Source organism: Anser anser, assembly GCF_964211835.1.
Source record: "Anser anser genome assembly, chromosome: Z".
NCBI classification, from domain to species: domain Eukaryota; kingdom Metazoa; phylum Chordata; class Aves; order Anseriformes; family Anatidae; genus Anser; species Anser anser.
Genome location: NC_139723.1, coordinates 54,185,895 through 54,257,983, shown reverse-complemented (window position 1 = coordinate 54,257,983; position 72,089 = coordinate 54,185,895). Strand labels below are relative to the sequence as shown.

Genomic DNA, 72,089 nt, shown 5'->3' with positions numbered 1-72,089 from the left:
GATATGACCTTTACAGGAAGTCATAAAATGCGTCCTTTTAAAGGCTGGAAGTACTGGTGAAATATTTGAAAGTTTGAAGTTACGGAATTCTTCTATTCATTTCCCTTTGAAGAAGGGAACTATTTAGTGAAGGTAGGTGAAGTGCAGTCTGAAATAATGTCTGGTTACACCATATAGCTGCATCTCATATAGCCCTGTATAACCTACTGAGATCCTGTGAAGTTTTTGTTTAGTAATGTTAAGCAGTTACTAATCTGTCTAAAAAGCCTGTGCTAGTATTTTTCATGTTGCCAACATTTCTAAAACAAGCCTAAGAGATGTGTCTTTCATATAAAGAATTAACCTACACCCTGTAAACACGGTATCAGTAGAAAACATCTATCACCTTACAGTAAGTCACAGTAAAAGAGGCTTTGTTTTACTTTAACTGTGCTCTTTTACAGAAAGTTTGTCCTTCCCAGAATAGCAATGAATTTACAGTATAAGAACATTCTACCCTGAAACAAATAGATGCTTTTCCCTTACATGAATTAAAAAGAGATTAATGCTGTCTGCACTTAACCTTTGTAACAGGCAGAGATTAAATTTGAAATTAAATCCCTAGTTAATATAGAGTAAAAATTTCCCCCATGGAATTTTCTACATTGTTACATAATATTAATAAGACAATATCTTTGAAGTCTTTTTAAAAGCATGCTTTTCCAGCAGACACCTAGTCTTCAGGACTGACACTTCTCTGTAGTCTTAGTTGGCTTTGTGGACTCAGTCCTGAAAGTAACATGTTTGGAAAGATATGTCTTAGTTACTCTTAAAGAACCTCATAATACAAATGTCTGAGAAAAAATAACACAATTTAACTTCCCTCTTTCTCCCTAGTTGGCTGCAGAAACTACATTGGTATCCTTGAGCAATGTCTTGTTGCTGTTCTTTTGTGTTTTGTTTTGTGTTTTGTTGTTTTAATTCTATTTTTGGGTGACATCCATATGATGTCACCCAGCAGACTGAAGCCAGAGGTCTGAAATTCTGCATGTAGTTGCAGACAGTAAAGCACGTACATCCTGGGTCCAAGGTTTAAAGCTAACAATTGTTTTAGTACATTAAGACCCTTGCATATGAACATTGTTATCATATTCAAGAAAACAGCAAGAACACTGAAACTTTGTTATCGTTATGATTTTAGTAAGGAAAATTTTATTGTTAGAATAGTGTGGCTTTGGGGCAATGTCACTATTGCTACTAACTTCATTTTAAAGAAAAAAAAAAATCTCAATTTTGACCCTCAAGCCTTTTTAAATTTGCATTCCAAGTCAAATTCAAAGAATCAACACTACAGAAAAAGAACAACAAATGTTGCATGTGAGAGTATTTGTAGTCAATGACTTAGTAAATCCTTTGTTCAAGTTTTAGTGCCAAAAATGTTCCCCTTATTTTATACACTCACCAAATGAGTGTATAAAAAGTAGTGTATGATTTATCAGGCAAAATAGAATTAAGCAATACAGTGTAAAGTGCTACTTCTAATAATGTGATTGTGCTGCCTACTTAGGGAAAAAAAAATCTAGGAGAGAGAATAACAGAGTGGAGAACAACTAAGTTCTCTGTACATCCAGATGATAGGGATCTCATAAGTAAAGACAGATCTGACCAGACCATCTGCTTGATGATAGCTTGCAAAGGTCAGTCTAAAGGTTTTATACATAGAAAGCGAATATAAATGCCTGTTGTGCATTTACCATGGCTAACCATTTTCTGAACTCTACTTAAAAGTATTTGTTAAACCAATGAAATAAAAATGTTCAGACAAGCATTTGGTAGACTCCATGGATAGCTTATCCCAGCCTTAAGTCACACCACTAAAATATTTGAAGGCAAAGTGCTACACGTGTCTTAAAGTAGTACAGAAATACATATATAATAAAAAATATTTAAAAGGTAAATGTTGTATTTATTTTTCCCTTATGCATTATGTGAGAGCCACATCTCATTTGTAGCTGGTGCTATTATTTTCTGTAAGTCTGTCTTTTCCTGTGAAGCTGGGAGCACTCTCCTGGTATTTATTTTTTGCAATAAAATTCTTTAGGCAAATTTATTTGCTTCCCAGATGACATGAGAAAAAAAAAAAAAAAAAAAAAAAGATTAATTTGGGGAGCACCTTTTCACCTATTCACCTTTTGTGAATCTTTGAGTATTTTGATTGCTTAGAAGACCATCTCTGTCCTTCAGGAATACAGTGCCCTGTGTTTCCTTACAAATGGCTATCAGTTTGCACAGCCACGTAATCCTAATAATGTTTCGAAGATGGGGGAGGAGAGAGGCAATTAAAATGTTCCTCGCTTTTTGCACAGAGAGGCTGTGTTCGGAACAGTGACATAATCTTTAGGACAAATATGGCTTTCATTGTGCCACCCCACCTCCCCATTGCCTGAAGTAATGTAAATATTTGCTTCAGTCTGTGAAGCTACCCAAAGTCACTGCTGGGTCGCTTTCATTTTGGTATTTGACATGCTGATATCAGCACTGGTTTCCAAAATAAGTCACAGTGCTGTATAGGAAGTTACCAACTCATTTTAAACTTCACATGATACCGATTACTTCTTCAGGTAGCATCATTACCAGGAAAGGCAGAATTGAGAAAAGCTGTTAGATAGCAATTGTTTATATATATATATATATATGTCTTTTAAGGTAAACCTCCAGATTTTAGTCTTATCATTCCACTTGTCATAGTGTAGCTTAAATTACTATGGCAACTGCAGAAAGCTGAAGGGTGAGCTTCTGGTTGTAACAGTTACTGATGATCCTTTATACAGAAGCAAAAGTAAAAGAGGAAGATTCCACCCAAAATGTTAATACAATATTGTCACTGTACTTTTTCTTCTGAAATTAATTCTAATTTTTAATATACCCTTGAATTTGCTAAAGGACAACACATTTTCTTAATACTTTCTTTAAGAGTACATAAACTTTTTTGGAAATGTATTTATTTTTTGTACTGGGACATACAAACAAGGGAGTAAATATGTAGTGAATAATTTGAATAAACAGAGGACCAATGGTCTGATCCTAGTGAACTATGTACTAGTATAGGTCCTGGAGGCTATCTAGAGCCTTGAAGGATTTCTAGAGATAAACCTTGCACAGTACAGAGAATTTGATTTCCAGAGACTTCTAAGCAAAAGTTTGCTGGTGGTATTTTTTGTTCGGGTTGGTTGGGTTGGGGTCAGCTTCATTCTGAATGGTTTAGCTGTTTTTGCCAGCCTATGGCTTAGAAGATATAATCACTTCCCTTTTTCTGTCTGTATTTTCAGGTGTTTGGCTATCAGAGCCAGAACAAGGGCAGCTCCTCAAAAAGTTTTATGTTAGAAACATGTTCACTGAATAATGCTGATCCATAACACCATGAATGGGGCTGGACTATCTGTTGAAATGCTGACATTTCTGTACCTTTAAATATGCATACATAGAGTAATTCAATATATATTTTATTTTTCCTATTAGGAAATCAGACTTCAAACAGATTTACTGAGAAAATCATTCTTACACCAAGGTTCTCTTACAGTTTTACGTAATGTGAACCCCTTTAATTTTTGTAGCTCTCTTTTTCTGCCTTCATGTACAATAAATTACAGAGCTTTTTTCCTCTTCCCTTAATCATTTCAGCCAACAATGTTCTAGCAAGACTGTTAAGCACTTGTTACTTCATAAAGATGTAAGATTTATTTAGAAATAAAAAATTTATTGTTTTTTTCGTCAAGGTGTTCAAAATTTGTACAGGACTTCTAGGCAACATCTCTGTTCTTTTAGAAAACAAATAAACTGTAAGCTTTACCATGGCAATTATGACCATAAAAAAATCCATGTTTAATGTCCTCCACATTTATAAATGGATGTTAATCTTGATATTGTGACAGGAATATTTAAAGCACGAATGGCCAGTTTTGCCATGTCATCAGGCTGATGAACCATTGACAATGTAAAAATGATATATTGCCATGTTTTAAGACTAGCAGGCATATAATCTAGCCTGAGAAACACATTCCATGAAGCATGCTAGGAACGGCTGATTTGTACTACCAACCCAAAGTTGATTCTTATGTTTTTATACATCCGAATATGAATCTGATAGGGCCTGTGGTGGTTACTGGAATGTACAGGACACAGAAGACTGTACCATTACAGTCTCTCATGAACAATGTGCAATTCATTCCATTTCTTAGTGCTCTGTTTCCCCTTCAGGCAAATCTTTTCACCAGTGCGTGATAATAAAGGGCTTCAGTCAGACACTTTTGACAAATTTGATACATTATTGGATAGAAGCCATGTTCTCAGATGTAAACTCATGGCTTGCTTTGCTGAGTTTTCTCACAACCAGGCCTGGAAAAGGAACACACATTTCCATCAGTGCCAGATTATTTGATGCAAAACTTCAGAGGCTGTTGGCAAGCATACGGTATTGAAGACAACTGTAGCAAGAAAGATTAGGAGTTGGAGAAAGTGGGAAAAGGATTAGGCACAGCCAATGACAAAAGATGCTGTTTCAGTGTAGGTTCCAGACAGTGGTTGAGAAACAAGAGCACAAAGCAGGATCAGGCAGTAAAGACAGGAAATAGCAAGAGAATTGCTCCTCTTTTATTCAGTCAGTCTCATTTCCACCACTGTTGATCTCATGGTTTTATACATTATAGTGCACTGAGGCATACAATCACAAGTCATTGTTCCTTTTCATTGGTTGTTTCTACATATATGGGGAATAACTTCAAGAATCCTTTAAAATGTGACAACTTGCTTGCCTTTTCTACCCCTTTTCCCAATGCTCTTTCCTTTTCTACATTAGGAAGAGCCTGAAAGAATTCCTACCATACCCCCTTTAACATTCATGGAAGGAACACTGGCAGAAATAGAACTGGCCACTACTAAATCCACTTTCTCTTCTCAGAAGTGTATATGTTTTGCCAGATGCTGGTTTATGTTAAGCAGTACAGTAAACACAGCCTTAATATTAGTCAAAAAGTAGTGGTGAGAGGACAAAGTTTATAGATTTGGTAATTCCTTAATTCAGTAAGAGTCTATATTCTGTAAGAGTTTAAGTTTCAGCAGCTTGTAGGCACTCAAAATAAACTGGGGCTTTGTTGTATCTAAACATCACTAAAACAGGTAAGCAAATATGAAAATCTAGGCTTTACCATGAAGAAATTTAAAAATAAAATAATAAAATATAAAATAATAAATAATTAAAAAAAAAAGTATTGTCTACCTCTTTGATATGGAGTAATAAGGTACAAAGGTTTATCACTTTTCCATGATAATGAGGGAAGTTCAAAGTACAATTTGGAATAAAGCCCAGAGTACTTGAAGTCACATATCTTTATCAAGAACCACATTTTTCTAATGAGAGGATACTATTCTCCGCAGTAGGTATCTCACTTTCTATTATGTCTTACGACTTTCATCCTCTAAGGGGGAAAAAAATGATATACAGTATAAATCTTCATGTGTTTTAAGTATTTTATCCTTTGTTTGTATATATCTTTTATTTGTAAAATATACATTAGTCCTGGTTTCAGTTAGGACAAAGTTAATTTTCCTGCTAGTAGCTGGTAGGGTGCTATGTTCTGGATTAGGATGAGAAGAGCGCTGATAACATGCTGATGTTTTAATTGTTGCAGAGCAGTACTTACACCAAGCCAAGGACTTTTCAGCTTCTCGCTCTGTCCTGCCAGCAAGCAGGCTAGGGGTGCAGCAGGAGCTGGGAGGGGACAGACCCAGGACAGCTGACCCAAACTGGCCAAAGGGGTATTCCATACCATCTGCCATCATGCTAAACAATATATAGGGGTGGCTAGCCAGGGTGGTGGGTCCGGCTGCTCAGGGATAGGCTGGGCATCGGTCAGCGGGTGGTGAGCAATTGCACTGTGCATCACTTGTTTCATACACATTATTAGTAGTAATATTATTATCATTATTATTATTGTTATTGTTATTATTATTTTCCTGTCTTAATAAACTGTCTTCATCTCAACTCACAGGCTTCACTTTCCCATTTCTCTCCCCCATCCCAGAGAGGGAGAGGGGAGAGTGAGGGAACGGCTGTGTGGTGTTTAGCTGCCAGCCGGGTTAAACCACAACAACATTTCTTTTCAGATGAACAATTCATAGTCATTTCTTAAGTAGGTAGGCTCATTTTGGAAATTCAGCAGGTGTTAGTTCTGTTTACAGTCTTGTCTTTTTGCTGTCTAAAATTATTATTATTTTTTTGTTCTTTTTGTTGTTGTTCCTGAGCATCTCATTTTCATAATGCTAAAGACGGACATGTGTTTGCCTCTTTTGTGGCTCTAACTGAAGCTAAATGAGAAAGAATTTTTTCAGTTGAGAACGATGATCATTGGCATTGATCAGTGACATCATTTAAAACTTCCTGAATAATGCTGTTGGTATACTTTGGCCTTGTTTAAGAACAACCAACATGAATATCATTTTGCAAATCTTGCAAATTGATTAGCACATGTTCTTTAATTTTATTTTAGATTTATATCCCAGGAGTATTTGCTATATTAATATGCTCACTCATAAAGATTCAAATATAAGAAAATCAAGTCCGGAAAAAAAAAATGGCTCTCTTGACATGCAAGTGGAAAGAGGTTACTCTGCGCCCCAGCATAATCATCTTAAAGAGCAAGGCAAAGGACTATTTTATCTGTTTTACCTACGTACCCCAGCTATCCTAGTGGTTTAGTGGGGTGGAGAAATGTACCTTTCATGGGAAAGCTCCAACAGACTTTCCATACAAACATTACTAGGCTGATTTGTAGCCAGTCTCTGGTAAACAAGTTTTCTACTACCATTCTGCAAGTGTAGGCATCCATTTCAGAACGATACTTAAGTGTGTGGTAAACTTCAAGTACGTGAGTGAGTAATCTCGTTTACTTCAATGGGACTATTCATGTTCTTAAATGCCTGGCTGAATCAGGAGCTGAATCTTGCTGGTTATCCTTTCAGCCTGCACAGAGCAGACTGTGCAGACACTGAATCTTTCCAAATGAAGCTTGCCAAATGGTCTTCTGAAGAGTCACTTGGTATCCAGAGTTCATTATTTTCACTGTTGAAATGCCTCCATAATCATAACATTACTGGAAGACTATTCAACTTTCTGTTCTTTTCTTTTTAATCTTCAAAGAGATAATCAAGTAGCAATATTCTCTGATAACTGGCATTGAAATTGTTACCATACTAGGATTCAGTCAAAAGGTAGTAATAAAAAAGCATGAGCTGGTCTTCTGTGTTAAGAACTAATACTCGTTTTAAGGGTAGTGATAATCTAGGCCAGCTTTTCAGTCATTCTTTCTAAAAACTGGAAAATGTGCATCAGGCCAGGAGTAAGGGAAAATTCTAATCATTCAGCCATAGCTAAATCAGTACTGCTTTATGTCATGGCACCTGTTTAAGATACTTAAAAAGTTGTATTTTCCTTGTCAGCTAGCCAAATGTCTGCAACTTAGCACCATGGGAAAACAAATAAACAAACAAACAAACAAAAACTACCAATGCTTTTTTTGCTCTTTTTTTTTTTTTTTAAGGATGAGGTAATAGATATGGAAAGCTGTTTCAATTCAAGAATTGAAGAGCAGTCCTTCACATTTCTAATATGTACTCTTGTGAATTGTGCACTAACTGTAATTCATGCCTTAAAACATTGCATGTATTATTAAAATCCAGAGAAGTGAGGGCAAGACAAATTTGGATTTCTCTAAATGCTCTGTAGTAATACTGTTACTAGATCCCTATTATAATCTTATAGATATCTTCATTCTATTAATTGTCAGGTGGTAGTGACTCAGCTCAGACTGTAGATAAAGACTTCTCTTTCTCTTGCTAATGCCTCCTTAACTGCTAGAGTTCCATCATTGTCTGTCTACAAAAAATATGATTAAAAAAAAAAAAAAAAAAAGCCCCTCCCATTTTCTAGTGTGGAATTTACAAAAGAAACAATATCACTGTGAGAACTTTGTACATTTTATGATCAAGAAGTTCAGATGTATTGAACACTCCACAATAACTCTGGAGTTGGGTATGAATTAACAAAAGGCCATTGCTTTTTCTTCAAGTGAGGAGAAAAAGTTAAATGTGTTGTAGCTATCTTCATCCTTTCTCACAGTCCCCATAAGCAGAAAGTAGGTAGACCTTATTGTTCTAGGGATGAGGAAGCAGAAATGTGTAGAAACAGTTGGCATTTAAAATGAAAATGTGAGAACAAGAGATTAGTATGAACTATATCCTTCAAAAACGCTTACGATCCAAACCTCTTTCTATCAGCAGCTACACACTTGCTTAGATTTATTTATCGAAATAGTCCTACAGTCTTTGATAGAATGACTAGTGTGTGACAGTTAATGGCATACAGTATACCAAAGCTTAATCCTACACAGTATGACCAGTGTAATTTACTGTTTTCTCAGCTGCTATGTTATCTTCACCTCCCACATGTCTGTGGTGACCTTTAAAAATCATAGACCTAGTAGGTAAGACCAAACCTTAATCTGAGAGTATAAGCACCCAATTAGCATAAAACCAGAAGGAGCTGGTAGACTTGGAGCTACCAGTCTTCTTCCAAACAGAGGAGACCTAAACCCTCATTGCACAGATCAAATCCATTACTGTTATATATCGGCTACTTCATTTTACATGGAAAGCTGTGTTGCAAGGAAAGCTCCAACTGTTTAATCCTTGTCTCTGTATAACTTTGTAATTTAGAAAGGTGAATCTGCATCTATTTTGTTTTCATTGAAGGTGCCAGATTGGTTAGGGAATGCTCATTTTTTTCACTGTGAAGCTCAAGGACATTCAGACAAATAGTTGGCTGGATCCAATTTAATGGATTCTACCAAATAGAATGCAAGAACCAATAAACCTGTATAACAGGCTGTGAAATTAAATAAGTATTGACCAGTATAGAAGGAATCAATGGCTGCTAAAAAAAGAATGATTACAGTAGATTGCATCCCAAGGGTATAAGAATATAAGCACATTTTTAAGCTTTTGAAGCTTTATTCTATTTAGACACTGAAGCCCAACATTATGAAAAATATCGAAAAAAAAATGTTGAATGATTATTTGATCTGACCACCGTTTTCACTGAGAATAAAGAGCAGTACAGGGACAGTTATTCTTGTCAAAATATGATAATATCTTCATGGCAAAAATATGGGTGGCATAAATTCCTTCAGAGTTGTCTAAATGTTTAACAGTTCTGATCTAGTCAGACAAGAGCTGGAATGTTTATAATCTCATTGGGACAAAAGCATAAATTTATACTTACTTCATTCTGAAAAGCTATGCAGTAAAATGGCTCTGAGGCATTCCATACTAATTACACAGTTAAGATGTCCAGCCTCTTGTGGACAAACACATAAGTATCTGAGCCAGCATCTCATAGAAGTGTCAAACTAAATCATAAAGATTATCAGTGTAGATAGCTGAAAGTGCAATTTGTTTGTCCAAACAAAAATTGAAAACTATCTCACCTTCCTCTAAAAAAAAAAAAAAATCTAGCATACCAGTGCCTGACATTAGTGTACTGCTTTTCAGAGATATTTTTATGTGTGAGATTCTTTTTTTTTTTTCCCTATAGAAAGTATGTAGCCTGGTTGTTTTAAAGGAGAGTAGATTTAGAGTTAACTATTTTTTCAATACAAATCTCTTATGTTTGATCAAGTTCCTCTATCAACAGAAATAGCCGAATATTGATTTTCTTTCCAACAGTAAGAGATACAGCCTAACTAATTCTGTTCACTTCAGTAAGAGTTTACCTTTGACTTGAATTATTTGTTCTAAAGTAAAGGTCAACATCTTAAAACTGTATCTAAAACTTAGCAATTAAATGCATGTTTAGAAACTTGAGAATGTGGTCCACCTTCCCAAAGCACTAAGCAGCAACAGGAAACTACATGTTCATCACAGTCACACTTTCTAATTAGTGGAATGTATTACCAACATCTTAGTGGAAATATAGCAACATCTTAAATTCTTACTGTCTGGAATTTTGTAGCAAGTGCACAAATGAGCTATACACAGACAGGTCCTTGAGTAGTTTAAAGCAGACCAAAATACCCGTTCTTTCCAGTTAGCTTGAAGGTAGTGTTAGGACTCCTGCCACTAGGACTCCTCTGGCTACTCCCTTAACTCTTGCTGGTTGTATGACATACCCAAATCAAAGACAAAAAAATCAAATGACTACAAAGCTGGTGAAGTGACTAGAAAACAAGACTTATGAGAAGTGGCTGAGGGAAATGGAGCTAGACTAAAAGTCTAGAGAGAAGGAGGCTGAGGGGAGACCCCATCACTCTCTACAACTGCCTGAAAGGATACATTGGGAAGGGTGCCAGTTTGTTTTCTCAGGTGACAAGTGACAGGATATGGGGAAACAGTCTCAGTTTGTGCCAGGTGAGTTTTAGATTGAACGTTAGGAAGAATTTCTTCATGGAGAAGTGGGTCAAGTAATGGAATGGACTGCCCAGGGAGGTCAAAGAGTCCCCATCACTGTAAATATATAAAAGATGATTGGATGTGGCACTAAGGGACCTGGTCTAGTGATGGGACTCAACAAGTCAAGCTGATGGTTGGGCTTGTTGATTTTTAAGGTATTTTTACAGAAAGAAAAAAAAATGTATCTATGAAACTGTTTTCAAGTCCTGATTTAAATGAGGACCTAAACACCATCATTAGAATGAATGACACAGAAGTTCTTCCAGCAGTCTCTACATGAAGCTCATTATTCAGCTTACCATTTGGATGTGAAAATCCTTGTTCGGATCCATTCTACCCCTTCTTTCAATTCCTGTGTCTCTAGATACTTCTGTGTGGACAACATTGTTTAGAGGTTAAAACAGTCCCTGGGAAAATGACATGCGTGAATTTCAGTCCTGCTGTCAGTAAGTATATACATGTAATTTGTGCAAAAGGAAACCACATAATCAGGAGAAACTGAAGAACTTGTACAGAATACCTCCATGCCTGTTTCTAAGGGCATTCTTCTGTGAAACAGCTAGCTTTTGTTCAGATGTCTTTTCTAAACCAAAGAGAAAAAGAAATAAAATTAAAACAATATTACAAGCTAGATAAAACTTTTAAGCTGACCTGAAACATTTTTTTTAAATTATTTTTCATATTTAACCTCTACACCAACACATCAATTTTTTAAAGGGATTTGAAGGAAGATGAAAGAGGTCATTTGGAAGACAACACAGAACATTTTTTTCAAGTACATGGACATTATGAAAGTAGAAGTAGAGCCAGATTTTTGTCCTATTTATCTTCTTCCTTGATGATAACAGGTCTGAAGTGTTTGAAGAATGCAATCATATCCCCTCCTAGTAACTATTTATTTGAACCAAGGTATTTAGTTCATTTGAACTTTCCTCATAAATTAATCCCTACAACCACGTTCGTTTCTGTTTCTTTCTCTGAACTCCCTCCAGCTTGCTGATATTTTTTGGCACAAAGATGCTTGTAACCATAAGCAGTATCTGTGGTGTGGTCTCCTTTATGCTACACAGACTAGAGCTATCTAACTACTCCATACTATTGTGTTTCTACATGTACAGCCTAAATTTACATTGGCATTTTTTATTGCTGTGTTCCTTTGCAAGCGCTCCTATAATTTGCAGTCTGTTGTCACCCTGAGGGAATTTGGCTGAACCCCTTTCATGTTAAATATCAGAGTTTCAAGTTATTTTTTCCCCTAGATGCAATGGTTTACATATTTTCCAGATTGCACTTCATTTTTTTATTTCCTTACTAACTTTCTAAACTTTCTCATTTCTCAGATGGCTTTAGTGTTCTTCTTTTTCACCACATCAAACCTTATAATCTGTAAATCTCGTTTACATTCCATTTATCATACTTTTTACTTCCTCGATGAGCAAGTTAAATGAGATGAAGTTTAAGGTGGATCTCTTTTGTGTCCACAACTCTCACTCTGTTACTGGCTATTCTGCCACTTAAAGCATTATTTTTTTTAATTAATATTTTTACTATAACCCTAGCAATCTGAATCTGTGCTAGCATGTATTTTGTTTTCTTGCTCAACTTCTTTGCTGTGGCAACTGGTAACATGAGAATTCAAATTAGTAACATGACTTTGGAATAAAGAGGCATAGCTGTGTAAAGGTAAGGTGCCTTGAGAATTTATTTTTGCATGAGAACCTCAGAATTTCAAATTTAATTAACTTGTCATTATTACTGTCCTAATGTAAATGCAGGACTGAGGCACACAGAGACTGAAGCTATGACTAACAGAAAATCTGAGTTTCCCATGCTTGGACCCTAACCACTGCATCATACTAATGAACTGAAAGTCCTTGTCATAAGTAACTCTCATAAGAAAGCTAAATCATTGTAGAGAACAAATATTATGATTTTGCTTAAAAAAAAAAAAAAGGTAAAAAAATAGAAGGATGAAGAATGATTCCTGTTATAAATATATAAATAGGGAATTTTACTTAATGAGGTATTCTTATGTAGTGAGAACAGTAGGGCTACAAAAAGGTTTAATTTGCCCATAGGAACGTTAATTCCAAGGCTTGCTTCAAAGTACTTACTCTGTAATCACTGTGTTGTTGAAAAAGGAGGCTGGGGCAATGCAAATCACCACTCTTTGAGCTATTCTGAGAAAGCATCAAAAGGAGTTTAATAACAGTACTTGTAAAGACTTTGTAGATGAATAATAGCAGTGGAAAGACTTGTTATTTCTTAAGGAATGACAATTGATACATCTTTACTTGGAATGTGGAAAGGCATCGGTTTTATTAAGTACAGGTCTGGATTACACTTTCTTGTTAGTGGAGGACCACTGAGCAGATAAGTATCTATGATCTGAAGAGGACATGATATTTTATTTGAGACTCTATTACAAGTAGTATGGAAAAATGTGTCCCTAGATGTTTCAGAGGCTCAACTAACCAGCAAAGAACATATCAACTGTTTTCATCAAGAAATAAAAAGACAGGGTAATGCTTTAAAGATAATTTTTTGAAAGTGTATACTTATTGGATAAGTTTAAAAACAAACAACAAAAAAACAATGAAGCCTTGGAAAGTTAAAGTTGTGCCTCTTAATACTGTAGACATGAAACCTTTGATTATCTGCTACCATGGAATTTGATTGAAAGTACCGTGGAACAGACAAAAACAATTGCCAAAGACCTGTTACGTGTCAAAAAGAACTTCATGAAACTGAATACTTCTTTCCATTATAGACATTTATAAAGGCAGTTAAATGTGGACTAGCTCAGTTTATCTACCCGGTCTTGTGCAAAGAGTTTGACACTGTCCTGTCTGACATCTTTCTCTCCAAAACGAAGAGACATCGATTTGATGGATGGACCACTCGGTGGATAAGGAATTGGCTAGATGGCTGCACTCAAATTGTTGCTGTCAGAGGCACAACGTCAAGGTGGAGACCAGTGATGTTCCTCAGGGGTCAATATGGGGCCCAGCACTATTTGACATCTTTGTTGGTGACATGGACAGTGGGATTGAGTGCGCCATCAGCAAATTTGCCAATGACACCAAGCTGTGTGGTGCAGTCAACACAATGAAGGAAAGCAATGCCATCCAGAGAGACCTAGACAAGCTTGAGAGGTGGGCCCATGTGAACCTCATGAATTTCAGCAAGTCCAAGTCCAAGGTCTTGCATCTGGGCTGGGGTAGTCCTAAGCACAAATAGAGGGTGAGTGCAGCCCTGCAGAGAAGGACTTGGGGTGTTGGTTGATGAAAAACTCAGCAAAAGCTGGCAATGTGCTCTTACAGCCCAGAAAACCAACTGCATTCTGGGCTGCATCAAAAGAAGCATGGAGTATTGTGTCCAGTTCTGGGCTCCTCAGAACAAGAGGGACATGGAACTACTGGAGCAAATTCAGAGCAGGGCTATTAAGATGGTTAGGGGACTGGAGCACCTGTCATATGAGGACAAGCTGAAAGAGCTGAGCCTGTTTAGCTTGGGAAAGAGAAGACTGGGGGGGAATCTCATCAATGCGTATAAATACCTGAAGGGAGAGTGTCAAGAGGATGGAACCAGACTCTTTTCAGTTGTGCCCAATGACAGGACGAGAGGTAATGGGCACAAACTGAAGCACAGGAGGTTCTGTCTCGATATGAGAGGGCACTTCTTTACTGTGAGGAAGACGGAGCACTGGAACAGGTTGCCCAGAGAGGTTATGAAGTCTCCTTCTCTGGAGATATTCAAAACCCACCTGAATGGAACCCTATACACTGTGGTCTAGGTGATCCTGCTTGGCAGGGGGGTTGGACTTGATAATCTTCAGAGTTTTCTTCCAACCTCAGCCTATTTGTGAAATTCTGTGAAGGCACTATGTAACAAAACTCAAAAGGCACTTTTCATACTGATCTCTTTACTGCTTTTTCTTCTCTGGGTCTCAGCAAACCTGTCATGCTTGTTACAGCACTGTTCTAGGTGCTGCCTCTTGGAGAATGCAATATACTGTTGCATTAAATGGGAGGCTTTTGTTTGATAGGCAGAAGTAAGAAGCTCTTACTCAATCCCACACAGCAGCACAGTGCAGACACAACTGCTGTCATATTTTTACACTCTCTTTCCACCCATGAGGAAAGATTGGATTTGTTTGGTTTTGCTTTCACTTTCAAAGGAAAGAGAAGTGCAAACTGATTTCTGTGTTGTTTCAGTTATAATAGCACAGTGTGCAAAATTTCAGTCCCAGTGCTTTGTTCTTTCAACTCCTGTGTTTTTCTCGAGATGCAGAGAAAAAAAAGATGTTTGAGTGAAAAATTGTACTGTTATGCTTACTGATGTAAAATGTTTTGGTTTTCCCATTTATATCAATCTTAATTTAAGTTCTGGTTGGGCAATATTCATTTCCACCTTGAGGGAGTGACCTCTATATAATCAGTAAAGCTCTGATACAAACATTATCATGTCTTCCTTTCTGTGGCTCACATGGATTTGGTGTTGCAGAAATATTTATAGGCTACTTGAGAGAAAAGTGCTACAGAATAACGTTGTAGTAAGTGTAGACTTAAGACTTTACTTTTTATGCTTAAACAGTGCTGAGGAATAATATGATATCTGCACTGTATAAGGAATCAAACCAAGATGGTTTTTGTCTTAGATCATATATTCTGATTTTAAAGAACATACAGTCAATCAAGTTTCTATTCAATGGATGAGCTCCATTTAAAAGATAAAAAAGAAATTACCATCCAAGGATGGTTTCTGTTATTTAAAAACAAACAAAAAAAATTAAATATATATATATATATATATATATCCTTTAATTTAGAAAGAACCTTGAGAAACATATCTCTAATACAGTGAGAACAGAGAAACTGGAAAATACTAGGAGGAGGAGGAAACCTTTATGGAATCAGTAAAGCTGTTATTGTGTCTGACAGACATTTAAAAAGTAATATATAAAATTGGAAAAGGTCTATGAAGATGGTCTGAAGTCTGAATAATGGACTACATAGGAGAAGATTTAAGACCCTTCTACCATGGAGGATTTAAGTATCAATCCATCATTTAATCCAACAGGAGGTTAGCCCATAACTTGATCTCATTTTCAAAGTATCTATATAGGAAATATTTATGGATTTTAGTGGGGGACAAAAAAAAAAAGTATAAAGAGATGGAGAGAAGGAAGCTGGTGGGGGTGAATGCAAACTGAAAGTAAAGAACCGTATTATTAACAGTGAAGTGGTTTCTGTGCCACTTGAAACTATTAAATCAATGAAAGCTGTATTTTCAAGTGATACACAATAATTCAAATAGAAATTATAGTTTTACTGCAAAACCGCCAGTGTTATGCATTGCATAGGAACTAATTTCTCCTGTGTAGAAGCAAAAAGCTTCAGATTCTATCTCAGTCTGTTCCACTGCCTGCAACTGAGATTTTTTTTATTTTTATTTTTGTGTGTGTGTGTGCGAGATAACTGAGGAGACAGTATGCCACAGGGCAAAAATCCCACACATTTTTACCATGCACAGTGCTGTTTCTGAAGTCCATAAGCTAACACCATAGGTATGACACAGACACAAGGTACTTTGCTTTTTGCATGTTACCTAGTAGGCATGTCCCCATTTTAGATGAGGAAACTAGTCAAGATATATGAAATTATTATAGATACTAAAATATTCCATGGGTTTTACTCTCTTGAAACGGAGAGAACGTTAAGAATTAACTCACAGATCATACAAGCTTGGAGGTAAGATTATGGAAAATGTGCTCTGAACTTGATAACTCTGATTTACATAGTGGCAGCTTTGTATCCCACAACTTGTGTCCCTCCCAAGCTGTGTCTCTATTCACCACTAATGAACAGCTTATTGTTATGTCTTAGCCTTTTGAACAGCCTTAGACCCATGAATGGCCTCCAAGAGGGTTTATCATCAGTCCTTCATCCACAGTTAAGACTTTTTGGACGTTAAATCAGAAGCTGTTGTTTCTGATTTTTTCTTCCATCACTGTTACAGCAATAGCCGCCTTATCACCTGTCAGAGGCCTTCTGTTTATCAGTAGAGAGAGTAAAGAGCACAAAGCATATGTCTTGAGTGTATTTAAGAAGACTAAAATGCTGTTCTGTAATAGCTTTCTTCACCTACTTCTGTTATGGGCATTTTACGTAAATACAGATCATTTAGACAATTAATCTCAAGTTAAAATAGATTTTTTTTTTAATTCTGTTTCTGGATGCCTTATCTAATTATTCAAGTACTTATTAATATAAAAGAGAAATAAAATTTTCTGTAAGGCTATTTCAAAGCTAAAGCATATAAAAAAGTCAGTATATCTCTTCCTATATAAAGTAATTATTTTCTAAAATTTAGTATTCCTAATCCTTTTTATGTGCTTGTAGTAGATTTTTATTTTTGTAATTATTTAGACAAGAAGACTGTAAAATGTTCCAAACAAGTAAGAATTGCTGAATCACCATTAAAGTGTGTTGTTTTTAACTCCATAGATAATTTTAATTATATGTTGGAATGTAAAGGAATTAATATCATAAATAATAAATTAATACTGGATTTCTATCTGTCTGTGTCCTCAGATGTGCTTAGTGTTTCTTTAGCATTCCAAATCAGTAATAAAGATGTAAAAAATATTAACTATACTACTTAATTCCCTGTTCATTTGTACCTTGTTAATGAAAGTTTGTTTGTAAATTGATTTGAAATATGCAGTCGAAGGCCCAATTAGTCAAGTCAGTAGACTAGATCTTTACCTATAAACAAGAAGATAGAGAGTAGAAAGGAAGGACTGCCAGATAACAGTGGTCTCATGAGTGTACTATCACAGCTGTAAGTCAGGGAGCATTAGGAAGACCTTTCCTCCAATTAATAAAGGATAATTGTTGGAAACTGAAGTCCTACTGGCTGGTGAAGGAGCTAAACAAATGAGGCGTATTGCATTCCAAGATCCTTAAGCCTTGCAGGAGTCCTTAAGCCTTATGAAATTCATGATTTTAAACAAGGTTGCTTTAGACCATAGCGTGTAGATAAAGGTACTTAATGCAGTACTAGTACATTTCAAGGTTCATCCCCCCTCTCTCTTTTTCTCTCCCTCTCCATCTCTCCCCCCAGTTGGTTCGATGTCACATTTACTTTGTCTTTCTCTTCATTTAAAAAAAAAAAAGAAAAAAGAAAAAAAAAGTTTTGTACAGAGCAAGATGATAAACAATTCTTCATTTTAGCAGATTCTTTGGCTTCCATAGTGACAAATGTTTCTGTTTCCTGCCAGCACATTGGCAAGGAATGACAAAAATTTTGCTGCCAATTTGTTCCAAGTCTAATCAAAATACTTAAAGTGAGTTTTACAGAGGACATCTTATGGAAGCTGTTTATCTTAACTCAGTGGAGAATCACATTATTTGCTGATATATAAGCTTTCCCTTGATAGCCATCAAGGAGCAAAGACACCTTTTTTTCCTCTACCATTTATCAGTTATCTATCTATGTTGTCTTTTTCAAAATTAGCTTTAGAAGAGAAAAAAGGAAGTGGCCAAAATCTCTCAGTTTCTTCTTTGTTCTACTAGCAGCAACAGTTATATTAGTTTAGATTATTTTTACAAATATGTGTTGTACTTTCATTTATGTTAGGTTAGAACTAAGAACAAAGATTCATTTTAATGAATTATCCTGATATCATTTAGTAAGATTAATTTAGATCTTTCTATATTTACGTAATCCATGCATGTTAACTCTGTCGCATGAGAATTCTTGGGAAGAAAGGTCAACATTTACTCTCACCTCTGTGGTTCAATTTGCTACTTTTTGTCATGGTAGACACCTAGGTGACACGAGGATTTTAAAGACAATCTTAGATTGGGATAATGCTACCTATCTTATCCCTCGCACTCAAAAAATAAGAAAAAAAAAAAAAAAGATGTTGCTAGTATGATGAATGCTGTGTGCTTTTCAACAGAGAGAAAAACATAAATAAGAGTAATTTAAGAAGAAAAACTCTTCTTTTGCTGAGGAAATTGAATCCTTTCTTAATGGAATTTGAATAATATAATATTATAAATAAATTTGTTCTGAATTCCTCTTTAAAACAATGTTTGGACTTTTCAGAACGTACACAATATGACATGGTGTGAAACTTACAATGTCAGTTTACTTAACTTCAGTTAAAGAATTACTAGACACTTATAAAAGAATTCAAGGCTATAAGATTATTATTATTTTTTTATTTATTTTTATTTTTTATAGGAAGTAGTCATATAAATCTCACTCATTGGTATAGGATCAGGCTATATTAAAATGTATAGTAAATGGTATCCAATCCTACTACTTGTTCCTTGTTTTACTGTTTTACTTGCATCCTCTTGTTCTGTCATCCTCACTGTGAGTTTGTGAGTCACTAAAGCTTTTTAATGTGGATAATATGCTGTAAATTGGAAAAATTCTGGATAAAAGGATCATTATTGGTCCATGTCAGAGTCAAAAGATATCTGAACACATTTTAATTTACAATGTCAATGTAGCAAAGGCAATTTAGACTCAATGGATATTTGACTTGACTTTTTTCAATTGTATTTGCTGGAAGCAGAACACATCTAAACTCATTATTATTCAAAAAACCATGAAACATACCAACAGAATGCTTAGTGTATATTTATCTGCTTCACTGCAAACTACAGCAGCCCTGAACTAAAACAGGACTATTTATACACTGAGGACGAGCTCTTAGAAATGTTTGAGAGAATACCTAACGTAGAACATCCTTCTACGTGAATGCCCTTCCTTTCTCCCTCCTTTCCTTTTCCTTCTTTCTTCCTTCCTGCTTCCTTCCTACCTCACTTACTCCCTAGTATTGGTTTGCTGTAGCTGTTGAAATCAAACCAAGAGAGAAATTACAGAGCTCCAGTGCTCCAGCACTATTGTGTTGCAGGTTGAAACAAAACAAACAAACAAACAAATTTGTACTTTATGAGTAGCTCTCAATAACTATTTTCTGTCTTCTAGTTTATATATTTGGTTGTGTCTGTAATTCTGGGGGATTAGCCTAAACCCAGCGTAGCAAATAATTAAAAACAGATGGAGTAGACCGATCAATTATAACACATAGTCCTTGTGAACTTAGAGCGATACAAAACCTAAATAATATTGTTTCCTATAAAACTTTTAAATATAAATGGGTGTGGTCTTAAGAATGATATTTACTTTTAGAGCACATGGAATGGGTCCTTATTGTATTTTACATTTTATAATGCATTCCTAAAACTCTGAATGTTTTAATCGTCCTCACGAAGGCTGAATATTTGAATTCCCATATGTCAGCTATCTTTGACCTGTAAAATTGTACTTATTTGTCTAACTCCATGAAATGGCAAGCAAGATATGAGTTTCTAATACTGAACAAGGGTAGGTCCATTGTATAACTATAACAACTGAAGCATAAGGTAGTGCTGCTTCTTCAAAGAATTTTACCTTGGTAGAAATTCCCATCATGGTAGATCCTTGAGTTAAAATCTTGAAACACAAAAAATTACAAGACTAACAAGATTTTCTAGGTGATAACAGCCACAGGTCTCTTCTGTTTCCTTCCTTTCCAAGCACATTTGTAAGCACTACTTTTCATAACATGATCCTGTAATAACAAACAGAAAAACTTTAAAAGTAGTACATTAAAATCTTTAAAAGTCAAGCTGTGCTTAAAACAAATAAATCATGGACTGCCTTTGGGCCGTGATTAAATAAATAAATACATAAATAGAAAAAATAAAATAAAATAAAATCCCAATTTAGGAGAAGGATCCTTCCTGTAGGTATAATTTCAAGCACCAGGAAACATTGCCAGGTTGCTTTTTCCTGAAAAACCTATATTTCAGGAAAATATAGTTTTTGTGAATTCAGATCATTATGCAAGAAGTCATATTGCTATCACTTTTGTAACTACGGAAGTTTGGTGTTTCTCAAATGTCACTTGCATTTTTTATCCCTCTAAACTTGCTAACATGTGTATGGACAACTTTGCTGCTTTTCAGATTTATAATCTCTCTGCCTCTAGTACTGGAGATGCTGTTCCCAATTAGCAGTATTTTCTGCAAGATGTCAAGTAATAGAAATCGTAATTTTGAAGCAGCAGAATCTGGCACAGTGCTTTTCTGGTTTTCTTTCATCTGAACAATCTCTAGTGATTACTAAGCAAGAGATTCAGTAGATTTTGAAATTGTTAATCAACAACGAACTCATCTAAAACTGTGACATACCTTAAGCTCTCTTGTGAAGCAGTCTTCACCTGTTGGTTTAGATATTTCAAAATTTACTCTAAAGAAGGAGGGGTGGTAATGAAGAATATAATCTTGATTCTGAAAGTAATGGGTAGGAGGACAGCAAGAAGAAAACAACTGTCCAAAGCAGCTGAAAAATGATGACTACCTTAACTACTAACAGTAGTACTGTTATACTACTAACAGTATAATTATCACTAGCTGTGTTTCAGACACAGTTTATTGCTTTGTATCCTGCCAAGAATAACCTTAGATGTATATTGTGATTTGCTTAATAAATACAATACTTGTGAAACGCAAGCTACCCTTTATCTGTAAACTCCAGCAACACAGCTATCTTTCATATACTCTAAAATTAAAATTGTTTCCTTAGCAATCCATCCATTTTCAGGTGGCTGTTTTTATTGTCACTGCTAATGTCCCATATAAACCCACCCAGAGAGCTTCTACAAAAAATGGCTAAAATATTACCTTTAGAATCATATGTATCATCAGGAAAAGATCATATAACTTATTATTTAGAAAAGTGATTTAAATCTTTCAGAATTCATTAGCATACATATAGAAGTAGATTTGTAAATAAAAACAGTGAGATTTTTAATTTCCATGTTACAAGCCTTTAAGCTTCATGAAAACTGTTTGGCATTAATAGAAATATTTTTCAAACATTTCTATTTCTTTGGATTTCTTCAAGGTTGGACACACTGTTTCAATAGCCATTGGTAAATTATTACAGGTTTTTCATGTTTGAAAGCTCCGTTACAAGATGCTGGTGTCATTACACAAGGGATCTAGATAGATTACTGCTGGCTCATTAATACATTGGCACTGGGCTGGTACTTTAATATGAAATAAGGGTGGTAATTTTTAGATAAGCAGATTTAGTTACATGGTTAAAATGGGTTTAGGTATCTGAAGACTCCTACAGGCAACCAGAGTTTGAGAAGTACCTTGGCATGTGGTTCTAAGAGATTTCAGTGGAATTAAGGACCAGATTAAATCAAGTATGTAATCTCAATCACCTTCATGAAGCTAGGCCAAGGTAGCTATGCACTTTAAAAAATATCACTATCCACTTACATACATCTTTAAGTGTTTAAACACCTTGTAGGCTTGGCCTTTAGTTACTGAGTCATAATTCGAAGGAAGAACTATCCAAGGTTTCCTTTCATTTGGAGATTACTTTTTAATCTGTATGTTAAAAAGCCATCCTCTAAAACACAACTTTACACACCTAAGTTTCTTCCCTTTGCAGCCCTATGAACCTCATCTGCCTACCACTGACCCATGAAATTGTACAAAAACAGTGTCTTTGAAGAGCTCTCACTTGTGCCTCTTGCCAATTTACTTCTTTCTTTTTCTCCCTTGTCAGAAGCCCCAAAGCCCACAATAGAAACCTTTGGTATTGAAAATTATATTCAAAAGGACTCTCTTAATTTTTAGTGGTAAATATTGTGTTCACTCGCTTGATGAGTGTTCATAGCAGATAGTCTTCTAATATCATCAGCCACTTCGGAGAACCCTCAGAACCCTGTGTGGAGATCACACACCAACAGGCTGATGCCTTTTTCTATTGATTAATGTTTGAATAGTTGTGGTGCAGTAGGTCCTAATAACTAGACCCAATATCAGAGTCCTACTTCACAAAATACTTGATATCATATAACGAAACAGTTTTTATCCAGAAGAGGTTATTTATTTTTCTTTTTTTTTCTTTTTATTACAGATATGTTGTTGTTGTTATTGTTTTGTTTGTTTGTTTCTTTCTTTGTTGTGGTTTGGCTAGGTTTGGTGGATTTTTTGAGGTGCGTGTTTTTCATTTGTTTGTTTGGTTTTGTTTGTTTTTTTGACCAGGAGTTTTGTTTAAATACACACTTACACCCTGTCCTCAGCAAGTGCTAGGAAGGAAAATCTTCACCCAAATGTTTCTTTATGGACTTCTTTGAAGCATTGTTGTGTTTGTCTGTTTGGAAGTGTATCAACCTCATGATTTTGCTGTACAACAAGAAAAAACTCTGGTGATCAGGATAAATATGTAGTTTCTTTCTTAATATGCTGCTTTTAGGTACCTCGTACTCACAACTCACTGCGGGAAACTGAAGGTCTGAAAAGTACACAGCCTCAATCCTCTTTTCCAATGGATCACATGAACAGAACCCTCTATATAAACACTGAAATACCAGAAATGCCTCTGCTGAAGGAGCTTATCCATCCTGAGTTTTACAGTGTCTGTCTGCCTGGTTTGTCAAAGAGATTTGCAGATAGAAGGAAAACAGAACTATTTTGATGCCAGGTTTCTCAAAACAGCAGTCAAAACAGTAAAGATATTTGTGAAATGAATCAGAATATAAAAGGTTCCTAACTTTTCCATTTTTACTTTTCTTCCTTTTCTTTCCTAGTTCTTCGGCAAATCTCTGTCTCCTGAGCAGATCAAGTGTCAGATTCCTCAGTGTACATGAGAGGAAAATCTGAAATTTTCCACAGAGAAGAGAGTTTCTTCAGCCTGCAAATTGTATGTATGTGATACAGTTGGCTTCTCCATCACTGTGACTTTGAGAGAAGCCTGATATTTTCAGTTTTTTGCTTCTTTGTTTGTTTGTTGTACAATGCAGCTCTTGCCAGAGGTCTCTATTTTCCCTAATTAGCAGAGAGGAAAACTTTCAGGATAGCCCAGAACAGTCTAAATCTGTGAAGGGAATGTCAACTGTGTCTGAGAAAGGGGAAAGTATTAGGAGGAGATAAAGAAGTTCACTGAGGAAACACTCATTTTTGTCATTCAGGATTGTCTGCTTAAAAAATATTAGCCTGCACTGTGGTTGTACACAGTGGGGTGTTTTGTAATTGTATTGAGCTGAAACCAGAGCCAAAAGAGGTGTCTGGAGCTCATGAAAAAATAAGTGGCTTTGACTTAAAAAGTAAGGAGAAGGACTTGAAACTCCATGGCTTCAGAGAGGTGATGAGTGATTGTTCTCTTGTGAGAACATGTAAGTTGGTTTATTTAGACTCAGAGCGTGTGAACCAGGAGAGGCACAAACAACATAAAAGTCGGGAAGTTGCCTGGCTGATGGCCTGTCCCTCTATTCAGAATAAAAAGGCACAACAATCATGCTCCACTCCCTAACAGCTGATGAGTGAAGGATTTCAGGTGAAGGAACTCAGGTGAAGACACATGGGAATCATCTAAATCCCTAACAAATATATTGATTAGTCTCATGCATTATGACATCATATTGTGAACAGTAGTTTGAAAATACAACCTTCTTCTGTGATTCTTTCTAATTTCCACAAGTAACATACTTTAATAAATATTCATAGATTAATGTTCATATGCAAAAATATTTTCTGTAAATATTTTCCCATGTATTTTTCTATTTTGGGCCTAAGAAATGCACTCACCATTAAATAATCTTTTAAGTATTGTAGTTAAAATTATAGCTACACATATAATTCATCTGAATAATGTTTACTATCTAGTGGCATAAGACTAATCAGTGAGGTCAGGACGAAAGTGACTTTCAAAAGGGATAAAAACGATGGTGTGATTGAGTCCTTTTTCTACTTTATGTTGATTAGAATATTCAAGAGTCACAGCTAGAAAACTAAAGGCAAAACACAACGTTTGTCATCCATTATGAACGAGGTGTTTTTTTCTTCCTTTTTTTTTTTTTCTTTAACACTCTTGAAAGAAAAGTGGACCATTCATTGAAAATAACAGGACTAGAATCTAGGACACAGTAATTACTGTGCTGAAAGAGCACTGAGGTGGATGAAATGCTTTGCCTCCATGTAAGCAAGTAGTGAAAGGACAAACAGAAACAAATGTCTGGGTAGAGGCAAGGTCTGAATAAGCTCCAAAGTTTCTCAGTTCTATAAATATCTTTGAAGAAAACTTGATCTTTGTTCACAAAAACAATTAATTTTAATGCTGCTTACTACAGATGTTCTACATTTTTTATACATTCTCTTTGTAGAAATTAAAATAAATGTGGATATAAAGCTGTAGATCCTGGTGAAGCAGAGATATTTTTGTGATTAAAATATATATCTATTGTCTGTGAAAATTTTTCCAATCATCTGGAGTGCTTTCTCATCCACAGATCTACTAAGTCAAAGCACACTTGCTCAATATTAGCACTATTGGCTATCTTGGTCTAATACAAGGATTTTTAGCATGAAAAGAAAAAAAAATCAGTTTTAATATATGGTCTGTATTCACTTCTATTAAGATTCCTCTGATTTTATTGTTAAGAATGCATACAAAGAGATTATGATGTAGAGACATTTACAGAATGTTTACAAGCTAAAACTGCTACCTGTGAAATCAAACCCCACTCATATAGCAAATTATAATTGATACTGGCATAATTCATTTATTTTAGGCTACAACAAAGGATTACATTCAGTTCTCTCAACTGCTGTGACTACTGCACAGAGGCATACTTTGCTGAGTATTTACCTAAACTTCCAACGGCTTGTTCTTTTCCTATGGAATAATTTGGAGTTCTATTTGTCATCAAGTTTACTGCATATAATATCTTCTAAACATTTAGTCTCATTGTAGAGTTTTCCATGACAATGAATCTGAAAATGCTGATAGCCTGCTACAGTATATTGACTTTTTAAGTGTTCTGTATTATAACTGTAGTTACTTTCCAGTTCAGTGTATGTCACTGTAAGTATACACAGAGCAGTAAGGATGTACAGCAGTGCAAATACCTAAGTGGAATATATAATCAAAACAAAGATTTTCTTTGAAGGTATCATGTGTTAAGCACTGGGGAGGTAACAATTGGTCAGGCTTAATATTTTGCTTCAGATTCATAAATAGTGGAGCTGAAATTGCACTGTGCATGCATATCATGGCTTTGGCTAGAACAGAGATAATGTTCTTCATAGAGGTTAATATGATGCTGAGTTTGGCATTTTTCATGAAAACAGTAGTGATAACACTTTTAGTTGATTTTAGTTGTTGCAGTGCAGTGCTTACACTAAGTCAAGGACTTTTCTGCTCCTCTTGCTGCCCTGCCCTGCCTGGGAGTGCAACGGGAGCTGGGGGGGTTGGACAGCCAGGACAGCTGGCCCAGATGGACCAAAGGGATGTCCCACACCATGTGGCGTCATGTTCAGCAACAACAGCTGAGGTAAGAAAAAGAGGGTGGGGGGCAGGGTTAGGGGTTGGGGGTGGCATTCAGAGTGATGGTGTTTGTCTTCCCAAGAAGCCATTCCACGTGCTGAGCCCTGCTTTCCTGGAAGTGGCTGAACACCTGCCTGCTGTGGGAAGTGGTGAATGGGTTCCTGGTTTGGCTTTGCTTGTGTACACAGCTTTTACTTTGCCTGGTGAACTGTCCTTATCTCAACCTACAAGTTCTTGCACTTTCACCTCTCCGATTCTCTCCCCCATGCCACCTGAGGAGAGTGAGCAACCGGCTGTGTGGGTCTGAGCTGCCCACCGGAGTCAAACCTCAACAATGCACGTGTGTATCTGCACTTCACGGGAAACACACACTTACAAACTGTGAAGACTTCAGAATTGTGTTTTATTATGCAGCTATCCTTTCAGCTAGCAAACTGCAGCAGTGCAGGGGGGCCTTTCAGTCCAACAAAATGCAACCCCTTTTTCCTCAGAAATTCTCTTCTTTAGTCAATGACTACATCATATTGCACAGAAGCAACATACCTTACTGCAGTACAGCTGTGCCTGCAGTTTTCCTCTGCTGGCCACCGTCCCCAAGATATCTGTGTTACACTAGGGAAAATGGCAGGCAGTATCCAGTCTGGGAAAAATATTTGTTCTGCTTAAAGGAACTTCAGTAACTGTTGAGAGCTAGGCACTACCTTGCTGGCTTGCCCACAAGCTAGTGACACATAAATCATTTTAGTCCCTGGCACACCAGAAAGATCATAGCAAGGAAAGATCAAGCTATCCTTTTTATTTGTGGATAGGTCCCTTATATTTTGAATTAGAAGTGGATGCTGAGAGCCTGATGGGACTGAAAACATTCAGACTTTTGGACAATTACCAGTTCCTTGAAAAATATGATGGAAGATGAAGCTAGATAGGCATCTTGGAGGACATTTGCTACATAAGCACCAGCTGTTCCATATTAGAATTAAAAGATTTAGGGCTTTAAATAGACTTCAATAATTGCTCTAACTTACTTTTTATAATGATGTTTACATCTGTCATTATTAGAAGTACCAAAATTTACTTTTTCCCAGGGAACTCATTAAAAATTGTTTCATTTTGTTTTGTTTTCTCTGTCATTTATATTTAACAAGAATGTTTAATGAAAAAAATCTCCCTTCCTTATCTTGGGGAAGAAATAGACTTTCTGTAATCAGACATTCATCAGAATCACTAGCTTCATTGTTTATTTGTTAGTTTACAAGGCCTTGCATTAATTGGAAAAAGATAAATAATAGTTTTAATTACATTTTATAAGTTCTACTAATAGTTTCCACACAAATTAATAATGACACAGAAAAGGTTTCTGACATGTAAGGGGGGGGGTGGGGGTGGGAGGAAGTAATAAAATACATGAAAACAAGAAAAATCTTATTACTTTCAACATGAGGGCATTTTGTTTTCAAAAAGTACGACTTCTTCTGACCTTCATCCCGAAACAAGCCAGAAGGAGGCTGAGTCTGATTATGTTCTTATTTAAGCAGCTTTATTCTTTTGGCACACGAAACTTTGTATTTTCTGTCTTCTTGAATGCAAAGGAGTGGAAGACTCAAGACACATTTCTGTTTCAAATAATATTAGAATCCCAGCTTTTCCCATTAGTATACACACTTGAAACTACTAAGTACTTCAGACAGAATAAAGAAATATCTTCTGGCCATATTAGCATTGTTAGTATTTAATCTATTTATGTATTATTTTATTTGAAAGTCTGATGTATTTCCTAGTAATATTATTGGTTTATTGAAGTGTAAAAAATTAACATTAGTTTTTTGTTGTTGTTTTGTTTTTTTTTCTCATGACACGCAAGGTCACAGCTATTGTGATTTGGAGACACACTTCACTCCGATGTCAGATTATCAGTGTCACAAACACCCATACACAACCAGAACCTAACATTAGCAAGCTGACTGTAAAATTATCGTTCATAGCTATTCTTGATAACCAAAACCAAGCAGAATATAAAGGAAGAATAGGAAATTCATGTAAAGTGCAATGTGATCACAGAAAATCTCCTGAAGGTATTTTACTGAGCTTTTATCTAGTCTGAGACAGAAGATACTATAAAGTAAAAACATTTTTTTCTTTCCTTCCTGCTCCCAGTCATAACTGCATGGAATTAAATTCTCTATAAAAGACCAGATTTTGCCAGCAAAGTGTACAGAGAAAGGAGAAAAGACTCCTTGGGAAACAAACAAACAAACAAAAACACCTGCATTTTCTGGTAATTAAAGAGTCATCTAAGCTGAAGATTTTGTTCTGTGATGCTCTTTAATGCTCTTATTATTTTACTCTTCCATCTGATACTTCTAAACAAATCTTTGTCCACCTTTTCTTTCAGAAGACCTTTACCAGGTTTTCTCTTCTCTCTGTTGCCATTCAGCCTGGTACCTGAATCTCTTTGACACTGAAGCATCCAGAAACAAAGATAAGATGCCTGATGATTTAGGAATTAGGATTTATATGGTACTGTTACAATTATTTTTTGGCTACATTTCACTGTGCATAATGACCATGATGATGATGTTGGGGGAAAAATAAAAAAATTTAAAAATCCATTCCTTATATTTAATCTGCTGTAGATGTGCATAACACAAGTGTATGCTAATTGTATTTGTTTTCTAGGTATAGTAAGAATATACAGTGGATGTCCATGTTGTGCTGCAGTTTTGCAGTTTTTTAAAGAATTCTGTTTTCAGGATGCTCCTTCACAGATGTTCTCTAACTTCTGTTCTCACATTCAGCACTAAAGTACGTAATTTTTGTGGAAGTGCATATTAAAGTTTGTGCAAACAGATATTATGTTCCCCGTGTTTCCATATTTCTGTCTCCTCTTATTTATGCTAGAACAGCAACAGAGACACAACCTTGCTTTCTGGATTTGGTCTCATTTATATACATTCAGTCTGGTGAAACAGCAAAGCTAATGTTAGCATTTATCAGAATTTTTCAGCTGCCTTGGAGATCTGTTAATTAGATCTCTTCTAGGCTGAGTGGAAAGTTTGCGCATGACCAATAATACGAACAGTGGTAGTTTATATTCTCTCTTTTTATTTTCCATAACAGTTCATTTAACAACTGAAGGTGATCTGCTGGGGAAAATCTTGATTAATGGTATCTCTGTTCTGCTAGAAAAGTGGAGCATGGTCCAGCATAGAATGAACTGCTTAAGAAAAAAAGGCAGGAAGGCAGGAAGGCAGGCAGAAAGGAAGGAAGGAAGGAAGGAAGGAAGGAAGGAAGGAAGGAAGGAAGGAAGGAAGGAAGGAAGGAAGGAAGGAAGGAAGGAAGGAAGGAAAAGATAAACAAAGAAAAAGATAATACACTATGAAACTCTGGAGTTGATTTTATTTGGAGAAGCTAATGTGTGCCATGTTCTTAAAGAACATTATAGATTGAAAGAGAGAAAGAGAGAGAGAGAGAGAAAGAGAGAGAGAGAGATGTAGATAATATATTACATATATATTACATACATTTATATATACATCCTTAGTAGTGGGACTCATGCTTCGTGCCTCTTACCTCTCAGCTACTTACTCCAGTTCTCAGGAAGGCTGGCAGTAGGAAAGGGTAGGGAGGTGAAGATTTATGCTAAATTTGCTCCAAAGCCAATGCTCAAGAAGTTGAAGGGATTTAACAGAGAAGCTGATGCAGTCAATTGTTCATTTGAAAATTGAGCTCTGACCCCCAGAGAAATAAGTGTCTTTTTAAGTATGTTTGCAGTGACTGATGGATCAGTGGTCCATACCCCAAGCATGAATCTTGTGTTTTCCATTACATTTCTTTTGTTCTTCGTTCTAGTTATCTTATCTCTAAGACTTTCAACTTACTGGCTGAAGTAACAACTGATATGCAAACTAATTTGCTTATACTAGTGGAGGAAGTATTTGTTTACTCTGTTCATGCACATCCTGAAGCCTAAGTTGGTTTGACTTGCTGAACATGGCATTTGAATACTGGAAAGAGTAAAGCATCTGTAAATGTAAATCAAGAAATCTTATAGACTTGTCAGGAGGGAGGGGCTGTGTGATCTAGTAATTTACCTGGATCTGTGATAATTGTAGTCAGTGATAATGTTGTTCTAGCATAGCCTGAAGTCTCACGTCCAGATGACTGACCAAAGATGACATGTCTTTTGCTCCCCCTTTATTGTGTTTGCTAAATTCTGCAATTCTGCAATTTTGGGAGAAATATCTACAGTTTGGCTGTTTTGTGTGTCCACCCCTTACCCCAGGTAAGATGACTGAGGTATATTACCTGTGATCAGTTTTTCCTAGTGCCAATGACTTACGATGCTATGAAATCGTGAGGGGTCTGGAGAACAAGTCTTACGAGGAGCGGCTGAGGGAGCTGGGATTGTTCAGCCTGGAGAAGAGGAGGCTCAGGGGAGACCTCATCGCTCTCTACAGTTACCTTAAAGGAGGCTGTAGAGAGGTGGGGGTTGGTCTATTCTCCCACGTGCCTGGTGACAGGACGAGGGGGAATGGGCTAAAGTTGCGACAGGGGAGTTTTAGGTTGGATGTTAGGAAGTACTTCTTTACCAAAAGGGTTATTAAGCATTGGAACGGGCTGCCCAGGGAGGTGGTGGAGTCACCATCCCTGGAGGTCTTTAAAAGACGTTTAGATGTAGAGCTTAGCGATATGGTTTAGTGGAGTACTTAGTGTTAGGTCGGAGGTTGGACTCGATGATCTTGAGGTCTCTTCCAACCTAGAAATCTGTGATACTGTGATACTGTGTGAAAATGGACTTCCTTAGAAGAATGTAGAATGTATATAATATGTCAAGATGCTACTTTTTCAAATGAATTTATACGTCTGCTTCATTAACATGTTTCTAAGGAGTCCCACTGATTCTACAAAGAAGTTCTTGACATGATTGCAAACGTATTTTCTCCAGAATGGTGGAGGGATCAGGCTCACTTGAAGTCTCTTTCCTATTACCTGTAGTGTGCATACATATATACTCTCTAAATATGAAATATCTAATTATTTATTTATGTTAATTTAAATAATTAATTTTTGCTATATCACATATAACCAGTCAAAGCTGTGAGGACAAACCCTAATTAACAGTGAAGTCTGAACACAAATGTTACCTACATTCTCTTGCCCCTCTCTCTTAGTGTTATGCTGGAATGGTCTTTCTGCACAAACAAACATACCAGTTTTTCTAGCTAGAACACAAAATGTGCAAGGTGAAACAGAGCAACACGTTGATTCTACCTGGTATAGTTCTGAGAACTGTGCTGTTCAATGTAGGAACTCCTATGTTAACTTTAACAGATACCAGCCTTGTTGAGGCAGAGTAGCATTGTCATCATGACATCGATACACACTGAGACACCCTCTCCTGGATATGTCCTCAAACTCCCTTGGAAATTTTTACTTAATTGGTTCCCTGGGAGTTGCTTGTAGCTTACAAGTTACAAGGAAGTAACTCGCTAGCTTTCCTTTATGGTAAATATCTCTGCTACGTATTTGCAGCCATCCACTTAGCCAGTGGCAAAGGTAAAATGCCTTTTTATGACTAACTTCATTATGACTAGTCAGTGAAAATAAGCAGCTCTGCTGTCCTTTAAGTCTGACTTTGCAGTGTGGGAGCAGTGTTCAGCTCAGTGCAGAGAAGGAAAGCTGCTATCGTAGATTTTCAGTGAAGTCCCTGCTAGCATTTTTGACACCATACCTGTGCCTGTCAGCAAGCACAACTACAGTGATGAGTCTTGCTGTGGTCTAGTTAAGGCTGACCTTTCTGAGCAAATCAAAGGCTGAATGATGTTGACGGCTGTAAACACAACATTAGTCAGATGACCTTTGCAAGGAAAAAATGTGAGGTCAAACTGAGGTCAACTGAAGTCAATGCTACAACCTACCTTTGACTTGTATGAACAAAAATTATTCTTCTAGCAGCAACAACAACCAAAAAAAAAGTCTCTTGAATTTTGTGTCAGACAGGAAAGGCCACAGTCAGTGGACAGTTTATGAGAAGCAGTCCCAGCTAAGACACAACTGTTCAAAATCATCTCACCATTTCTTTAACTCCATGCTTAAATAGCAGAAAGAACAAAAAGATTTTCATTGTATAATATACCTACAATGCACTTATCATCAGACCATCATTTTTTGCTTAAAATTATGCAAACCTACAGTGCAACCAATGCTAGCATTGACACAAACACTAGGACCTGCATCCTTTTCACACCAAATCCTATCTTTCTTTACGTTAAACTGGTAACAGATAAAGCCTTAGAAGCACATAAGAGCCTTGGAGATGTTGATCAGTCTTTGAGGACTGTTAAACCCATTTTTCTTTTAAATTATTCCAGAGAGCTTGTTTTTCACAAAGCTGAATGCAACACTGCCTTTGCTTTTGCCACACTCACTTCCAAATCTAGTTTGTACAAAACAGCAAAAATAGATGAAGGAGCATGCACTGAGGTATTCTGAGAAGACACCAGCTGTCTTGTGTTTTTGCACTTACTTTTTTACTGTCTGGTCCATTTTTCCTCTGTATTAACACCATTTCATTTCCCCCTTAGCTCAGCACTGGCTATATAGCAACACTGTATATTGTCTGAGGGCTTAAGTGTACTAATAATTTACAATTGATATGCAAGGGTTTAGTAATGAGTTCTGCTCAGTGGCATCTCAATTACTTGTGGTTTGATTTTATAGGGCTTCAATAATAGCAGGTTGGATTTCTTAGGTACAGCAGTTTGCCCCTGTGGGTGGTGTTGATCTCACCCAATTTCAGCTACGTGAAAGGAAGTTAACTAGGTGGATATATTCCCGGTTGCATCACTGTTAAACGTTATATTCAAGATCCTAGTCATTCCAGCCTGAGATAAAACTGTTATTGGAGGTGCTAATCTTAGTGATTATCTCCAGACACCAACACAAAATCTCAAGCTTTGGTATGGCTGAGAGTATCTTGTGACCCTGGACATAGTCCAGAACAGCAACAGCTACAGGTCTGCAGTGCCTCTGCAAATCAACATTAAGATGTACATCCTTCAACCTCTTTTCAGAAATTATACTCCATCAGAAAGTTTGTCTGACAATTTCTCCTCCTGATGCACCTATCTTAAAGTAGCATATGACAGTTTAAGCAACATTCAACTTCAGGTTTTTGGCAATTATAAAATAAAAACAATTAAAAAAAAAAAAAGAGTCTGATAAATCTTCTCTCAGAGCACAGAATAAGGGCAAAATCAGATTTGCCCAGTTACGGTCTCATTTCTGTAACAGCAGTGATTGCTTGGTGTCAAGAAACAATAAAAAGTGGCAAAGAGACAGTGAAAAAGAAAGGTTTGCTATACGGTGTCCACAATAATGCAGTACTGCTTCAGTTGATTTATAAAATTGTACTTACAGACAGAGAAAAGACTGAGTGGGAGATCCTTTATTTCTGTCAGTATAAAAAAGAGCTGTATTAATATAAAAAGAAAGAAAAACACATTCAGCAAGATGTAGTGGAAAATTTTATGAAAATGTTTCCATTTTTACAAGATTTTATTTTAAAACACTAGTGACAACTGACAAGTAAAATATTTTTAGATTAGCAAATACGTTTTCCAGAAGATTAAAAGGAAAAAGTAAATGAATACCCAGAGGAGATTTCAGCTACAGACAAGGAAAAAATATCAACCAGTGAAGTCTTACATATGCACCTTGGAATAAAAGCAGAGCAATAAAGACAAGTTAGGAGTAGTTTCTAGTCATAACATATGTAGAGAGGAGACCTTTCAGTTGGTTCAACAGAAAGAACAATGATTTATTTGGGCTTACTCTCTCAACATGTTGGGTACGGACATATGTCCTTCCAAGAAAACTTTCTGCTTAAACTCCATTTGCTCTGGATAGATATTTTAAGTCAACATATTTTACACCAAAACACGGTTAAAAAAAAAAAAAAGGAGAGCAGTCACTTATAGATGTAATGTTAGCTTACACACAAATGCCTAACAAATGGTATTGAAAATTACTAAATGCAGAAATTAGATTCTTCCAATATAATTTTGGTCATTTATTTGAAAATAAATGAAAAAAGTTTTGCTAAATTGTGGTTCTTCTGTGTCTGGAAAAGACAGTTCTGGAAATAGAATCAAGGAAGTGATTTGCACTGTTTGGCACATCTGAAGCACTGTGGTGCTGAGACGGGACTTGCAGAGAAGTATGTGTATAACCCTGGAGTGGGTTAGCCTACCTGTGATCTGCACAAAGTGTGTGGAGGGTGGGTCTGCACTAGGACAGTGGATTATTATGCATTGTGCAAATTTTATATTCATGAAAAAATAAATAAAAAATGTAAGACGCTACAGAGCATCTATCCACCATGGCATGAATCTATGCAGATGTATCAAAGCAGCCTGACTTCATGAGCTCACTGCCTCATGTCTGCAAACTAACTCTGCTGGGAAGCACAGTGGATTAACATGGACAGAGCTCCCTGGTCCAATGTAACTGGAATTCTCCCAACATACAGCTTGCCATGAGCATCTTTTTGTGACTGTTTCAAAAATCTATACCCTAGAAATACTGGAAAGTCATAACTGGTGGAAGAGATGACACCGTATGTTCAGATGAAGTTTCTTGTGCAATGAGACACCACATCAAGAGCATCAGTCTTGACAGCACAACAAACATGCTAACAGGAGTAGGACACCACACAACAACATTTCTCAATATTATGATTTATTTAGGAACACATACTTCCACTAAGTTGCTTTTTTCTATTTACTGTTGAGCTATTTTTCTGTTGGAACTGGTTTAGAAATCGTATACTTACTATGAAATCAGCAGACAGAAGGTCATTGCCTCTTGCAAAAACTTGTAATGTAAATGACCCTCTTAACTGACTTTTCCCTTGATGCTGACAGCTAACATGGTACAGACCAAACTAATAGAAAACAACCTCTATGATATACCACATGCAACTGTAGCAACTGACATTTCAGACAAAAATTTTTTTTTTTTTGATAATCAGACAATTTGTAATTTTGATGGAATGTCTCCTTTCATAGAATAATAGAATGGCTTGGTTTGGAAGGGACCTTAAAATCACCTAACTCCACCCACCCTGCCACAGACAGAGATGCCACCCACTACTAGATCAGGTTGGCGAAGTCCCCATCAAGCCTGACCTTGAACACTTCCAGGGATGGAACATCCACAGCTTCTTTTTGGGGTATCCACAACTTCTCTTTCCTACCAGCTCTCTTGCAAATGATCCTTTACTACAACTGATCCATCATCTGTTGTCACTCAAGTATGCTTTTCTTTAGATTTTACTAGGATTTCCTTCAAAATTTAAGCCTGCATAATAAGGTTGGGGGACAAATATAAAATTATTTACCTAAAACATTCCCCCCCTTAGTCACTTTTCTATATTAAATACAGTTGTTATTTACCAATGAAGGAAATAATCTGAATGACCCATTTATTTTTATCTAGAATACTACCTGGCATAACCTCAGTTATCTTTCAGAACAATCTGGTAATGTTTCTTTCATCTTCCTATTTTTTGTGCTTGAAGTATGAAGATGCCGAACTGGAGCATAGGGCAGGTATTAAGACCCATCTTGACACTCCTAGCAGACAGACAGGTGTTCCAGTAATTCCGTAATCTCCACTGTTGTAACACCACCTCCTCTTCCCTCCTCCCCCCCCCCCAAAAAAAAAAAATATGTTTTTTAGCACTCAAATATTGTGAGAAATAGTTTAATGGGCCTCTCCAACAAACATCTTCCTCGTAACTCTTATTATAACCCATTGACTAAGCTGGAAGAAAAAATTTAACAGAATTATCAAACCCCACAGAAGTTGTCAAGCTCTATTTTGATTTTCATCTCTGCATTTTACTGAAGTACTTCCCTTGAAAGCCAGGTCACTTCCCTGGTCATTTCATTGAAAGAGATCACCAACAGCTGCTTGATTGAGATTTGTTTTTCTTGGTCCCCAAAATTAACTGTCCTGTGCTATTCTTTGGAGATGCAAGAAACTCTAGGCTGTAGATTCTTTATAGCCCCTCTACCCGTCTGCGTGAGATATTCAGTTTATGTTATCAGCAGGTGGGAAAGTCATGAAATATAAGCTTTACTTGTGGGTTTTCCCCACGTACTTCTGTAGCATCAGCCCTCAGGTTACTTCAGATCTCTAAATCATCTATGTCATCATCAGGGTGACATCAATCTCTTCCCTCTAGACTCACCTCCTGTTTGCGTTCCTTTCCTTCAGAAGCTCAATGCCCCAAGATGTTGAACTGCAGCTCACAAGAAAGAACAGAGAACAAGACAGCTTATCTTGTTTCTCAAATTGCACTGTATAAAAGCTTAAAAAGTCACTGGAGAGTGGTTCTTGGTAGCGCTCCTGACCTTCAAAATATACAGCTTTTTCTTAAGCCTGCAAAGTCACCGAATGCCTCTGCAGTAAATTCTTACTAAATCTTAATTACAGCTCTCCTTTTCTTTCAGGGTTATTGGTCTGGAGACCTTGAAAGCCAGCAAGGCATATCTACTTAAAATGTTAGCTTTTTTAGAAGACAGAATGCTTTGCAGTGCTTATTGATGCTCTGCTCTGACACTATGTAAAGCGCCTATTTATTGCAAAGTCATGTAACATATGTAACATAAAATAAGTCACCATCTATATTTGTCAGGCCATATGGTTAATTGTCTCACTTCAAGGCCAATATATGGATAGAGTGAGATCATTGGTACCTGATTTTTAGGTTATTACCTGCAAGTTGAATGACCATCCTAAAGACAAAGCGTATGCTGGACTTTCAAGCAGCATCACCCTTGCCATCATAGGTTCATTTTGGCAATAAGAAAGTTAAAATTTTTCATGTTCTTTTTGGCTGTTTGCATGAATGTGCGAAAGTCTGTGTTAGTAGAAATATCTCTTCTAGTTCTGAGTTTGTGAGGAAAAATGAGCTAGATGATCAGCTTTGTGTTTTGGCCATGTGAACTTATGTCATTGTCTGTACGTTTATCTATTTATCTACCTATTTTTTTTATGCTTTTATCTATAGATACATAGATAGCTAGAGATAGGTAAGTAGACAGATAGATATGTACACAGATATACACACAGATTCTCCCATATGTATGGCTTTCATGGCATCAGAAAGATCTCTCAATCTGTCTGTCTATCTATCAATATAGAAAGCATTGTAGAAAACATACCAGGACCTTGGTTCTGAAGCACAGACAGGAAGTTTGGTAAGGGTCAGGTTCTTTCTCTGAACATCACCCTCAGGAGTCTTAAGACTAAATGAATCTGAGCCTTTCACTCTCTCATCGTCACCAGGGTGCCACAAGACATCATTTGAAACCATATAGTGGTAGAGGACTGAGAAAATTTCTCCTCCCTCACTCTTAAAATTTTAAATGTAGTGGTGAAGAGGAAAGAGTGTTCAACCTGTAGAAAGCAGATTAAAAACATGCCTTCCAGAAGCCATGTTCTGAGGGGAGACATGTGCTTTCTGGACTTCAAAAAAGGGTTGTAATGTTATTCTACTTCCAATGTTGCAGTCATGAGTGGCAATTAATCACCTTTCGTTTATTTCTGTAAGACGTGCTATGGCAAGGAGGGTAAGAATGATGGGAAAGGCAGGGAGAAATTGAAGGCTTACTTTCTAAGACTGAGAATGATCACAATTTTTCCTCAAGTTCATTGTAATAGTAGGAAAAAAAAATTAACTTTATTCTGAAAGATACTTCTGAAGAACAGATATAGAATAAATTGGTGGTCCAAAGAAGTGATTAAAACTCATTCTTTTCATTTTGAGTCTAGCTTAACCAGTTATTGATTACATCATCACAAATTTCTTTGTTTCATTCTTAAGCAGATGACTGCCTTTTCCTTAAAATCCCCCTAAAAAAAAAAAAAAAAGAAAAAGAAAAAAAACACCTTAGTTTGGACTAGATAAGAAGGGGAGAAAAACAAACATAAAATACCAAATACACAGTGGTTTCAGGGAGAAACAAAATAAAATATCAAATACTACAAATAAGTCATCATTTTATAAATTTACCCCATGATGCTTTTCTAAAACCCAAAAGTCTGCTGACAACAGAACAACATAAATAGGTAGACATATAGCCTCCAAATGCACTTTCCCTGGTGCACTGTGTATAGAGAAGCCAGGTTTTCACGGTGTGCATCATACATAGCACAGTCTCTCAAGCAGTAAAAGCAGAACTGTGCCCATCACTTTTGGTGCCACAAAATCTCCAGCATAAAGATGGAGCGAAAAGGTGATTTTTCATAGGTTAGATAGCAGACTCAGGATGTCCAAGAGTAAATGTGGGAAGACAACTGATTTTCTTTATTGAACAGCTTAGAAAATTGTCTAACAGCAACTTTTTTTTTTTCCAGACATATTTTTTTTTTCTTTTGCTTCATTTATAGTATCTTCAAAAACTGTTCATGGACAGCTAATATGATAAAGAAATTCTGTTTTCAAAAAATAACAATGAGTCTTCCTTGGCTTTATATACAGATAAGTTCAAGTATACAGATAAGTATATCTTATATATAGATAAGATCTAAGTTTGCTATTGCTTTGTTCTCATGCAAAATGGGCTTTGTAAATCTGAACTTAGGTGATAAGGGGTGGTTAGACACACATGATTTAAGCTAGTGGACCTCAGAGAGTGAATGGATAAATGTAATTTATTGTTTGTAAAGCTAATTAATATTTAATGTAATGTAAATCATAGACAAGACTAGAGAAAAAAGATAAAAGAATGGAAGAACAAACTTATTTTTATACAGTATTCAACTTTCCATCTAGAGACGGAAGACTTCTGGGACTGCAGTTCTCTAAAAAGAAGACAGACATATCACCTGTTGAGCCCAAAAGAACATTTGGTCTGAAACAGCCAGTCCTCAGTTAAGCTTACAGAAAGTAAGAGCAGGGTCAAAAGCCACTGCCCACCAGTAAGCCTAACAAGAAGTGTATTTCAGCCCTTTAGGTTTTGCACACATTTGGATTTTCCTTGTGAGAAATAAGTATCATGCTTGTTTTATAGACAAGTAAACTACCTGCTCAAAAACCTAAGCGTCAGAGGTGTCCAAAGCTTTCATACATCTGATTCTGCCTGTATCCCCACAGGTGTAAACTGGACTGCTCTACACCATTACTGATGTCATCATTAAAGAGAAGCCCCTCAACTGGAATACAACTAGAACTTCAAAAGTTTGTTGGTGGTGGCGGTGGGGTTTTTTTATTATGTTTTAGACTTCAGATACATCCCATGAATATTTCCATTACGATTTTCCCTATTCTCATAGTAAGAAATAGATTTCAAATTCCTTTCTGCAACAGGATGTGCAGTAACTGGAAGGTTCCATCAAAGTTCAAGGTATTTAAATAATCATAACTCCTATAATTATAGTATAGTATACATATATAATTATTTAAATAATTATAACTTCTATGCTGGGAATAAGCAGTGGAAAAAAAAAAAAAGACAAGCAACATTGACAATATACTCTTCACTGATTACTATTACAAACATAAGACAAAACCTTCTCCATTAAAATGCAATCACTTTGTTTATTTTTTGGTCATTTTGGACCCAAGTTCTCCTATGGGTTATACTGATGTTCATTTAAACTAAATCCCATATGAATGCAGTTAATATAAATTCACACAAATGTAATTGAAGGTGAAGTTTACCTGGCCAAGCAGGTTTGTTTGGCCTCTGAAGTCTGGCTGCCTCCCCAGATCCTTCATGAGGTGTGATCTGACTGGCAAAATCCCATATAAAGACTGTCAAGATTATAAATAAATCCTGTGAAAGAGATGATTCTCTACTGGTTATATATGCCAATACTTCGGGTTTGCATCCAACTTGGAGCAAAGCCTAATATCTTCCAGTTTGGCTTCCAATGGCAAAATATGTTCTTCCCCAGATACTTCAATTCATCATAGTGAGTTCCATGACAAAGTACATTTTACTTTTTTTTTTTTTCTGTGCTATTATAAGATCAGCTCAGCTCCAGGAGTAATAGCCTTTACAAACTAGAAATCTGATTTCAGCTCAGAGAAAGGGATAAGGAAAGCAATTCAACTTACTGGAGAATATTTCAACAATAAAAAAATAAAAAGGACAGTAAGTTCATTAAGTTCATGGGTGAGTTCACCTCCTGCTCTTCCTCTACCCTAGCTAAAAAGGAACACATAAGGGATTTATATATAGAATATGAATCTATTATTTTCCCAGAAGCCTTAAATTATATAGACTCTGACCTTGGCCGCAACTAGGTTTCCTGGCTCCTGGAAAACAGGTTAGAGCAGTTCCATCTCTCTTGATTTTCCACACTGTATCACCAAATCTGTCAATTCACATCACCAGATACTGTTAATGAGATTAATAGGTATATGTACCTTGAACAAAGGAAGCATCCATAAAAGCTGCCTGCTTCATGGTTGTGCCATCTTCCTTTGCACCAGTACTTCTCCCCCCACCAAACATACCACAGTGCTGACCTCAACCTTCCTTTATTCTTGTGCTGCAAGTCCTGCCAGAAGACAGCAAGCATAGTGTTGAAATATCTTATAAAGCACTTATGACTTTTGTTTTCTTCTGTTTTGTTTTACTTCAGGGCAGTATCCAAGAGCAGCAAGATACTTCTCTAACTAGGAATGTACTTTTCAACATGAGAAATACCAAGCTATTAAGTAGGAATGCCATTGCCATTTGAGGTTAAAAAATAAATAAATAATAAATTATATACTGAAGTCATTACTGTAATTTTTGTAAAAGATGGTATGTATTTAAATGTCAATTACAGTTGAACCACCTGAAGTACCTTGGATAGTTTCAAGACTTACCATGTTTCCCAGCCTTAAGCTATTTGAAATTCAGGGTGATTTTTCTCATTATAGTATACCATAGGGTGGCCGTTGTGCAGCTGTTTACCTCTAAAAAAAAATCTAAAAGAATAATTCTCTGGTAGCCTGGAAAATAAAGATAAAATTATTTCTTGTACAGCTATCTTTACGGGAGAGAGATTATGAACGTAATTTACTGTCTCTCCTGCAGATCGGTTCTTTAACCTATTTTGCCCAATTAATTCTTGAAGAATCCAGAGGCAGAGATCAGTTTCAAACTTTGTTGTTTCACTCTTAAATATACAAAGAAGAAAAGAAACTCATCTTAAACAGTCTCTAGCTATTAAGTTCCAGTTACAGAATTCAACTTATTTCACATTTTTCATGACTGAGAACTTTTACCTTTCATAGGAAAAATATGATGCTCAAGGCATCTGATTACTTTCATTCACGCTCTGGTGATTTTCCCAGCAAAATGTGCTGTAAAAATTCACTTAAAAAGATTATTCTCAGGGACGGAAGTACAATTTTCTAAAATCTTCAAACCAAAAGTAAGCTTAAATAATATTCTGGCTTATGTTTAAGCAAAAACTTTTTTTCAGAAGGTTTCTCTTACTGGTATATATAATGTTAATGTTGGAAGAAGTTTAAAATTAGCATTAGTATGTTTATTACAGTACATTGCAGGAATCCTTCAGTAACAGAGCAGCAAAATCTGAAATGCCAAAATGGGAAAGGTTTTTCAGTTTTGTTCCTCATTCTGAAGTGGTCCATGCAATATTCCTTTTCCATTCCTTTGTAAACTTTAAAAATGCTGCTTCCTTCATTGAACTATATGCTGATGAGTACAATTTCATTTATTTACTATGCCTAAAGAGAGGAAAAATTAAAGTCTCTATTCCATAAAGTAAGATGATGAGTGGATTTGGAAGAAATCTGAATAAACCATACAGTTTCAATTTTTTGTATTAGTCACTGTTTGTGTTTCAGTATGAACTTTGCCCATCTCATGAGAGTAAGTGAACCACACAATGTTCACATTTTGGAATGAATAGAAGAAATGGAGGTACAGAAAAATATATATAAATCTTTGTCAAACTTAGCCTTCTCTTTACTCAAACCCTTCATTCCATCACGGTTACATCAAACACATTCCACTTCAGTATAAACACTGGAAAATTAAAATTATCAACCTGAAATTACATGTTCTGCATTTCCTGAAGTTTCAGGTCTGCGATAACAGTAATCCTAGGCCAGTAATACATTCACATCAGTTTCTCTCTCTAGGCACATGACTAACACCACCAAAAGAAGTAGAACTACTTGCATATTTAATGCCTTCTTGAATTATCTCCCCTGTACTGTAGTCATCTTTCATCATATATTAGCTAAACAAATATATGCATATAACCTTAACTCTATCTAAATTATAATGTTAGCTTGATTTACCAAGAAAAAAAAAAAGAAGAAGAAGAAGAAAAAAAGAAAAAAACACCCTTAATTCTTGTGTACATAATGAAAGACATAGGATCATTACTGGAGACACCCATTGATACGAGGTAATATATGAAATGTTTTTACCTAAATATCTGTCTCTTTGTTTGATCTCTGAGTTTAATTATTCCACCCACCACAAAACCTAGAAGAAACATCATGCTCTATAATTTAATAAGTCTCCTGACACATTAACAGTCTAGACATGGAAAAATTACATTAAAAAAACATGTACAAGTTATTTCAAGCCAGTTCAAGCTAAATATTAATGTCCCAATGACTTGTATTTGTTTCATATAGCTCCAGGATACATGCACAGAACTTCCCTTATCTAATTCAGAGCAAGTGAGCTTCCAAAGTGGGCTTTTCAGAGCAAAACTATTGTACCTCTGCCCTTCCAAATTTTGTTACAGACTCTGTGGAGTTGTCTCATCTATTTTCTCTCCTAGAAAGATGCCTAGAGTTTCTTCTGTCCTGGAGGAAGTGCAGATTTCACAGATTCTTTAGATAGGCAACAGAAGATCAGCTGGATTAATTGGCAAAGGGAGAATGCCCAAACCTAAGAGAATCCATGTAAACACAAATAACCTGGAACAGACTGGGTAGTCCATGAATGCTCTATGGGTTGGTCTTCATTATGAGTTCTGTTTAACCTTCCAAAAGCTACTGCTTTGAGGAACTGAGACAGGATAATGAGGAAGTTGCAGTGTGTTCTGAGTGAAGCTGAACCAGCACGTTCACAGACTGTACGAGAACAACTTTTCAGGATTCACATGCCTACTGAACCAGTTTATACATGAATACGTGATGCATTTTTACAATGTATTTACATACCATAGAACTCTGTAATGTTATTACAAAACACATCGGAAACAAGGTCTGTGAATGAGGCAGTCTCTTGCTTATCCACTCCAAAGCCTGTGTCCTGTGTAATAAATAAATAAATAAATAAATAAACAAACAAACAAACAAATCTCTGTCTAGAAGCAACAACTCTGAAACGGATGTTTACTTTAGCAATTGCAACAGGAACCTAGAAGAGCTATTCTGGAGACAGTTAGCATTTTTACGGCATTATCTCAGCATGACTTCAGAACTGAAATAAGCGCCAGCAATATATGAACAATATATTCATATATGAACATGAGCAATATATTCATATATGAATATATGAATATTGGAGTCCATCATCCTAAATAAAAACACCAAAGAACATGGACCTCCGACAGCCCCATGGCTGGGGGATCCCACAGACTAACCAACCATCTTGCCTTCTGTATCCCATATTCTGAGCTCTTCCACCCCTGATTCATCTGACTGTATGTCATATTTATTGATAGTATATGAATCATAGCCTTAGAACCACACATGGAAAAATGGTTCTCTATAAGAGAAGGGAATTGTCCCCCTTCATCTGCACCAAAAAAAACAATCTGGGAAGCAAGATCTTAATATCATGCTATTCAGAAAATATCACACATAGAAACTGCATAGGCTGTTCTTTTGTAATTCTTGGGTTTTTTTTGGGCGGGTAGGAAAATAAGTTACTGAACTTTTATTTTACCTGAGAAGAGTAATGTTGCTAGTTTTTTCCTTATGCCTTGTCTAGTGATAAGTGTATTCACAGGCAATCATTAATAACTAGGATTAAGAAGAGCATGCTTTTGCTTTGGAGAAGTAAGCCACAAAGCAGAGTCATGCATAAAAATCTTTGCATCTTCCACTAATCTGTGAAAAATAAAGGTGAACTATTTTGTTGTGGTTTGACCCTGGTCAACAGCTCACACACCCGTTTGTAGAAGAAAGGTTGAAGACTTGTAAATCAAGATAAAGAGAGTTTAACAGGTAAATTAAAAGCTGCAAGTGACATCAAGGCAGGGCACCATCACACTTAACAGTTAATTAGGAAGACAAACACCATCACTTCAGATACTCCCCACCTTCTGTCCTTCAGCTTTTACTACTGAACATATCATATGGTACAGGACATCCCTTTGGGCAGTTTGGGCCAGCTGTCCTGGCTGTGCCCCCTCCCAGCTTCTTGTGCACCACGAACCAGTGTAAGAAGCAGAGAAGACCTCAATGCTATGCAAGCACTGCTCAGCAACAGATAGAACAACAGTGTGTTGTCAACACTGTTTTGGTCATAGATCAAAAGCAAAGCATCGTGCAATCTGCTATGAAGAAAGTCAATGCCATACAACCAGTACAGCATGCCTGAAGCAGTTAGCACAAAGAAGGGCAGTACTGTCTACAACAGAAATAAAACAACAACAACAAAAGCCACATATCTCTCTTACAGGTGAGATGAGAGAGGATAGCAATAGATGAGCTGGAAAAAAAAAAAAAAGTAACTACACAGACCACTTATCAAATATCTCTGGGAAATTTAAACCAAGCTTTGAGGGTTCAGGAGCTAACAGGTGACCAAGGCACTCAGAATCAAGTTCCTCTCCAAACTGAGAACTTCCAAACCCCATATGCCAGCTACTTCAGAGAATGCTTTCCTCATTATTCTACATAGCAGACCTTCTCCTGAGTGGCAGACATGGTACCATCCCTGGGTATTAGTACCCAGCCCAAAAAACTTGCTTCCCTGTGGTTGCTTAAATGCAGAGAGAACAGTGTCAAACATGACTACCTGACAACTAATGCACAAAGTGTGTTCACAGCAGCCCATGTGTTCCTGTTCTCTACACCACAAGCTGCCATTCCCATCACCAAGAGATGCCTGAGTCAATTATATGCTTACGGATCATAACAACTGATCACTCATGGCAGTCTAAATAAGTCTGAGGAGCTTGTAATTATTTTTGTTAATTGTTCAAAAAGTATAAAATGCTCACTTAATGTTATAAATTACAAGCAATATGTCTGGCAATGAAAAAAAAAAAAAAAGCACAACTATGTCGAAAAATGGAGAACAAATGGATTCTTTAACTGTGAGAAACTGCCAAGAATTTTATATGGGCTGTTATATTTGCTTCAAAAGCCAGGAGGAATATCAATTTATCATTTATAAAACAGATGTCACTATTTTAATTTGGTGTTCAAAGAAAAAGAAAAAAAAGAAAGAAAGAAAGAAAGAAAGAAAGAAAGAAAGAAAGAAAGAAAGAAAGAAAAAGAAAGAAAGAAAGAAAGAAAGAAAGAAAGAAAGAAAGAAAGAAAGAAAGAAAGAAAGAAAGAAAGAAAGAAAGAAAGAAAGAAAAAAGAAGGAAAGAAAGAAGGAAAGAAAGAAAGAAAAAGAAAGAAAGAAAGAAAGAAAGAAAGAAAGAAAGAAAGAAAGAAAGAAAGAAAGAAAGAAAGAAAGGAGAGAGAAAAAAGAGAAAGAGAGAAAGAAAGAAAGAAAGAAAGAGAGAGAAAGAGAAAGAAAGAGAAAGAAAGAAAAAGAAAAAGAGAAAGAAAAAGAAAGAGAGAAAGAAAAGAGAGAGAAAGAAAGAGAAAGAGAAAGAGAAAGAGAAAGAGAAAGAGAAAGAGAAAGAGAAAGAGAAAGAGAAAAAGAAAAAGAAAAAGAAAAAGAAAAAGAAAAAGAAAAAGAAAAAGAAAAAGAAAAAGAAAAAGAAAAAGAAAAAGAAAAAGAAAAAGAAAAAGAAAAAGAAAAAGAAAAAGAAAAAGAAAACATGGGAAATATGCTTTTTCCTTTTTTCTTTTATTTTTCATTCTTTAAGCAACATTAGTAGGATATTCTAGTAAAAAATATTTTAAAGCTTTACAGGTCTGAGATCCTCATTTTTCTATATGAGATTTGCAGTGTAACTATAAGGAAAACTTGACTCCAATTTTCCATGAATAAGACATGAAAGGAAGCTTACTTGCAGTAGTCCTGTAGTATAAACCTAATTTGCTGGAACCATTAAACTTTAGTTACCGTGGCTTTGGTCCTGTTCTCTTCTGTAGGTTATAGACATAAAACTAGTATTTCCAATTTTTGGAAATTATAAAACCATGATCCTGTATAACAGGTACCCAAACAAAGAAAAATAAATGAAAGGTTATGAAAAATGAGGAGCATAAGACAAGTTCTTTAGAAAGCAGGAAAGAGAATGAATATTAGAGGTATTGCAAGTCTGAATCCCTTACCAGTATAATTCTAGGTTTAATGAGTGTTAGGTTCACCTTTAAATTTGCACAGTGTCTGAATTTTCACCCTGTTCTAACTGCTTTCTCCGCTTTTGAAAGACTGACAATTTGGGCAAAACAAAACCAAAAATCTGTTTGGCAGTGGCACTATGAGAACTGTCTGAAGTTGCTGAGGCATATCTATATGAGACGATGATCCTCCAAGATCACCAGGAGGAAAAGTCTTCCCGAGGCTTTTGCCGAAAGTAAACCTCACTGGGTAAAATGTGCATCAACACCATGGGGTACACTTCCATGCTCCCAGACGCAGCTCTTTACCATGTCCTCACTTCCCTCCTTCCCCCCCTGACTCTGCGGAGCTGGTCGGTCTGTTGTCACACAGATGTCCAGCAGGATGCTCTGGAGGACCAGCAGAGGGGAAACAGACCCCACGCACTATTTAGCAGCAAGACGAGGCTCAAGGCTACTCAGAAAGGTGCAGTCATTTGAGGGACAAGAGAAAGAACTGGCTGGAAATGAGTCATCTTGGGTCAGTTAAAGTTTTAGCATGATTTTGAGCAGGAAATCTCAGAGAAGCAGAGCTGTAGGCCAAGCCTTAATTGTGAAGAAAGGCAAGTTGAGATCTAATCCTAATTATAAAATGGGAACCCTCTTTAATGACCCTGCCATATGTTGCTGCATAGATTGTCTATTATTAAGTAAACGTGCTCCCTGGAATTTGATCTCAAAAACACCAGGTAGCTATTTACTAATGAAGAGCAGTCATACAGTCAAAATTACTAAAGTCAGGTCATATAAGGTAAAAGCCATGATCACTGTGCTGTTTAGGCAACAGTGAAGTGAAGTGAAAGCCAGTGCTATTTTTTATATCCTTGGAGGGAATGCGCACAGAGAACCCACTTGGAGTCATGCATAGCTGAACGTAGCTGTTAGAGGGTCAGAGTAGTGGAAAACAAGCACCATCGACTTCTGAAAAGCATGTCACTGCCCCAGTCTTTCCCAGCATTGAGGGGGGTTATCTGAGCACTAGCACTGTTCCAGTTTTGCTGTGCAACCATCATATGGAGTCACGTACAAGCTTGGTTTGCTGCATATGGTTTAAAGGAGTGTGACTAAAGCCATAATTCCCTGGGAAGGTATCATCTGCAAAGTGGAGCCCCACTTCCCAACTAAGGGACACATAAGGACTATTGCCAACTGAGCTGTTTGCTCAGGGATCATTGGAAGACAATGAATTGAAGGCAGCTCAGACTTCTGAACTGCATATCTGATGTCATGAATAGAACCTAACTTACTGCCAGATGATGGAGGGGTGAGATGAGGTCAAACACAAGTCTTTATTATACTCAAAGATCTTGTGAAGTCAATACTGTTGTTCTTTCAGAGAGACTCTTCCAAATTAACCAATACCAGAATTTTCTGAAGATACTCAAGCAGCTCATTTTGGTTGCGGCTGCATTTGAATTCAGCCACCCTCCAACCTGCAGCTTGCAATCCCATCAATTTCCTCATACCTGAGCCCTGCAAATGCTCCTGGTTCCTTGCAGAGGCTGTTTGCTTTGCTAATGCTTTGCTAATGTACATCAAATATGGAGCCAGCATTTCAGGTCAAACAAAAACCTAAGTAGCTTCCTAGGGAGTCACTGTCAGCAGAACAGGTGCTCCTGAACACAAGTCACACAGTGACCTCCTTTGGTCAGCAGATTCAGCCCAGGACCATGGCTCAAGTCAAACATTCCCCTACATCCCCAGCTGTTCAGTAGTAGTCATTTATACAAAAAACTCAAAGGCTGCTCAGACAGGACTGTGGTTTTCAGAGCAAAGCTGGTAGCAAGAGCAGCCTGCCTCTTCCCTTCCTTATGTAACAGATAGCTGAGTAGGACCTACTGGGGCAGTGGAAGAAAGAGGGAACAGTTATGTCTTTTCCTATCCCAAGAGAACTTCTATACATTTCCCACCCCTACAGCCCACACAAATCCCTCTGGACCTTCAAGTGGCCACATGTGCCCCATATTTTTTCCCCAGCTTTTCTCCCTTGAAGAACATATTGTCTCACCATCTTTGGAGGAGATGTACCAGTGTGTTATAGGCAAAACAAAATTTCAAATATTGGTAGATTATATACGTTGCAGTGTAATTTATAAATACATAAGCCAGCTTTAAATGAACTGGCTTGGATTTTTAGGTAATAATACTGTGGGTTTTTTTGACTACCAGTAGGGTAAAGCTTTTCTTGGGTAAGGCTAGTTCTGCTTAGCAGACTATACTGCAGCCAAAGTATAACCTCTGTGCAATTTCCCAGACAGCATTTGCAACTTTCCTTTCCTTTTTATACTGCTACTGATGTCTAGCCTGTTCCTACCCCAACGGAAGTATCATTTCAGAACAATAGGATAGTAACACTATGTTGATGACAGCACAAGAAATACCCTTACTGCGAACAAAATACCTACTTTACTGAAGTCATCCTTGTTCCTAAGTCTGGAGGAACCGAAAATGAAAAAATCTTGCCTATGATGGACACTGCCTACATTAGCAAAATATAGACTTCGTTGGTGATCCTTGGGCTATGAAGAACATCATTACTGTCTAAGTTATAGGACAGTGTTTAAAACTTCAGTAAACACTTGGTCAGACTTTGACAGCTGAAGGTGGTTCCTCTACACAGTTTCTCTGCATTAAGTCACTAGTTCTAATTGTCTGTGTTCTTTCTGTGTCTCCCTCTACATACAGGAACCAAAGAGGAAGAAATAACAGCTTTGACAAGTTCGGAAGAGCAAGGGAGTTGGGTGATGGCAGCTGTCTGGACAAATTGCTCTCTGTGGAAGGCATTAGCAGACAAAGAGGATGAGGAAAAGCAGAAAGTGCTGTTGGCAGAAACATCTCATGCAGACCAGATCCTGTGTTTTATACCTTGGGCTGAATTCAGGGCTTCTTGGTGTGCCTCAGCCTCCTGCTGGTGCTGTTGCTGCCAGCAATGAACACTTTGTGGTGGTTCTACCCAGCTGGGCAGCTGAGCTCCAGCACAACTGCTCTCTCACTTCCCCTCACTCCCCCAGTGGGGGAGAAAATACAATGGAAAGGGCTCAAGGGTTGAGATAAGGACAGGAAGATCACTCAACGGTTATTGTCATGGGCAAAACAGATTCAGCATAATTAATGAGAGATTAATGTAATTTATTACTAACAAGCTAGAGCAGTGAGAGAGAGAGGAAAAAAAAAAAAACCAACTTCCTTTACCTTCTCCTGTGTCCTCCCCAAGCAGCACAGGGAAACCGGGGCTGCGGTCAGTCCCTGATACTTCGTCTCCGCCGCTCCCTCACGGTCCCTCTCTGCCCCTGCTCCACGCGGGGTCCCTCCCACGGGATGCCGTCCTTCCCGAACTGAGCCTGCGGGGGCTGCCCACAGGCAGCAGCTCTTCAAGCACTGCTCCCGCACGGCTCCGTACCACGGGGTCCATCCCCCAGGAGCAAACTGCTCCAGCACGGGTCCCTCACGGGCGGCAGCTCCCCCCAGACCCCTGCTCCTGCGTGGGCTCCTCTCCACGGGCTGCAGCTCCGGCCCGGGGCCTGCTCCTGCGGGGGCTCTCCATGGGCCGCAGCCTCCTCCAGGCCACCTCCACCTGCTCCAGCGGGGGCTCCTCCACGGGCTGCAGCGTGGAGATCTGCTCCGTGTGGGACCCGTGGGCTGCAGGGGGACAGCCTGCTCCACCAGGGGCCTCTCCACAGGCCGCAGGGGAACTGCTGCTGCGTGCCTGGAGCACCTCCTGCTCTCCTTCTTCTGCCTTCGACCCTTCTTCACTGATCTTGTCTGCGAGACTATCTCTCTCTCACAGTTTCTCACTCCACCCTCACAGCTGCTGTTGTGCAGTGTTTTTTACTTTCTTAAATCTGCTCTCCCAGAGGCCCAAACAACATCACACACTGGCTCAGCCCTGGCCAGTGGTGGGTCCCTTTGGAGCCATCTGGAGCTGGCTTTGATCAGACATCTGCTGGGCTCTTCTCACAGAGGCCACCCCTGCAGTCCCTGCTATGAAAACCCTGCCACATAAACCCAATACACACTGTCACTTGTAGGTCCACCAATTGCACAGATGTTCAGCAATAGTACAGTATCTTAACACAATTTCCCTGTCTTTACCAAAAGCTTTCTTCATCCAATAGGTTCCCATGCCATTAGCAGGGAGACGTCTACCACTAGAAATCTCTATAGCAACCTGGCAGGTCAAGTAAGCAGCCTACCAAATCTCCTGGGAAAATACGGTTGTTTCTTTAATAGAGCCTGTCGCCAAAAAAAAAAAAAAAAAAAAACCCTGTGTTAGCCATATTTTGTCATCACTTAGGTGTAGAAGGAAGCATGGGTAGGGTAAAGCTTGTTGAAGGACATTTCATCAGAGTCGTTTGCTGGCTGTTGTCCTCCTGGTAACTGTCCTGCTCCAGGTACACTTAAACAGAATTTCTGTCAAGGTGTTTTGGGTATGTGTGATGTACAGCTGTTTATCTTACCTTATACTCAGTGGAGAATTAATTATACACGTTGACTGAATGTTCTGCTAGCCATTGGAGAGAAATGCTGTGTATTTTTCCTCTTTACATTGTTTAAGAGACGTTATGAAACAGTATGTGCTTTGCTCAGATATTGTCAGATATTAAAAGGAGAGAGGTAGTGCAATGTAGTGCTTCACAGAACAAGCTAAACAATGCCTAAATGCTGTCACTACATTGGCTGTTAACCCAAAGCAGTAAGAAGGAAATTTAAGACACTAAGAAGGAAGTCTTTGAGCTCCATTATGCCAAAAAGCTTACTTTACTTCGCAAGCCCCAGTCCCATATTTCACCATATGGAATACAGGCAACGGAATCTTCTCACACCTGTGACTGAGGCTCCATCCACCCATCTTGAGTCTAGCCCCTGAGTCCAGCTGACAGTGGCAGCAAATACATACAATTCTATATTATCTTATTTTTTTACTATTTAGGGGGACTTTAAGCCATATCTTTGGGCCTGTTGAAATTTCCTGCTCCTTCTGTAGCATATGCTGAATACCAGTCCCAACTGTGCTCAAATGTTTTTTCATTCAAAGATTACACTGCAGGGTGGTGAAGGGTCATTATTTTCCAATTTTATTTTTATTATTGTTTAAAAGAGATCCTTGATGTCCTCACAAAGGGAGATATAGGTTATAAAGACATAACATTTGAAAAAATAAAAACAATTTGAAAAAAAATAAATGAAAAGCTCTTACCTCACCACACAGTCTAATCTGTTTGGAAGTTACATTGCTCCTTTATTAAATATCTGGCTTTACTTAGGGAAAATCTATGGGGAAAAAATAAAAAAGAATAAGGGAAAAGATATTCTTCTGCTATTGTAATTCTCCCAGTAAAGTAACATTAACATTTATAAAAGAAGAGCTATTAATGGCATGCTGATAATTCTGCATTCATGTGGAAATGTTAGTCACACACAGGAATATTTTCACCCTTTTTCATGCAGAATGCTCAAATTTGCCAGTGGGAGTTAAAAGCTGGCAAACTCTCCCTGTAGAAACGTCTGTAATTTGAGAGACAGCAGCCACCAGTCTGCCTGTTTTGCCCCAGCATTCCCGACGTTGTCCCCTTGCAGAGCACCCAGCACGTAGCACTGTGCTGACAATGCTCTGACCCCAAAGGTAAGCTCAGCACAGTCTGTACCGCTGTCCTGGCTGTACCATGTGGTTTGCTATCTACAGCCTACTTGGTAGAACTGTTATTAACTACCTCAATACCCTGGCCTTTTTTTTTTTTTTTTAATATAGTTCATGCAGCCAAAATGACAGGAAAAGTTTCTGCCTAGCAGTTTCACGAAAGCATGTAAAAAATGACCATAACATCACAAGACCATTAGAGCACTGTCTTGCTCTAATTATCAGCTTGTGGAAAAGCTGCTACAGTTAAGTGTGAGATACAAAGCTACCAGTAACTGTGAATTTAACCACAACATATAGACAGTAACAACATCATTATTCCATTAACAAAACCTAAATTACAGATGTAGTAAATTTACAACATAGTGATCAGGTCTTCTAACAACATCACTGCTCCAATAACACATACCAGTCACTTGTATTGCTTTCTTTTTAATATGCAAGACCAGCAATATGTTTTTTGTGGCTTGGCTCTGATATGGTAATTAAATAATAAAGTAAATTACCTAATGTGTGACATGTATTCTACATCTCACAACAATTAAATTGCTCCTAATGTACAGGCCAGAGGCTACTTACTGCAGTTTATTTATTTGTGTGGGTTTCGTATGAAATAGCAGTTATGTTTCAGTGATCCTGTGCTGATACACTAAAATGATGTTAAATATGCTGGCTATGTAATCTCCATCACCATACAATTTCTATGTGTATATACAAAATAAAAATAATAAAAAAGGCTATCAACATCTAATACTAAAACTAGTCTGCTCCTATTAGAAGAGAATCTAATTCAGATTTACACAATAATTTCTGAGTTTGTCACCATGTCTCCCTGTGCAAAGAAGCATTGTACTTCATGCTAGAATGTAACTGAAATATTAGTAATAAAAGAGCTTTGCTCTTTGTGCAGCCCCCTCACTTCCAGCTGGAGAACATGCCTTTTTCTCCAGTACCTCTTCACCCACGCAGCAGAATATTGTTGGGGAAGGTCAGAAGAAACTGAGATGCTCGACAGCACTTTCATCTTTGCAGTATAAAATTGGTTTTGAATTTAAATGGTTGCTTTTGGTGTTTAGTTCTCTAACTGCATCCTGCAGAAAGCTTTGGAGTTTCTAATTTAGTTTAGTTCATCCACTCAATTTTCATTTTGATTTGTTTCTACAGTCTCCAACATAGTACTCAAATGCCCATTCTTCTGACAATGTATTTCAGAAGCTTGTTTGCATTTTTATGTGTAACCAAATATGCAGTAGCTGGAGCTTTTTTGTTTTTCTTGTAGCAATGGAGATTTTGTAAGTCAGTGCGGGTAATACCAGCACAAACACTCCCAGCTGGCACAGAGGACACTGGTTAGCAAGTAACTTGTCAACTTGCTAGCAGTAAAATATATCTTCTGCAAAACAGATCTGCTAACAAATATTTTAGAAAAAGGATCATTTAAAGACTGCTTTTTCCCTGTTTGTTCACCTTAAAAATATTTAAAGATTTGATAATTATGTGATTCCTAGCAAGTTTAAGAGGTGTCTCCAACAGTGTTGTCAAAATAAAGATGGCATAGTTGAGATGCAAATCCAAGCACACTTCTCCATTCTTTTCTCTCCCAAACAGAGCTTTTTTTTTTTTTTTTCTACTTTTTAAGGGGAAAGGAAAAAAAATACTAATAGTATCAGGAAAATATTCAATGATTTTAAGTGAAGCCAGTCACTGCATTTCATTATGCTAGTCTGCAACCAAAAAATGTATATTCTTAGGGTCATCAGTGGGTTGCAAAGTCATCAATGGAAAAAGACATGATACATAATAGAACAGTAAAAGTACAATTCACTGTTGCTATAGTGACAAGACAAACAGAAACAAGGCACTGAGAAACTCTTTCAGAGAGAGATTTCTGTCCAAAGTACACAGGAGGCTATTTGACATCTGTTTTAACAGTGGGGCACTCTGGGTGAGATGGGAGCCTGAGTAGCCACTGCTCACAGCAGTCACAGAACAAACAAATTACTACAACCAACAGACTCAATGTCACAATCAACAGCTTCGGGCAGCTAGAGCTGTGAGGTCTGTGCAAAATCAACAGCTGGTGAAGAGTTAGCTTAGCTTTTGGTATGCAGAATGGAAGAAAGGGGAGCTGAGATGGAGTCCCACAATGGTTTGCCTCACAGACACAGTGATTGATCTGGTGTAAACAGATCAGTTTAACCAGTGTAACCAGTGATGTTATTTTGTCTAGTTCGAAATGAATTCACTTTATGGTGAAAACAGTGTTCAAGCCAAATTTTCCACGTATGCCTTACTACCTAACTGATCACCAGAGAATTTGTAACAAATATTTAATACTGAGTGGGTTTTTTTGTTGTTGTTGTTAAAACAAACATAGTTATGTAATCCGTTATCACTTTGCCCAGTAAAGTCAGACTGAGATTAAATTATGTTATTTTACTGTAAGTAAACTATTTTAGTTTGCATTTATTTGCACTTGTTTCTGCACTTTTAGAAGATTATTTCTGGTGTCCTTTCCTTACTCTGACGTGGCTGTCATTATAAGATTATTGAGACTAACTAGATGTCAGTTACACCTGACTTTCATTTTCAGAAAACTTGATTTAAACAGAAAAAAAAAATATGTAAGTCAAGCTGTCTTAAAGACAAACAGACAAACAGAAAACCAAAACTGAAACAAAATAACATCAGCAAAACCATACAAGCAGCTAGAAAACTCATAATAATGAGAGTATGCTGGACTAGAAAATTTTCCCTGTAAATCATTGTCTCTGACTTAGTGAGCATAAAAAGTTTTAGACTCATGCTAAGAAGGTTTTCCCATCTAGCAAATAAACACACTAATTACGATAGTTAGTCCTTCACAGATCTTCCTATTCCTGTATGTTATTTGATTTTTCAAAAGTGTGAGAAGCTGCTTCTATTGCCAGACTTAGAGAAGACAAAATGCAAGTAAACTCAACTAAAGTGTAAAAAATGCACATGAAATGCAATGGTGTTGATGAAGAACATATGTGTGAACTTTTCTGAAATTACATAAAAATCTGAAAGCTGCTCTTTCTTCTTTTATCTCTGTAAAATTGCTGTTCTAATGTTTCGTGGCCAACTGTTATTAAGAAAAAGAGAAGCAAAAGATCATCCTACTATGACATTAATTTGTTTGTTTCTAAGCAGTGATAAAAGAAAAGCACTATTAAAAATATATAACATTTAGAAAAAATGTTTAAAACATTAATTTCAAGACATGTTCTAGTTATGGTGATTGGTCAATGCTTCATAATACTTTCCAAGTATCTTTAAAATCCAGATCAGGCAGCTTGAAAAGAACACTTTATCAGACATCTTCAAAAATTTAGAGTGATAGAGAGCACCTATAAATAAGTGAATAGGAGAAAAAATCTGGCATTATGCTCTCTCAGCTCAAAGCAGGTTAGGGTGCCAAACAGACCCATAAAAATGAATGGAATGGTATATACTCACTGGCACACACACCAGCTGTGGGAAAAAGAATCCTTTGGTTTGGTTACATGCCATTGGTCTGGTGGCAGCACACACAGGGTGGAGAAAAGATATCCACTTGCTCCTTGTCAGCGAGTGCAGCTGACGCGAGTACATTTCAATAGCCAGGAATTGCAAATAGATTTTCTGCTTGACATTTCATGTGTACATTGCTCCATTTAGTTAGCTTCCAGTTCTTTCACATGAGGATAGATGTAGTACATTATTTCATCCATTCACACTCTCACTGGACTCGTGAATGTGTCTTCCCTGGAGCATTACTTACTATACTCCATGGTTAAAAGCCATTGGAGAGCTTTTGTCCCTTGGAGCCCCAAGAGCATTCATTGTATTTGTGATGGAAAAAACATATCCAAACTAACCCCAACACTGACCTAATTAAAATATTTTGTGATTCAGTAGATACTTAATAGTAGCAATTCTAAAGCCCTATGAATTCAACAGACCATTGTGGTTTTAAAGTATTTACTTCAGTGCACAGCTAGGGAAGTCAGAGTTGGGGCTTTAAATAATTTTTCAAGACAAAGAAAATAATCTGTTCTAGAGTATGCAAATACCCAAAGATCAAAACATAACTTTCCATGTCAAGTCCACTGCAATATTTTCTTGCATGAGAGAAAAAATAAATATTTAGACTTGATTCAGCTGCTGACAATCCTTAACACATGCAACTGTGTTGTATTTATTTCATAGGCAAGGTCAGAGGTTAAATGGACTCTATCAACAAACTGCTTAGGACTTGACCTGATTTTCTTTAAGTAGAAAATCATGTTTTAATGGAGTAACTTCATCTTCACTGGATAAAATTATGAGAAAAAAAAAAAAAGTTTGATTTTACTTTCATTGGTATTGCTTAACCCTTGTTTTGCTCTCCATCATTTGTTTCATTTTTTTTCCCCAAAAATCTTTTTTCCAGTGACAAATTATCTGGTGCACAAGTAGTAAATTCCTGCCATAAGAGCACAGTATTAAGCACTATATTTCCCATGGAAGATATTTTTTTTTCAAAAGCTTACAAGCAAAGTTTTCAGTTTGGGTAAGAGTAGATCATTTTGTGGAATGTTTGTTAGGTTTCTGTAGTAAATCTGATTAAGGCTGAAGTAGACTTCATGCACAAAAATGAAAATAAAACCAAAACCAAACATACAAACTCATGTGAGAAATTCAAACCCAGTATTTACCTTGATCTTGATTCAATTTATTCTATTCACCAACTTCATTTGCCACATAATATTAATATTATTTTTCAGTTTTTCAGTCCAAACCATATATCCTCTTTTCTTCCATCTATCAACAATTTTTTTTCCTGAGCACTTTTTTTTTTTTTTACCAATCCATTTTCACACTAATGAGAGCTGTTAAATCTTCCTGCAGTACCTTTTGCAAATCTTCTCTTTCTTTTTTAAACATTTTGCATAAAGTTATCAAGTCAGGAGGTTCATAAAGACCTAAGAAATTTACAAGCAACTACTGCTGTAAAATCTTAAGGAGAAACTCTTTCATTTGAGTTTATTTGCATTCATCGCAGTAGAAATCCAGATTTTCCACATGGTTTTCCATGAAATTACTTTTGGATCTATCACCAACTTAATAGCATTTAGACTGTATTTAAGTGATGATGGTACTGAAATACCCTATGCAGTCGCCAAAATCCAGTTCTTTCCTGAACCCATAGCCTGCATGAATGAAAAGGAAGGGAGGAGTGCAAGATAGAGTGAAATAGCTTAGAGGAGTAAAAGGTCCATCTAGTCTCACTGTTAAACTGTTGTGCCCATTTTCAGAAATAGCTGTAGTGAAAAAAATAATGAGTTTTCCACTTAAAACTTGCTTCTGCCCTAACACACAGGCAGCATTTCAGGTCCCATGTGTATATTTTACACATAAGCATGACCCATCAACACATAGTCTAAATTAAGAAGATGCCAACAACATTCAGAATCTTTCGTTGTCCTTACTTGGTCTGTATAGTCTGAAGGAATAATAATAATAATAATAATAATAATAATAATAATAATAATAATAAAGTCATTGTCCAAAGTAGGGTGATCATATTACAGACAAAGATGCTCTCCAATGAATTATTTTCTGCTTGAGAAAAATCTTCCCCTTCAATTTACAGATTATTCCCAAGATTTCACAACATCTGCATTTAGTATACAAATCTGTGGGCATATTTGTCCTCTTTTCCTTCTTCACATTAGAATCGCTTCTCATGCTTGTGCTAGCAATTGCATTGTAATTCAAAAGGGTTGGGCACACAGTGTTGCAGGTATATTGTGTATATCCCCCAGTGCATTCTTCCACTTAAATTGCTTGCTGACACTAGCATCTCTTAGCAAGCACCAAAAGAGCAGTAGGTGTTCCTATGTTGTATCCTATGCACAGTAATGGGAGTGGAAGAGTCTGTACAACTGTACTCCAGATGGAGATAAACTCCCCATTACTGTGTGACACTAGTGGCATCCTACATTCCTGAATGTAGGCATGAAAATGAGATTTCTCTCTCAGATTTTGAGCTAAAAAACACAAAGAAGTTTTTGAAAGCTTTATAAATGAATCATACAGAGGAGAGGTTTAGCTACTCAAACATAGTCCATTTCTATCTAATAAGAACATACAGCATTGTACCTCGGCAACTAAAGGTCTTAGGTGGCTTGCCAATTTAGGAATGTGGAGCACAGATGTCTCTTTGACTCTTTTTGGAATAAGACTGGGAAAGACATGGCTATGCCCACTTACATGATGACAAGAAACTTAAAGAATTATTTCAGAGAATCTCTGAGATCACAGTATTTGATACATGCAAGATTTTCTGCAAAAGATTTTCTGCAAAGTTATTTTCATTTTTCTCACTGTTCTCAGATATGCTCTTACTTTGAAAAACTATAACTTCTTTTGCAAGATCAAAGCCATCATACATACCTGAAGCAGAACTCAGGAGATGGAGAACACAGAAGTGCCCCATATTAATGTGTATGCTCAGTACTCATAAGTATTAATACTTATTATTAAGTATTAAGGAGGGGAGGGGAGAGGAGGGATGGGGAGGACGGGATGGGAAGGGACAGGAAGGGACGGAAAAAGGAAAGGAAAGGAAAAAAGAAAAAGGGGAAAGGGAAAAGGGAAAAAAAGGGAAAAGGGAAAAGGGAAAAAAGGGAAAAGGGAAAATAGGGAAAAGGGAAAAAAAGGGAAAAGGGAAAAGGGAAAAGGGGGGAAGGGGGGAAGGGGGGAGGGGGGAGGGGGGAAGGGGAGGGGAGGGGAGGGGAGGGGAGGGGAGGGGAGGGGAGGGGAGGGGAGGGGAGGGGAGGGGAGGGGAGGGGAGGGGAGGGAAGGGAAGGGAAGGGAAGGGAAGGGAAGGGAAGGGAAGGGAAGGGAAGGGAAGGGAAGGGAAGGGAAGGGAAGGGAAGGGAAGGGAAGGGAAGGGAAGGGAAGGGAAGGGAAGGGAAGGGAAGGGAAGGGAAGGGAAGGGAAGGGAAGGGAAGGGAAGGGAAGGGAAGGGAAGGGAAGGGAAGGGAAGGGAAGGGAAGGGAAGGGAAGGGAAGGGAAGGGAAGGGAAGGGAAGGGAAGGGAAGGGAAAAACAATCTTACAAACTTGGAAATTTGTTTTCTTATTTCAATTACACATTTGAAGGAGCATATTCTGTGAAGAATGGGAACATATATGACCATTTTAGTTAAAGTGTTTGCATTTTTTTTCTCTGCCTATTGCCCTTTTTTGCTTTATCTTGATTGTGGTACTTGATGTCTTGACTTTTGATCACTCGGATTTCTTTTTTTTTTTAATCTAAAAATACAGTTAGTAGCTTCTTATTTCTCATTGCACGGAAGAGTTTAAGAGAGCCGTAACAGGAGCAACTGAAGAGTTAAGTTCATTTTTAATGAACTTAAGTAAAGCTTATCCTAAAGTTTATTCTACTTCTGAAGTTTCTTTCTAATAATCCAATATTTGTTCTAATGTTTTCAGTTTTTCCACATCACAATATTTTTTGTCTGTTTGCTTTTATTTTTAGTTTAATGTCTCTATTCCATGGCACTGCGCAGCCTTAGACAGATAATATTTTCTCTTTCTTTCTTTCTTTCTTTCTTTCTTTCTTTCTTTCTTTTTCTTTCTTTCTTTCTTTCTTTCTTTCTTTCTTTCTTTCTTTCTTTCTTTCTTTCTTTCTTTCTTTCTTTCTCTTTCTTTCTCTTTCTGTCTTTCTTGGAAGTTAATGGATAACAATATTGATATGAAACGTTACACACTCAAAAATACATATTCTGACTTATTTATGGCTCTATTTGTGGTAACTGTGAAGATTTACATTCCACTGATTTTAGTTCTGTCAGTTCCCATTCTACCTTTCAGGGACTCAATGTAATGCAGTGAAAAATAGAACTAAATATCTATCATTAAATATTTTAAAATTTATTCAATATATGGACCCCTAACTCCAATATGCTGAAAGTATTCTTATGCACCCATGCACCAAAGGTTACCATCTCTCTTCCAAACAAATTTCCAGAAACTTCAATGCTAGTTTAAATTAAAGAATGTGTAACAGAGAAGTGTTAGTAAATATAAACTAGAACTAACCAATTATAGCATCAGTTAACATTTCAGAAAACTCCAGTAAAGTAAAAGAGGTTAACAATTTTGTTTTCATTGGCCATTAAATCTAGAGCAGAGTAAAAGTTCTGACAGATGCTCTCTCAAAGTGAGACCATCTTTTGCAGTGCATATACGTTATCCCTATGTGTTACCAATTAGTAGCTGCCTAAAATCAATAGTAATAGAACAGTGCACAAACATTAAGACACTTAGAAGCTGTTGTACTTTTGCAGCCAAAAGCTGATCCAAGCCAAAAATCTCATACTATGCTTTTCGAATGTATTTTTAAGTTACCATTGCCCTGGAGATAGCCATTCTTTGTTGTTATTTTCGAACACACATGGTGATCTCAGCTCTTGGCTCAAAGGTTTCTGCATGCTTTTGTAAGCTCGTACACAAAGGCTTTTCTGCTTTAAAATAGATGCCCAAGGGACTGTGTCATTGTCTCTGGAGGCTGGGCTAGAGAAAACCAGATGCCTGCAGTGAGACTGACATCCTGGCGATGTGTGAAATCTGGGTCCTCGCTCTTCTGGGAGGCTCTGGGGAGTGTTTCCTCACGAGCCACAGACCCTCTGGTGAGTTCTCCCTTGCTGTTTCAGCAAAGGGAAAGCCATTCATCTGCTTCAGATAGAAACCTCACATCCAGACCAGATGAATTGCTGCTAGATGAGCAAATAAAAGAGGGGTCAAAGACTGCCAAACCCTAGCTTAGGAAGTCTTCTGGTACCGCCAAAAAGGAGAGTTCCTCTGGAGATGTTTCAGTATCACATTATTGCTTTTATCATAGAGTTGTCACTTGCATCTAGTGACATTTATTGAGACCCGTCCAGTGAAATGGTCTAAGATGAAAGAATGTTTGTCTACAGGATGACAGAGGAAAGGTGGTCATAACCAGTTTTGAGAACTGCCAACAAGTGACATAGCACTCACACTGTTTTTACTTCCTTCCAGCACATCATAATTTACATTAGGTGGAAATGTGCTCCTCTGGTGAGTTTTCACCTGCATCTCCAGTTTTACCAGAATAAAGCTGAATCTGCCTTTTCAAGATTTGTTCACATGAGTAATGCCGGTGTCATCAACAGGACCATTAACACAGAGAAGCATTACTCATGCATACAAGATATACAGGGTTAGGTCTTTACGTGACAGTACCATGGAAACTCCAGTCCAGAGTTGCCCAGATAAACATACTAAAAAAGCAATAGATAGATAGCTGGTAGGAAAAATAAGAAATAACATGGGGGGGGGGGGGGGGGGATGGGCAACACAATACCCACTGTATGAGCTACAGTTAGGAGGAAGAGCCATACCTGCTGTTCATAATCCTCACCATCTTCCAGATATTTGACACCCTTCTCAAACTAAATATGCACTGAATCCATATTAAATAAACAGTTAGGACATGAAAGACAGTCAACATTGGTCAACAGTGGTTACGTGTAGGTACAGTTTCTACAAGCCTCAGTGAAAAATGAGCATTATAGTCACCATTGCTTATCTTCATGACTTATCATTACAACAGACACAGTTGACTCCCTTTTCCATTTTCTTGAAATTTCCCTTCTATCTTCACTAGAATAGCTTAATTCTCTCCTCACGCTGATGAAAACCTCTTTTCATACTCGATTTGTGGGAAGAGTAAGAACGTAGAACTCTTTTTCCCTGCAGTATTAAGTTGTTAGGATTCTTTTTTTTCTACTTTTAAACACATTTTATCCCATTTAAGTAATTCAACATGGACCTATAACATAAACACATTTAAGCAGTGTTTTGTCAGAAACATTTAAAGCCTTGCAGGGTAACATTTTTAGGTATAGGCCAAACACAAGGTACTTTTCCTTTCTTATCTTATTCCATCCGTTTCTTACCCCAAGCGAGCATCTTCAGACATATCATAAACCTAGGAGATGCCTGCACTTCTCCAGCCAGCATCCATTTGGTCACCATGGAGTAGTCATAAATTATGAGTTTCATCATTGATAACAATGTCGTCTTATCACTACATCCAATACTGGACAAGAATATTTATTTGGACTACCATATCAAATAGTCATCCATTCTACCATTTGTATCATGGTGCAATGTGGTAGTTCTTATGCAATTTTACTCAGTAATCATGAGCTAAACCATGATTTAGAAACTGTGGAGAACAATGCTTTGAATTATTTTTGGTTAAATACAATTCCAGCTCAAGGCAAAAAAAAAAAAAAAAGTTCAGGACTTTCTCAGTTTCCATAAGGAAGGATTCTCACAGTAGCAAAAGCAAATATTTGTAGCTTGCCAGAACTAACATCACCTGTTTTTTAACAGTAGAATTCAAAATTAAGCTTGTGCACTGTTTTCTGCTACCGGTTTTTCAGGCCAGCTGCAGGAACAGGAAGGCAGCGCTGCAGTGTATCATATCTGGAGATTTTCCCAAAGAACAAGAAAGGCCAGAAAAGACATCTCTAAGGTCATGCCTAGTGAGGGGAATATAAATACATCCTTCAAGCTCAAGATTATCAGCAAGCCAAACAGCAGGGAAGGGCAAAGAAAAGATATGGTCTGCTTCAGTATCAGGAAGAAACCAAGCTCACTTTCTCCCCTGAGAAGATCTCATGCAATTCCTGAATTCTGGTATCACAATTACTTAAATCATCACGGTGAAAAAAGAATAAGAATAACAAACAAGCTGTCATCATCTGTGTTTCAAATCACTAAATGTCCATGCATTAATAACACACATCAACCGGATGCAGCCAAGGTCAGTAAAGAAATCAGTCTGAGCTAAATTCCTGTTGTGCTTTCAGCTTAGAGTCTGGTTCCTAAATGCTGTCTGCAACACACAGGGACCCAAAACTTTGCTTCCAAATGCAGCTTGAGAGTAGATATTCCAAACAGCTCTGGCTGGCATAATTCTTTTTTGCCACAGTACAAAACCTCAGTCCAGAGAGTACTGTGTATACTGCACTGAGCCACTGCTGTGTTTGACCTATTAAGTAAAAAACATCACTCTGAATCCAGAGTCTTGAGTGTTGTCTTCTCAACTGCACAGCCCAGGGCACATACTGGGGTCACATATTCCTTCAGACCTTTTCTATACATTCATTGTGATATCTTTTTGCTCTGTGGGGGCGGTGTGGGTGAGGCAGGTGGAGGCTTACTCCAATATGGGGGTACAGTGCTGCACCTGACAAGCAACATGAAGCATGCATAGATGTCCAGCAAACAGAAAGAGTGAAAGTAACACAGCTCAAATCCATCCTGGCTGTGATCTGCAGTGACAGCTTTCTGTTATGGATTTGCAATAAATCATTGCTGTTCCTGATTTATTAGTACATTTACAACTCCAGATTTTTAACATTCTTTGTAGGATCGTAAGTACATACAAAAAAGAAATATTCCTAGGACATGCTGGGGCAGATTGTCTCGTCAATACACGTACTGTAATTTATATTCAGGAAGATTGATTTATTTATGCCTATGCCGTAATATATTCTACCACTTTTTTTCTTTTTTCTTTTTTCTAATTAGTTATTCTATTTCAATGCAAAATATGGTCACATCACTAATATTTTAATATTTTAGCAAATTAAAACAAAACAAAAAAAACCTGACATGTCAGTGCAGAGGGGTTTAGCTTCAAATATCACAAACACACATAAAACAACAAATGAATAGAAATACATCATGCACTGCATCTTCATTTTGGATAAGTAAATCAATGTTTTTCTGTCTGTAACCTCAGCACGAAAGATAACTGATGTAGAATAACAAATCAGTATCTGCTGAATTTTTTGAAAGTTTAGCTGAAGATCTCAATGGGGATCTTTACTGTTATTTTAAAGAGAGGAGTAACAAAATAAAGAATGTTTGGTTCAGTGGTTACCAGCTAAGGTAATGTGACTCTATTTGTATGCCTTGACACAAGGAAGACTCTAAAATAACTTTAAAAAGAGAATAATCTGTCTAGTTAAACAGAAGCAATATTAAAATTAATATTTCACAGAACTGATGTAATTAGGTGTGTATAACTAGTTTAACAAGTATAATTTATGTGATGGCCTTAAGTTAAAATACAACAGCCACCAGTAACATCCCCTATTCTTCAAATAGTGTTTGTTTCATGTAGACCATGATTTGTCTTCTTTCTTGGTCTTTGCACTTTACAAATCTTCCATTCAAAATCCATCAAGTGCAGTATCTGCAGGAAATTAATTCAGTTCCTAGAAGAACACTAATTGAGTGTGCATGTTCACATGCAGGTATCAGTGCTACACAGGTCATTGAACCATATGACAGAAACGCACAGAAAATGTACTTCAATCAACTTCTCAATACCTACAGACTGGAAGATCCCAACAGTGGTTTTGTTGGCCCATTTTTTTGGGAAAAGAGGAAATTCTCTTCTAGCTCTGACCTATGGTATGTGACTGAGTCAAAGAAGGAAAATGCAATTTTTTTATAGATATATGTTTCCAGCAAATTCGAAGGAAAAAAAAAAAAAAAAAAACAACCACTTTTATTCCTGGAAAACAAATAAACAAATAAGCAAAGATGCATCTCATGTCTCTCAGATACCAGTTGTTTTAAGAATGAGATGGAACATTAATAATTAGTGTAGAGAAAGATATAGGTATAGATGATATAGATATAGATGATACAGATAGATACATAAAGATATAGATACAGATAGATAGATAGATAGATATAGATACATGTATGTATTTATTCACATGAAACAGGTATAAATCTATATTTTTTGTGCTTTACATTGCTCAAAAAATCTCTGGTGGAGCTGAGCTGCAGTTTAACCTTGAATTGAAAGAATTTGCAATTGATTCTAGAAATGATCGGTGTTGCTGATAGGAAAGGAAAAAGGCAGTTCATATAATAGACCTTTAAAATAGGCTATGTAGAAAGCCTAGTAAAGTCATACGAAGGGAGAACCATGTTGATTGCTTGAAAAATGTATGCAGCCCACACAGAAATGAACAACCATTACAGCAATTAACCTAGCACAGTGGCACGAACAAATACTGAATAAAGTACACCGTAGGACAATGCTGCAAGACTTGAAGAAAATCAACATCATTGAAATTATTACCTATCAGAAAACCTTTTTGAGAATTTCAGATATTTTAGCTGCTGCAGCATTAACTCTAAATTATTCCCTGTTCCCTGGGAAATAAAAGTTAGGTATAAGTGAGGGCCTGGTGTGCACCGGCAGGAACTTTCTGAAAAGTACTCCCACCCTTCATCTATTAGTTACAGAAGCCATGTTTTAAGAATGCCACTGAACATGATACAACCCGAGTCACTGCTGTTATTGCAATGGCACTAAGCAATGTACCATGCCAGTCAATTTTGTTTTGCTCATGCAGTGGTGGGTAACAGCTTCAGGCAGAGTCAAGAATGGTCAGGCCATTCAATACTGAAAAATCTGAAGCTGAACATTTACCTGTACAGATAGGATTCAAATTAAAAGCTGTATCACTTAATTGCTATTTAAGTTCCCAAATCTAAACCCAATACCAATAGCTCTTGTATTCTTCTTCAGCCTGTAAGAACAAAAGAGAAAAGGTTAGATATACTGCATTATGAACATGTCAAGCCTCTGAACAGGTCAGAGTAGCACCGTGACAGAATTCCTACCTATTAAATCCAAGCATGAAACCTTTCTTATTGTAATGGTCTGAACTCCTGAGTCTGTATGAATGTAATATGTGCTAGTTTTCATCATGAGGTGTTTGTCACAGGTGACGTAAATGCATCATTAGACAACTGTTACAAATTAAGTGATGGAACAAAAAATCAAGCAGAATGAAGAGAAATAAAAGTTATTAATTAGAGCTGTAAATCATCAAGTTTCAAAAATATGAAAGACTGCTAAAGCCACACAAGCTGTTTTAAGTACTTGAAGCTGAGGAAAGCTTGCTTAATAATTGTTAAAGTTCTAGGCAGGAGAATAATCTGAAGAATAAAATAATCAAGAAGCGGAGGTGGGGAGGGGGAAGCCTATTTCCGTGGAGAAATTTTTAAGCAAAAATGGCACTTATTGCCATTTGAATCACCACAGAATTCTGCCAATTAGCACAGACAAGGATAATTCATAGCATATTTTCACTGACCCAACATGTCTGCTGTCATTTCCACCCTGGAGTGATGTATTGCCAGCTCATTCCAAGTGATGTGCTTTCAACAGAGTCACTCAGCTCAGACACTCAGTGCATTCAATTCAAAACAATATGCTATACATCAGCAGTATCATTGGATCTTTGCCATTCCAAAAAAAAAAAAAAAAGGAAAAAACCAAAAAAAAACCCTTTGGGGTCAGTCTATTGGGGCTCCCTTAGCCATATGATAAGACAGTAGAGGCAAGCCACACAACTGAAATATATAAAACAGCTGTTTCTCAGCCGACACTCTCAAAAAGAGAGGTTGGATTTCAGTCTTCTTGCCACTCTGAAAAGTCACTCACAGGCTTTGCTGGTGAGGCAAGCATCACTGAACGTGGGGAGGAGTGCCTGGGTCTACCCCGGTGGGGTCTCAGTGCTGCCAAGCTGTCTTCTGCTGTCAGCTCCATCAACAGGGTTTACGCCTTTGTGATCTGCAGGGAGGTTGACTTTATCATCTCATCTCTCTGTGGACTTTCTTTCTGCTCTACTTTGCAGCTTCGCAGTGCTCTCACCCCTCTGGGTCATAGTTATGCAGCTGAGTGGGGTCAAAGCTGGGTCTTTGGTTATCAGGGGTCCTGTCTCAGCAGCAAGCGTTACTGTGGGCAAGAGCACTTCACCAGGAGCAGGCACCAACCCCCAGAACAGAGCACACTGTTTTCTTGCGAGTGTTAGTGAACACATATCCATATGTTTGCTTGCAGAAATCCTATCTGGGATCTTCTTCACCAGCTCAGGGGAAGTCAGTGGTAGAAAACAGCCCATTGCACAATGTTCTTACTGAGACAGAAGGATGATCCTGGAACTTGAATTCAAGGTTCCAGGAATGCAAAATGAAGGCTTCTCAAAAAAAGCAAAAGTTTTTTTTTTGCATAGTACAATCTTTTTATTTACCTAACCTGGCAACCAAGACGGTATTAAAAATTCAAATGAGGAGTCTGTTTTAAAGAGTTTGAATCTTAAAATGATTAGACACTCAAAATGATTAGATGTAGGACTGGCTGTATTTTTTTTCTACTGACTCATCTGGCCCTGTCAACTTACTGTTTCCCAATTGTTTTTCATTTTCCTCATTTTCCTTCTTTTCCTCCTTTCCCTTTCCCTTACCCTTTCCCTTTCTCCTTTTCCCTTTCCCTTTTCCTTTACCCTTTTTTCTTTATGGCTACAATCTCCTTTTCCATGGCTTTTTTGTTGTTGTCATTCTGCTCTGTAACAAAACTCACAAGAAACTGAAATAAGAGGAAAGAAGAAAAACAACCACCTGCTAAGGAGCAACCAACTCAAAAAGTCATAATGGTGTAAACTTGAATGTGCAAAGAGACTTCAGTGAAGTTTAAGTGCTTCCACAAATTAGAGACAAAGCTGCACAACTTCGGGAGTTTATTTAGGTATTATATTACAACTGTAACCAGGAAATCAGTCCCTAAAAATTATTCCAGCTCTAAATCAATGCAAAGAAAGCAGGCTAGGCATTGACAATGAACTAAAACTGGTGTCATGATGTAGAAAACAGGCCCAGCATTCAGTATGATCCTAGGTGGTAGCTGCTACCCTTTGGCCAGTGATTCCTCTGCTGTTTTAGTATTAGGTAGGAAGACTTGCATAAAAAATAAAAAAATAAAATCCTCTGCACAGCAACCATCAGACTGAGTGCATAAGTGGAGAACATGTGGAATCAAAGGACAATTTGCTTCCCATGACAGGCCTGCTTCACTGAAGTAGATTTAGAAACAGACACATTCACAAAGAAACGTTCAGTAACGCTTCTGCCTGTAAAGCAACTGGAGTAGGAAGCGTGGATGGTTACTTGTCACATGGCTTTCTGATTCTGAAGTGGAAGGCACAGCAAAGCTCTTTTGGACAAAACAAACTGAGAAAATGAATTTTTTCAGGCTGAATTTTCTCTTCCATCCCACTGGATATGTCTCAGATAGAGCACCTTAAATGACACAGTTGTGTTTAAGCAGCTCATTTCCACCTGTGCTTTGTTTGCTTACTGACTTTCTGTAGATAAGTGCATTTTTCTGTTATTCAGAAGAAGGTAGCTTCTTTAATTTGGGCTCAGGCTAAAATCCTCCCTCCGCCTTAACCACCTACCCCCCCCCCCCCCCCCCCCAAACAAGCAAAGAAATAAACAAATGAAAAACTTAAAACCTTCAGTTGAGAAAAGGAGAATAGACTCAGGACAGAATTTTGTACTCCACTTTATGAGAGTGAGATACAGACAGTACAGACAGAGAAAACCCTTTAAGACCTCTTCTTCAAGAGCACAGTGCACTAGTAAAGCATTAAATAACAGCTCAATAGGTTTTCATCAATGCAGCAAAATAATTATCTGAGAAAAGTTATATAACCTCTAACAAACAAGGTCAAAGATCAAGATATTTTTATACCTGGTCTGTAAGATTCCCTCTGCATAAAGTAACCTCTTGGATAGAAAAACAAAAGCAAAACAAAACAAAAAATCATAATCTTCACAATGCTGGAAACAAATTACCTATTGTTTTAGCACCAATTAAGATTCCTCCATGCAGAGTCTAATAGAGAAATTCATTATACAATCCCACTGTTTACTCTATTTGTCTGTAACAGACATAACCATAACTCTATCCTGAAAAAAACAAACTGCATCTTTATTTCAGAAGCCAATTTAAAAGAGCTACTTTTTGTTCTTTAGTTGAAACAAAATACTATGGGCCTATTCCAATCTGTTCCACTGGCTTGTCTTTTCTCTTTTTCCTGGAATGTATAATTACCTCACTTTAACAGAAGAGATACCAGGACACAGTAAATCAAACTCACTGGTTGAGATCCAGTTAGCAGCCAAAGATCTGAATATGAATAAAGAGTTGAACACCATGTCCTTGGAACAGTAGCTTTGAGTTTCAATTATTAACCCACCACAGATACTACATTAAATAGATCGTTACTGTCCTCAGCAACCATAACCAATCACCATCACATGAAAACTGCAAATTGCAAATACATCGTATCTGACAACTGCTGCTTACCTGTCTGTACATACACCTTCAGGGCAGATATGGGAACAAAACAAGCACAACTGCCTATTTCTTTGGAGTTTTCTCAGCTGAAGAGGTTTTGTTTTCTTCTTGGTGAGGTTCTGCTGTTTCTGATACTAATCAGTGGGATGTGCTCTGGTCCCACGTAGCCCAGAGACCTGCTGGTGTTAGACGTACCTTTGTTCCACTGCGCTACATGGGGCAGAGCACAACAGGATCCCTGTTGACACTGGTAAACAGCACTGTTGATGGCTGATGGCAAGCAAAATGCAGCTTATTGTCCAGCTCAATCTTGTTTCTCCAAGAGGAGCTGCAGTCTGTGTTGCAATAGAATCAGGTGGCCTGGACATTGTAATTGCAAAGCAGAAGCTATTGTCCTTTGTTTCTTGTCCTATTTAAGAAAAAGTACATATAATATAGATTCTAGGTGCTAAACTATCATTATGTATAATATATATATATATGTTGTCACAATGTGTTAAAATGCAGTGCTTTTATGCAGTGGAGAAAATAATTTTGGACAAGATGATATGCAGAATAGCTTTCACAATATGGAAATATATGCTTTTGCTGGTGAAAAGGGAACTATTTGGACAGCTCATGAAAGCAAACACTTTGAAGGTGCTTGGAGTCCAGAAAAATTATTTGGAGATTTATAACAACTGAACTTGTGAGGGCCATTTTATCTTAAAGTATTTTGAGAGCTAACAAACTCACCCTTTTTGTGCTCAAATGAATGAGACTTTGTAATTTGCATTATATGGCTCTGCGTTTCTAAATATTGCTTCCAACAGCAATCAGATGAGGGGTAATACAAGTAAAATGGTACTAATATGTTATACACCTTTGACACAAAAACCCAATTCAGGATACATTTCTTAGCATGGTAAGTAACTGAAGTAAAAAGACAAAGAGTAACCCATGGTTTTGTGACCACAGAGAAACAACAGGAATAAAAATGAAAATATCTCCTCTTCCTGTGATGTCTCCATCAAATAAGTGAAGCTAAAGATACAACGTCAGAAACTACTGATCACAAAGGCAACAGCCTAGTGAAGGTTTTTCCTGTTCACTGGATCTTCCCCAGACTGTTGTTAGCAGTGTCCCAGTCATACCTTCTCAGCTAATCAGGGCAAAGTGACACACAGTGGTAAGAAGCCTTGAAAAATGATTGCTGCCATGCTCAGCAGCTGTTGAAAAGCTGTTGAAAAGCAGAAGAGAGAAGGGAAGGATAAGAAAGCCAACATTTGCATTGAGCTAGCAGAGCGTAATGCAGTGGCTGGCTGCTGGCAATATGTAATACCTCCTGAGAAACATCCCTGATTGCACACACTGGCTACCTGAAATCTCCCAGCTCATTCTGATTAGAAAAGTGATTCTGAAGTGAGAATAACTGCTTATCCCCCCCGCCCCTCCCCCCAGCTATCACCATGCATGTCTGCCATTATCATCTATGAAATACTGACACTCATCAGAGTGCAGAACTGATGGTCTGGGTGGGAAGTGAAACCCAGCACGTGGTGGGGTTAAATCCAAGCACCATGCCAGGAGCATCCCCTTGCCCAAGAGCAGACCAGTGCCCTTCCTTCCCCAGGAAACATGCAGCATTTTGTGCTTTAGTAGCACTGAGTTCTGCACTACCTTCGCATGCTCTGCAAAAAACACAGCTGCTCACTTCATCTGCTGGAATAGAACAGAAGGTATTGATTTCAGACCACAGAGCTCTAGTTAAAACTTAAAACCTTTGCTTTACTGGCTTTCCAGTTGCTCCTCCCTGCAGCACCGCAGCTTTATTGAACATGGAAGATAAGGAGATACCCCTTCTGGGAATAAGTTCCACAGTCTAATTTTTCATGTGAACATCATTCTCTGTATAGCTCCTGAATAGGCTAGAATTGCTGATGGACTCTGTATAACTGGTACTAACCACGGGCCTATGTCCTATTCAAAGAGAGGGTGACTGATCTTTGGCAAAGAACCAGGAATACCATTTCCCAGATACCATTTATGATTCATCATAACGGCTTAATACATTAAGCTGAGGACTGATTTGTGAAACTGCAGTAGCCAGGGAGTGACTTGAATAGCCAGACTGTACATGATAAAGAGATATATGTTTCAATGGCATTTCCTAAATGCCATTTAATATTTCCTTCCTAAAACATGTGCAAAGATAAAAGGATTCGTTTTGTTACAGCTATAAAACATGGAAGCCTCTATGCTGAGGACAGGATTAAAGCACATACTTGACCCACTGAGTGTGGTTTTGTACAGGAAAGAATGCACAAGCTTTACCTGAGCCACAGCCCAGGTCCTCACTATTTGCAGGCAGCCCACCACATGCAAGCACATTCATTGTCCTTCCTATGAAATATGTTAGACTTGCTCCTCAACTGAATGCCATTTCCTTTTATCAAGACAGAGATATAATATTAACAAATCTGATGACTAAAAATTTCTAAAAAAAGTCAACAATTTTGATTGCTAACAACGAAAATCTGGTATTGTCAAAATTTCATTTCAAGTATATATATTTTTGTCTGAATTTCCCTGCATTAACACTTCAGTTTGGATCAGGAGTTAACCTAAAGTGAACTTCTTGGTAACCATACCAATTCATCTCATGTAGTGGATCACACAAACTGAACAACTTTTGAAGGAGAATAAGCCTGAAGCTGTGTCACACTAAAATAATTAATGAAATTCAGCAACTATAGGGCATTCAGCTAAAGGAGACAGATGACAATCATTCTGAAATAGC

At 37.3% G+C, this 72,089-nt stretch overlaps 1 protein-coding gene across 4 annotated transcripts; it reads right to left on the bottom strand.

Moving 5' to 3' along the window:
* Positions 1-25,911: 25,911 nt before the first annotated feature.
* On the bottom strand, positions 25,912-70,743 carry LOC310889628 (uncharacterized protein). Of its 4 annotated transcripts, XM_083817370.1 has the most exons (7): positions 69,320-70,743; positions 51,603-51,676; positions 43,112-43,202; positions 40,337-40,470; positions 39,626-39,696; positions 38,717-38,766; positions 25,912-37,815 (listed from the first exon to the last, which is right to left on the bottom strand). In XM_083817370.1, exons 3-7 carry the CDS (start codon positions 43,142-43,144, stop codon positions 37,759-37,761), a joined length of 345 nt encoding a protein of 114 aa, XP_083673496.1. In that variant the 5' UTR covers positions 43,145-43,202; positions 51,603-51,676; positions 69,320-70,743; the 3' UTR covers positions 25,912-37,758. The 4 variants fall into 4 exon arrangements, 1 of the variants encoding a protein (XP_083673496.1); XR_014576652.1 differs by lacking the exons at positions 38,717-38,766; positions 51,603-51,676; positions 69,320-70,743 and adding an exon at positions 49,598-49,727 and having other exon boundaries at positions 35,599-37,815; positions 39,626-40,909; XR_014576653.1 differs by lacking the exons at positions 38,717-38,766; positions 51,603-51,676; positions 69,320-70,743 and adding an exon at positions 49,598-49,727 and having other exon boundaries at positions 35,604-37,815; positions 39,626-40,470; positions 42,665-43,202.
* Positions 70,744-72,089: the final 1,346 nt, after the last annotated feature.

Excerpts from the sequence above, each read along its gene's own strand:
- LOC310889628 (XM_083817370.1), bottom strand. The coding sequence starts at position 43,144 with ATGTGTTTTGTAATAACATTACAGAGTTCTATG. Across the intron at positions 38,767-39,625 it reads AAACAAACCTGCTTGGCCAG|AGAACTGCAGTCCCAGAAGT; the intron begins GTAAACTTCACC and ends TCTTCTTTTTAG. Across the intron at positions 37,816-38,716 it reads TAGATGGAAAGTTGAATACT|GGGGATTTTAAGGAAAAGGC; the intron begins GTATAAAAATAA and ends TTTTTTTTTTAG.